A 72,089-nucleotide genomic window follows, 5' to 3' on the forward strand; every position below is an offset into this window, starting at 1 on the left:
TAATGTGGTACAACTTCCTGGATGCATGAATGCCACTGTTGCTGAGGCCACAACCAGCATAGTTTCCTGCAGATGACTGCTGGACTTGAGCACCTTGGGAAGAGGGCATTCCTTCAGTCAGTCCCTTGTCCCAACCTTGGCCAGCCCTGCTCTCTTCCAGAGCTCAACATTGACCCAAAGAAATTACAGTAGTGAAAATTTCTACATGACTGCCATTTGGTGAGCTGAAATTAGATCAGAGAAACAAAATATTTCACATTGGGTTGAATTATGTATTGAGGACTTCTTGGCTATGTGGATGATGACAGCTGACTGTCCCCAGCACCTCCGCCTTTTGTTTATTCCCAGGGTGTTTGCACAAAAGCAAGAAGTGGAGTGCTGAAAGCCTGTCTATATCATAATAACAAGCTACTTGATTAATGGGTCATTTGATATATATAATTGTAAAGTATCTAGTAACAGAAAAGTCTGGAGTTATTCATGAGTCCTGTTTCCTTAGAAAGGAAGAATATTCTGTTTCAATGAGTAACCTGTAGAAAGAATCTGGGATAACATTACTACTTTATCAGTATTCTTAGGAAATACAGCCTCTGAGGGGATACATAATACTGTTATAAAATACTCTTTGGTATGTTTTCACCACACAGAGGTTATGTGCTCCATGGGCTATCTGATAGCTTCAGTATGAGAAGGGCTTGTCACCTTCTACCTCTCAGTTTGGATTAAAGCTAGAGGGAGAACAGTGGACTGGCCATTCACCTGTTCCTCTCCCCCAGGTCCTGCATGTAGCTGAAAAGTGGGTTTGGGGAGGTTTAAAACCAGAAGAAAAAGAAATGAGCCAGGTGCTGGCTAAAGTACCTCAACCAAAAGGAAGGCATAGTAGCATCATGCAGTGGAGACAGTCAGGGAGCAGAAATGTGATGTGTGCCATGGCTCAAGCACCATTCCCCAGCTTTCCCCTGAGGCCCCACTGCCCACTGTGTATGGGTGGTTGTGCAGTGCCTCTCCTGGTAGCTGGACCTCCCCTCTGCTGTGAACATTTCCATGGAACCTTAGGGTTGCCTTCATCAAGCAGTAGAAGGAGTTGCTGGGACTAGTTTCTGTACCATACTCATACACAGGCATCTCATCTCTAGTGGTAGCATCAGACCTGGGATGCAGAAAAAGAAATGATAGGAAGTTTTCCTCCTGTTTAAGTTACCCCACAAACACACCACCAGCCAAGCACAAACATGCGAGATAGATCATACAGACAGCTATGAACATTACATTAATAGGTGCTCTTTGTGTTTAGACATGATTTTTCATCTAAACAAAAACTTGGAATTTAAGAAAACCAGATTGAGCCTGGGGACAAATTCATCATGCTGTACCTCACCATACATCACACTTCAAGATGTGCCTTGAAAAGAGGCATGCCCACCTTGGGTGTGGGCCTGGTGGGCATCAGCCCCATGCAAGACCAGAGTGATTTATACAATAGCACTCAGACTTGGTGAGACCACAGGTAGGTTCTACCTTGCCAGCATTAACACAACTTTTGCGGCCGCGGCATGCAAGCAGAGGCCCGTATTCCCGGGCACCTCCAGGTGCCTGACAGTCCTTTCGCGCCGCTGCAGGGCCAGAGGTTTTCACGGGGCATCCTCGGTCCCGTGAGCGGGCGGGCGGAGCATCTGTCGCAGCACCACGGCACTCCCCCGGAGAGCACCGGGGCCGGGGCTGCGCTGCGGGGGCGAAGGAAGCGGAGGGGCAGCGTGATCCCATGGTACGGCTGCGGGGCCATGGAGGTGGCCGCGGACAACACCCGGTTCTCCTATATCTTGGACCTGCTGAAGCAGGACAGGGTAAGAACGGCGCGCGGTTCGGCGTCCCGGGACAGCGCGCGGGGCGGGGAGACAGCGCCCGAGGGGGAGAGCCGTTTCCTTCTGGAAATGGTTTGTTTGGGGGTGTTGGGGGAGGGTGTGAATGACTCGTCTTTAGAGCTAATGTACTTTGGAGTACATTAATATTTACCACATGGTACCGAGGCTGTGTGGTGAAAATTTAAAAAAAAAGAAATAAAATTTCAGTGCGAAGTGGCCCTCAGGGCCAGCACAGTTGGGCAGCAGACGCCTTTCCAGCTCTGTTGCCCTCTTCCCGCTCCATGTGCGGCGGTCTGCCCGCTGCAGAGCGGGGGCGTGGAGCACTACGGCGGGGGCACCCCTGTTCCTCCGTGATTCTGCTGAGGCACTGGCTCCGGGCAACGCTGTGTGGGAAGCGTCTCCCTCGGAACTGATTCAGAGTTGGCAAATGTTGTGAGGGAAACTTGCAAGTGCGTTTAGTTGAAAAAAAGGTACGAATCCAACTTCTTGTACTTGAGAACTGCTGTTATGTATGAAAACCAGGGAGCACCAAAGATTCAGCCACGGTGGGTTTAAAAAACGGAAGCAGCCACAGTATTTTTAAACTTAAAAACAAGTATAGCAAATAAGGGTGCTATTGGAAAGATTGTTTGTTCCAAGCATATCCTGATGACTTTATAGCATTTCTCCAAAGGCTGCCTTCACAACCTGTCCTTTGTCCTCATCTTTTTCCTCCTCCCTCTCCTCCAACCCCTCTTTCAAAAGTTTTGGATGAACCTTTAGGGCAGGTGAGTGAAGAGTTTCTAGGGTGATTTTCTTCTTCTCCATGCCTGGGAGTAACCATGCCTGGGGCATGAAAGGAAAATTCAGATGGACAAATCTTGTTACTGTCCATTTTTCATAATAAACAAAATCATTAAGGGTTTCAGGTCAGAAACTCCTTTAGCCTGTAATGTACCTGTAATAGGGTGCTATGTCTACCCCTGGTTCCACAGTTAAACAGTTTGTGCTTTAATCAGACACTCTCTACAAAAGCATATGGCTTGGTAGACAGCAAAGTCAGCACAGTACTGTAAAATATGTACGTATATAGCAAACAGTGCTGTTCATTAAGCACAGACAAGGACATTGCCAAATCTCATCAGCACAGACACTTCAGGTACTCGAAGAAAAGAGAAGCCAGTATCAGCTGTGTGACATTCACAAACTTTCCATAGTGGTGGTCACTGCTTAAACCTCTCCAGTGCCCAGCTCTGGGACCTCTTGCTCTCCACATTTTCCTCTTCAGACCAGGGGATTAGATTACAGCTTCCTTGTAATTTATTGATGTTAACCAGCAGCTTGAAGGTGTTCTGTTGGGACAATTAAACTGCTTTCTGGGATGACATAAATCATGTCTGCAAAAGCACTCTTCTGCATGGTAAGCTGTATTTGCTTGGGGCCAGAGTATTGTTGCTTAGAAGTTCCAGCATTTCTGTTTTCCCATTCTGCCGCATCAATGAAAATTTTACCAGAAAGTCTGGAAGCATTAACGTGCTCTGAGTTAACTGCTAAGCATCTGTCTTTCACTGAACAAACAACTGTTAGAAAATCAGGATCCATAAGAATACTTTACACTTGCACACTCACCTCTCCATATGTACAATGACACGTACAATGCATCATGTCTTGGGACCTGGGCACATGACATCTTTTGGCAAGCATGCTGTTTTTCCACTTAGCTTGCAGCCTCTGTCAGGTCTCTCAAACAGGACAAATCATTATATATCACTTTTCCCCAGGGGAATGTCACTTCAAAAACCTGTTATCTCTTTCAATGATCTGTACTAATTACTCTTCTGTGATTCTCTTTCATACACACAACTTGCACATGGTACCTAGAACCAAAAGATGCATGTAGCACTTTTAGTCCCAGTAAGACAGTCCTTGTGTAATCCATATATCCACGGCTTCTGTTTAGACTCACTACAATATTCTCTGAGATATTCTGGGCCTCCAAGGCACCTGTCATAAATGTCACAGAAGCATATGAGAACACCAAGATACCCCTGAGAGACAGATTAACAACTCACTGCATTTTGTATCAGAGGCACTGGGGCCAAAGAAGATTATATTACCTTCTTTCAGGACTCCAAAATCTCAGCTCAAGCAACAGCAAGGATGGACACTCAATCATCTCAAAAAGATGTAATATTTTATACACGGTCTCAGGTTTCTTCCAATCCCAACTCTTCCTTGCCCTGCCCCCTACTTCCTCCCTGTAAGTAGACTTTTGCAGTAGTCAAAAGACAGCAACCCTCCTCCCCCCCCCAACTTAATTATTCACCCGAACTCCATTTCAAATTGTTTTGCTTGTATAGTGTATATTTTCTTTTTTGGAATGCATCTGATTCTTTTGTAATATTAATTTCAAGGAATTTTTAGATGTTGTAAAGAAAGATTCATGCCTGATGGAGTGACTGGTAACAATACTTGCCATTTGTTTTGTAGAACTATTTTCAGACATTTTTTTGTAAGCTGAATAAAATCAATAAGCTGACATAAAGCAATGTGAGTTTCAGAGAGACACTAACAACACTGACACTATCTCTGTGTACTAGCTGTGGATTTCATTGAAATAAAGATCTTGACATGCTCTATTTTCAAATCTTTCTCTCACTTGTTTGCTTTGTTTTACCATCTATTCCTATCTTCCATATTGTTTGCAGAAATTGACAGTTTGTGGTTCATAAGGAACAGCTTTAAAACAGTTCTTCAGAAAAACATTCAGGGAAATAGATACTACTAAAAAAAAGCTTTTAAGCCCATGTGATATGAATATGAGGAATAGATAAAAATAATTTTAAGAGTATTTCAAGTTCTGTATTTGTCCACCTGGAACCAGCAAGTGACACTAATTTCTGTCCCTTCCTTCAGCCTGTTTTCATATAATGGCTGATGAAAAACTCTCTTCTGGTAGAATTTCAGATTTCATCCAGGTGAAACCAAGGTATAGAACTATACAGGGCTCCAAAGCTAAATCACTTGAGAAGCTGGAGAGGGAAAATATAGGAACATTTAGCAGTGAGGGCTGGCAGGTTGCTCTGGGCTGCTTCACTCAGCTGAACAGGAGCTCTGCTCCTCATGTTGAAGATAAGGCTTTACATTATTTTTGTTTATGAGTAGGAAATACATTATTCCATATACAGAATATCCAGATGTATGTCAGATTATGTATATATTGTGAGGGATATTTGCAAAAAAAAAAAAAAGATTTTGGTAAAAGAGCATGTAAAGGTAACTTGGAGTTCAGTTTTAGGGGTCTGAGTTTGAAATCCAGCAGTCAAAAGCAGTTGAAATTCAACTTTCCCAAAAGTTATTTTGATTTGAACATCATGTATTTTTGTGAAGATTTTTCAATATAATTCTTTCATTTATTTGGCAAGTGATTACAATGTGTCAAGAGAAAGTGCAAAGTCCTTTGTGTGGACTGCTCTCTGTAGCTGTAACTTGGACCCCTGGCAAATACTGCTTTCCAGGTGTCCTGGGTGTGAAGCAGAGTACTATACATGTAGCAGTAAGTGAAAAAAATTATACGGAGCCAACTTAACACAGTTTGAGATGTGCTAGCTATAAATACTACCTAAAGGTGATTGCCCTCCCAATATTCGGGCAGTTCAGTGAGAACAGTATTGATTCTGTGCTCTGTGTATAGTGGTGTCATGTGGGACCTTCCAAACCTATTCAGGTCAGCCGATCATGTTATGGGATCTGTTAGGAATCCTGTCTGACCTTGAGGATTATGGGCCTGTAGCACATCTCTCCAGAGAAGATAAATAAACCTAAGTCAAAGGATTGGGGAATGATAGTTTTATTTTATGACAAGATTCTCAAGTCACAATTATATTGATTTTGAAACACCCAGTAGATCCTTGCTGGCTGTTCAGGGTCACATAGTTGAAAAGTAACTGTTGCGAAGACAAAGCTGACCCTGTATTCCTGAGCCAACATAGACACATTTCTCTCAGGCAACATAAATTACTACCATATTGTTAAGCTAACAAAAGATCTTTCAGCCAGCATGACTGGGAAAATCCTATGGATAGGAGTAATCTTCATGAGGATTCAACGTTTCATGGCTAAGTAGAGAAGCAAATTGGATCACTGACAATTTCCAGAGAGGGGAATGCCAGCTAAAACCCACCTGCATCCATCAAGGAAGAAAATACTTATATTGCACTGGGTAAAAAGGGTCTGTGTGATAGCTTAGTCCCCAAGTCAGTCATGTTAGCTCAGGAAAAAATCTGTATTCATCGTGCATATCTCCACTCTGATGCATTGGGTCTACTCTTCAGTCAGACAAGAGCAGGCCATAAATGGAACTGACTCAGTCTTGAGCCATAGTTGCAAAAGCACCATGAAAACAGATGTCTTGGAATCCTTTGGTCTGAGGACCTGACTACTGAAGTCATGGAAGGTGTTGGCAGAACCTCTCTGGTGTCTTGGAACAGGCTTACACCCAGTAGGACTGCAACTGCATTGTTTAACAAATATAGGCTTTTTACAGCTTATTGAAAACCAGTGCTGCATCCTTCTTCAAATTATGCTGATAGTTAATGGGAATGAGCATTGGGAGACTGCTTCATGTCAATTATTAAATTAACAACCAATTTACCCTGAGGTAGAAGGGGAAATAAGAAAGCAATCTCCACCCATTCCAGTTTCTGTCTTCTGCTGTCATGGGAATGCAAGGCATGCCCTAATGCCTGGTAAGACTCCACCTGCTGAGGGGGAAGGAGTGAATTTTGAAGGACATGTTAGAGCTATTTTGACACTCCCCAGATATTACTCCATGCAAAATGAGTTGCTTGGGAGCAGAACAGGTGTCAAATTGAAGCATGCCTTTGGCTGGAAGCAAACCAGAAGGGTAGGTCTGAGTTCTGTGACCATGCTGGTCTTAATAACCCCTTCTGCAGAGGACAGGAGTCTATTCTACTCTTATCTTTTTAAGGTATCAGTGATTCCTAACTGCTGTTTTCCCCTATCAGTACCATAAAGCTAATGTGAAATCTGATGCTGCAAATTCAGTCGTCCTAGATTGAGGGAGGCTAATAAAAAAGTATGAGTGCAGAAGTAGGAGTTTCACCCTTTGAAGACCTGCAAGGACAATTTCATCGATGTAATATCTTAATGTCATAGAGGTGGTAATTAAAATCCTGCTCTAAAGTACCCTGAAGCCAGAGCAAACAGGCACACAAACAAGATAATACCTTAATGATCTGTTGAGGGATTGAACAAAGAATCACTCAGAAGTCCTGTCAGTAATAGTAGCTGGCACTGTGGTCCACATGAATGCTGCGGGAGGACAGGAGGAAAGTGTGTGCTTCAGGTTTCTCCTCCCTAGCAACACCCATCTGCTCTGGCACCTACATCTATGCAATGAATTGCAGAATGATTTGCCTTGCTCTGTCAACAAAGACAAAATTTCTTTCTGCTGTTTCAAAGGCAGTCATGTAGCCAAGGGGTCTTTGTTCTAATCTGTGGCTGATCATTTATCTCACCCCAAATTGATGACATCCAGTGTCAGAAATGGGTAGTGTGCTAATGTAGACAAGGGTTTATTAAGAGCTGCCTCCTTAAAGCCTGCCTGTAGCATCATCTGGGGAGAGTAGAGGTGGTTAAAGAATAACATAGTTATTCAGAGGCTTGCAAATCATTATTCAAAACATAGTTGGAAGGCTAAAAACCCATGGTCTTACCAACCCATTCTTCCTGCTGCTCAGTTAAGTGACATGTTTCAGTTTGAATATGCATACTGTGCATTTACTGCCATTATTAGAGGGATTTGAAGCACAGTACTCTAATTTTATGAGGGTGGCTTCTAAAGTAAATGTGAAATAATATCTCTATAAGTCTACTGGAGAAAGTTCCTATTTATAGTACTGGACATGCAAAAAGTCACCTTTTTCTTCATGATTTCTGAGTGGAATTTTCCATTCAAATTTCATGTCCAGGCCACCAAAGACCAGGTGTAAGTAATGTCCAAGTAACACATTTAACATGTTTGTTCTATCGACCCATAGGAAGGGTAATTTTGAGGAAAAGGAATTTATTATACTGATGTTTGGTTTTTAAATAGGCAAGTAGGTCAAGTTTAGGTTTTGTCAAACTGGCAGCATTTCATCATTCATGTAGCGCAGGCTTCATCTGTTTTAATTAACTAAACCTCCTTCTATTGTGTAAGGTAAAGACAGTGTATGCTTTCACTCCAAGTTTCCTAACTAGTGGTTTTTCTTCCTTAGCCTAATGCTATGTTAACTATTGCATCTGCAATGGTTGTGTCTGCACCCTTCCCAAAACCCCACACTGAAGATTTAAAAGTATTTTTGTTTGTTCTGCCAGATGGTGAAAAAGGGTATTTACTACCTCTTTTCCAATGGAAACATGCTGTAAGGGAAGGGGAGGGGATGCTGACAGTCATAGCCACTTCTCCGCCTCTTTTTCATCCTAGCTGCCACAAAAGCTGCCTGGTGTGTGCCTCCTGCACCCTTAAAGCACAAGGTCCAGCTACCTTTCCCATACTGCATGTTGGAGGTGTTGTTCTCCCCAGGGACAGTCACATCCCTGTTTGGCATGGATAGACTGTGAAGAGCTGTCTTTGAGAAAATGTCAGGAACAAGTTGAGAGCTTAGGGCTTAAAAACAAGGAGCAGAGCAGCAAAGGACATCTTGTGACTGAGGTCTACTACAGATGCCTGAGCAGGAGGAGCTGTTGAGGTCCTTTTGTTTCAGTTACAGGAGGCATTGTGCTAGTGGGCTCTCATCCTGATGGGGTATCTCAGCCACCTAGACGTCTGCTGGGAAAGCAATGCAGCAGGCTGTATGCAATTCAGGAGACTTTCTGGAATGCATCAAGGACAAGTTCCTGGCACAAATACTACACAAATCAGCCAGAGGAGAAGTGTTACTGGACCTGGTTCTTACCAATGCACCTGAGCTCATAAACGAGGTTAAGATATGAAGCAGCCTGCGCTGTGGACTATTTGGCAGATAAGTAATTGGCTGACTGGATGCAGATATAGCGTTGTGGTCAATGGCTCTATGTCCAGGTGGAGGTCAGTGACGAGTTGTATCACTCAGGGCTGTCTTGGGACCAGTGCTCTTCAATACCAGTGACACAGACAGCAAGATTGAGTACTGCAAGTCTGCAGATGACATTGAAATTGAGTGGTACAGTTGACAAAAAAGAAGGAAAGGATGCCATCCAAGGGAACCTGGACAAACTGGGTAAGTGGGGTCATCAGAACTTCATGAAGTTCAACAGGTCCAAGTGCAAGGTGCTGCACCTGGGTCAGGGCAACCCCAGACATGAGTCCAAACCGGGAGAAGTCACTGAGAGCAGCCCTGTGGAAAAGGACATGGGGGTTCTTGTGGATGAAAAGTTGGACATGTGCCAACAGTGTGCACTGACAGCCCAGAAAACCAGTTGTATCCTGGGTCTCATCAAAAGCAGCAGGATGAGGGAGTTGATTATCTCCCTGTTCTCTGCTTTAGTGAGACCCCAGTGTGTCCAGCTCTGGGGTCCTCAGCAAAAGCAACACATGGACCTGTTGGAATGATTCCAAATGAAGGCCACAAGAATGATCAGTGGGCTGGAGTACTTCTGTGAAGACAGCCTGAATGAACTGGGACTATTCAGCACAGAGAAAAGAAGGGTCCATGGAGACCTTACAGGAACCTTTCAGTACTTAAACAGGGCTTATGAAAAAGAGAGAGTGTCTTTACATGGGCGGATGATTTAAAAAGGGGGAATGACTTTAAACCTGAAGATGATAGGTTCAGATTTGATATTATTAAGAAATTCTGCACTGTGAGGGGTGGTGAGGCCAAGGCACAGGCTAGCCAGAGAAGGGGTATATGTCCCATCACTGGAAGTATTCAAGGCCAGGTTGGATGAGGGGCTGAGCAACCCAGTCTAGTGGAAGTTGTTTCTGTGCATAGTGAAGGCATTGGAGCAAGATGATCAGGATGAGAGGATAGAGTGTTCAGCTGCGCCAGGAAAGGATTAGGTTGGACATTAGGAGGAATTTCCTCACAGAAAGTGTGATTAGACATTGGAATGGACTGCCCAGGGTGGTGGTGGAGTCACCATCCTGGAGGCATTTAAGGAAAGCCTGGACGTGGCACTTTGTGCCATAGTCTGGTTGACGTGATGGTGTTTGGTCTTAGGTTGGACTCGATGGTCTCGGAGGTGTTTTCCAAACTAATTGATACTGTATTCTTTAAGGTCCCTTCCAACCCAAGCCGTTTTACGATTCAATGATTCCTTGACATTGGCTACCACGGGAGGTTATCAATGGCAGCGGCTGAGCGGGAAAGCACTCAGTGCTGTCGGCCGCCAGGACGGGCAGCATTTCCGGTGTCGCTTGGCGAAAGCCAAAACAATAGCGATGGAATAGCCGGCTCCGCGGGGACCGGGGCGGCGGGAGCGGCTGGACAGCTCCGCTCTGCGGCGGCAGCCGCGGCCGCCCCGCCCCGCCCGCGCTGCCCCGCGCCCGCCGCTCCCTGCTCCTGCTCCTGCTCCTCGCTCGCCATTTTGCGCCGGGCGCCGCCGCGGGCGCTCCCCGGCCGCGTCCCGGCCGCCCGCCCTGGCTGACGGCGCCCGCCGGAGCCGCCGACGGAGGAGGAGAAGGCGCGGGGATGGAGGGCGATAGGCTGGAGAGCCCGGTGAGCGCGGGGGGACCGGCGGGGCGCGGCCGCCGGGGAGGGGGGCGTCGCGCTGCGCTGGAGGGGCGCGGGGCTAGAGGGTGTCTGTCGGTCCGTCTGTCAGTCCCCCCGGGTGTGTGCCGACAGCTTCGTCCCTGCCCGGCTGGGAGCGGCGCCCGCGGCAACGCCGCGGAGCCGGGACGGCGGTCAGGGCTCGCTCAGACCCCTTCCGACGGGGCGCAGGGGAAGCGCTCCCGGGGGAAGAGCTCCGCTCCCAAGGGGAGCCCGAACGGAGCGGCGGCGGCCCCGGCACGGGCAGCGGGGCTGGACTGGACTGGGTTGGGCTGGGCTGGGCTGAGCTGGCCGTGCCAGCGCCCGCCGACACCTGATGCTTGGCGGGCCGTGGTGGCCACGAAATTACTGAACAGCTGCACCGATCCACGGGCGGCTCTTTGTGTGGCGGATAAAGATGTAAATAAACGCATAAATAAATAAATAAATAAATGATGTGCCTTGCTCAGCACTATTGCTCTAATGAAGTCAGGATAGTTTCAGCCCATAAGCGTGAATTGCACATCAGAAAAGCCTGTTGTTTAACTGGTAAGTAGTATCTGACAACTTAGTATCTTTCCCTTTTTTTATTCCTCTCTCTTCCTGAAAAGCGAGGGAGCAAGCTAAGCATATGGACTCCTATTGTTAAGAAGTATGGTTGCACACGTTTCACTAGGTCTTTGAGTGGAATTAAGACTACTCCCCTTCTTTCCTCCCCTGCAATGCAGACATGACCTAAAGATGAACTGAGTTTGCCTAGTGGCAGGGCTCACTTCAGTTAAATGAACGTTGTCAGTGCTTTCATAAAAGTTAATTGAGATTTGTTTGCAGTTTTGGCCAGGAAAGTGCCTCAAACAAGATAAAACTGTGTGCATTTGTTCTACAGAGCAGTGCAATAAATCCAGATGGCTCGTGTTTTCCTGCGCTTACACTTGTTTCTCCCTCTTTCTATCATGAAGGTTCCCATTAAGGGTATCGAAAGAGAGCTTATCTGTCCAGCATGCAAGGAACTGTTTACCCATCCACTGATCCTTCCATGCCAGCACAATGTCTGTCACAAATGTGTGAAAGAAATACTTTTTGCATTTGAAGACTCTTTTGCTGATGGAGGCTCTGAATCCTCTAATCAGAGTAGCCCTCGAATCAGAATCTCTTCTTCTAGCATGGACAGAATTGACAGGATTAGTAGATCAGGTATGTAAGAATTTGTGCATGTTTGCCTAATTTTATTAATAGACTGGCTTAAGCTGAATGGTATCTGCATTGGTAAAATGGCTTCCCAGTACTCCTGCTGCGGCTGGAGAGATGACTTGGGGATAGTACAAGTCTTGTTCATTTTGTGTGAAGAACAATGGGAATATTTTTAAGGACAATGCGCTCTGTTTCATATATAATAGATTTGGCTTTGTAGCGTCCTGTAAATCTTTATAACAATTGTGTTTATTTATTTCTGTATTTCAGTTACATCGAGATGCAATAGCATCACATTCAGTAGCATTGAGATGTAGATTTTGGCAATTTTATTGCCTGTCAGTGGCACGGTTGAGGTGGTTCTCTCAGGTTTCAGCCAGCCTCAGTGCAGTAGTTCTGACTGCCTTCTGAACCTGTAGAGATGTTGCAAGTTATAGTTTTGTCCTGCCCACTTCATTATGCTTACAGTCAATAATTTCCCATTGATTATGATTATTGCACAGTTGCAGATTTGGAGGACAAATAACTCTAAACAGGTTGCACTGACAGTCTCTTTTCAGTGTGATCTGCTCAAAGCTTTAGGGAGTGCTTAGCTATAGGACTCATGCTCTCTGTGGTATGATGCTAGAAAGATGATGCTGTCTGTGTAATCCACAGATTAGTTGATCTGCTTTTGACACAGATACATTGAAAGTGCTTTGTGCATGCTGTACTTCTTGAAAGAAACCTCATCTTGACTTTAGGCTTTCTTCTGACATAATTGTCCACTTTAAAACCACACTCCCCAGTGCTCTGGAAGAGTCTCTGACAAGACAAACTGTAAAGCCCTGTCTTGCATTTCATGTTTTTAATGTTCACTCTCCCCAGTTTTCACAGTTTAAACATGCAATTTCACCCACTTCTTTTAAACAACTAATGAGTTGTTAGTTCTGGTACTCTTTTAAACCAGTTTGATAAACAAAAAGCCAGTTCTTGATATTCTGTCCTGCCACCGTCACCCCACCCTGAGCTACATGCATACAAGTTGTTGCAGGAGTTTTAATCTTTAAATCCACAGTAGTCTGCCACCATCCCATCAAACTGATGGGAACATATCTCCTCATCTGATCTCCTAGTAGAGAGGTGGTTGTTTTCCTGAAGAGTTGTCGGATGAGTAGCAGGAGAGGGTTGAGGCTTGGACATAATGGGCTTCCCCCCAAAGAGTGTTGGGCAGATGCACATCACAGGAAAATTATCATCTCAGACAGTTCAAATTTGCAAAATGAAAAGCATATGGAAATGGGATATTAAAGAATACATTTGAAGATTCAGGTCATACTGTCTTCACTTCTAATGTTACAGGCATTATAGCTCCATTCCTGTATGAGATTTGCTCTCAAACGAATATGCTACCAATAATGGTCAACCAGCTTGTAATTTGCATTTGCACATTGGTCATCTTACATCTGAAGTACTTATACTGTGCATTGCTGTGCTTAGTTTGTAACAAAACAGCTCCATGGGAGAAAAAATGTTCTAGAAAACATCCAAAGTGGGATCTCACATGTATAACAAAAAATCACTAGAACTTCTGGTAGGCTTGTGCAGGTCATATCACTGTCAAGACACTAGTGTCATGTTTGAAAATGTGTATGACACCTTCTTCCCACTGTGTGTTTTTTCTTTTTTTTTTTTTTAATTTTTTCACTTAAGAAATCTCTGTTGTCTCCATAAGGAATACTCTGTTTAAAATGGTTTTGGCATTTAAATTCTTGGGATTCTAGAAAGAACTAGTCCATGTTCTATATTTGTTGTGAACACACAGCTTACATTTACAAATTCAATTTATTTTAATATAAAAAGGACAGAACTGGTGGAACTCTATTTTTCACATGGAGTGCATGTGCTGCTTAAAATCCAGTATGTTGGTTTAAAAACACTCCTCTGTTTATATTGTATTTAAAATAATTTTTGTTAAAAAAATCAAGTTGCATATAAAATAAATATACAGGATATTTCTTATGGCTAATTAATGTTACTGTAATTACAATGTTGGTGTAATTAAAGCATGTAATATGGTTATGTTGACATTTGTTCAGCACTGATGGTTAATGCAGAAACTGAATGTTTGAATATCTCTCTCTATGTCCTCCACCCCCCACCTCCCAATCTCTTCTTTCACCCTTCTTCTGTTCTGCTTAAGTACTAAAGTTGTTTCATGTGCTAGGAAATTAAATATTCTTGCCTTTCAGCCCTGCATGAGTTTGACAGCCACAGGAGAGAAAGCAGTTGATGCTTTTCATTTGAACCATTGTAAACCAATGGTATATCTCATTTTTTTGGTGTCTAAACAGCTCTCTGTTCATTGTTTGCAGTCTCACAGAGGAGGTCTTTTGGGTGGAGAGGTAGAATTGCTTCCCTTCTTGTGTTGGCTAGAGATAGTCTAGCATTTAGATCTCGAGTTAAATATTGTTGGTTAGCACATAGCTTTTTGTCAGTGGTCAAGTCCACAAAAATGGTTTTCCAGTGAGCAAAGGTACAGCAAAGAAGTTCTATAAGGACAGCATTTCATTCTGTGTAACACTGATTTAAAAGTCAACTGGACTGGAATTCAGTTAAGAGTTACATTGTATTTTTGACTTCTCTGTGTGTGTGACTGAATATACATCAATGTGTGTAAAAATGCACACAAAACCCCAGTAGCCACTACACCACCTCCTTCATCCCCCCCTTCTTTTTAACTTTCATCAGTTCACATGCTCAAGTCTTAGTGAAACTGCTATTTACTGGTAGAGAAGTGTAATTATTAGATTGATATTCCTAGCATTTAGAGGACATGTTTGGCCATCACTTTTAAATGGAAGGTATTACTGGTTCTTCATTGTATCTGAACCTGCTTAATTGGTAAAGAAGTAGATTGAAATTTACACCATATTAACGTGAGTAGGTAATTCTGGATCTGGCAATTTAGCACAGCGCATGAATATCCAAGAAAACTAAATATTTTAGACTTACAGACTTGTAATATTTGGTGTGCTTAATGAATGACATAGTCAGATTGAAGGATAGACAGTGTTTTAAGTATATCTCACTTCCAAAACTCAGCTTATCTGTGCAACTCGGCCACTGTGTGAACTTGCTGACATTAATTTTTTTAATGTGATGCTCTGTCAAAAGCAGAAAAAAAATCCCCAAACTCCATATTGCCACAGCATTGGCAGACATGTGAGCAATCCATAGGAATATGATACCTTAAGAAAGATGAGAGCTAAACACAAATCTGAATTTCACTCGCAGTGGAGGACAAAGCAACTAATCACCAGAGGAAGTTTAAACTGCCTCAGATGAAGGCCGAAAGTGTCATAGAACAAAGATACTGTAGTATGATACCATCAGAGCTCTTGGAAACCTGTCCTTATCTGCTCTTTTTGTAGAAAGCACTCTTCACATAACATATTAGAGCTCTCATGGGATTTTCTTTCTTTTTTTTTTTCCTTCCTCAACGGTTAATCCAAAAGCATTAACTGAGTTGAGGGGTGAGAAGTAATACGTATTTATATTTTTAAAAACCCAGCCTCTTAGGAGAATCCAGTTGACTTTTAAAGTCTTATTTTTTTTAAACTCTCACACTTCTAACATCCATATCTTCCACAACCATAGAATTCTGGTAATACTGCGTACTTGGAAAACATTTTTATCTTTAAGATGTCTTATCCCTTTGCAAATCATTCACTGCAGCTTGTACTTTTAAACATTTTAAGTTGTTGCTACTACTCCTTGGGAAGAGGACATTTAAACATAGCCTTTAAAAGACATACTTAAGATTGCTCTTCGACTTGAATCTTTGCAACCTACATAGTAATATTTGTGAGTTTGGAATCCAAGTGTGAGCATATGTTGTGATAATTTTTTTGTTACTGATTGAGCAACTTCTTGCAAGTTGAGCAATCTGTTTAAAAATGACAGTGGAAAATTTCTTGTGATGATTTCTAATATTTCACAAAATACATATTTGTTTGTTGTAAACTGAATTGGCAAAGTTTAAAAGAGAATATGGGGAGGACCTAAGTTTCATTGAGCTGCATATCAAACACATCTACAAAATCCAGGGGTTTGGCTGCTCTGTTTCTTTTTTTCTTTGCCTTTTTTTGGTTGGTTGATTGGTTAGTTGGTTGGTTGGTTGGTTGGTTGGTTGGTTGGTTGGTTGGTTGGTTTTTTGGTAGTTTTCTGGTTTGTTTGGAGAGGTTTTTTCTGTGGAAGTAGAATTCAGTTTTAGCAAATTGGACACGAGATAGATAGGAAAGATAGTGCTCAAAGTAATTTATTACTTAATCAGTGCTTCTTTTTAAAATATGAGTGTAGAATCCTTTAAGCAAAAGGCAAACTAAGTCTTACAGCATGTTAATATTTTAACACTTGCTAGGCAAAAAGAGAATATTTCCTTTCTTTTGAGTATTGAAGTGGCAGAGCACTCCAAGAAGCTTAGCAAGTAAACTTTGGGGACTCAAAACTGGAAAAAAACCCCAAACTAGACCCTCAGACTACTGTCATTGTAAAGGGATGAGACATCTGAAGGCATGCAGGACTGCCTTGATCCTGTGTTGTTTTCCTTAAGCAGTGTCACCAGTCTTTGCAGAGCATGGCTCATGATGACAATCTCATTTCGATCCACAACAGACAGAATGAAAGCTCTCTATTGGGATGGATATGATTTTCAGATTATATTTTAAACTTGACCACTGCACCATGTTTGGTTTTTTTTTCTTTTTATCTTGCTTAGTCATTGTTTGCACTCTGCTGTATCATATGTAGCACCACACTGTATGATTTTCTTAGTTTCAGCAAATATATGTACTCCAGATCTCTTTTCTGTAGCTGTTTTCTGCATGGCACTGCATGTGAAATCATCTTTTTGTTTAGGCCATTTTAGAAGTCTGTGTAGAAGATCTGTGTTCCTGTGTGCTGTGCTAGCTTGGAGCATACATTGGAAATACAGTCTGTGTTTCACTGCCCTTACTGTGTCTTGCATGCCTGCATTGCTGTGTATGCCAAGTTACAGGTACTGAAGGATGTGCAGTTTGGGTAATTAATTCACTTCAAGTAAGTACTAAAAAATAAAATTAGAAAAAAAAATCAGCTTCTCTTAGCTAGAGAGCTGTATGCTTGTGTCTCTGTTCTCCATTCTGTTCTTTAAGTGGTCTAGTTTTTCTGCCCAGAATGTACGGGAAGGCATGAGACCAGCTGAGTTTGAGACTGTCAGTTAGTAAACTCTTATTGGTGCTCTGGTTGTGGCTTCTTAGCTGACAAAAATGCAAAACTACCATGGGTCAAATTTCAAAGATACTTAAAGGAACTTGTTCCTTATGTGAGTGTTGGTTTGGTGTTTTTTTGAAGAGTCTGGAAAGGGCATGATAGGAAGGGAGGTTTTGAATTGTTAGGTGAAACAGCAACAGGAGAGTAGCACAAGGCAAATGTCTTTTGGGTAGCCTATAGGGACACTTCAGAAAGAAATAAAGCATTAACATTTTTAAAGGGGAAATATTGACTAAATACAGAGGAGAAAAAATTTCCCATTCTGGAGAAGAATGAATTTCAACACTTAAGAATTTGCTTTGAAGTCATATATCCATTTACGACTTAGTTCGTGTCCTGGTTTCAACTGGAATAGAGTTAATTATAAACTGGAGTATATACTGGAATGATAACAACAACAACAACAACAACAATAATAGTAATAATAATATAATAATAATAATAATAATTAAAACAGTAGTTTAAAAGAGAGAGAGCAGTAAACTCCAAGAGAAACAAGTGATGTACAGTACAATTATTCACCTGCTGACAGGTGCCCAGCCTGCATTCCACCCCTGGTGGCCAACTCCTCGCGTTTTATATACTGGACACAACATTCTGTGGTACCATCAACTAAGAAGAAACCATCTCTTACCTAGCTGAAACCAGTGCAGTTATACCAACATTCAGTGCTCTCAAAGAGGTCTTAAAACAATGTACCACCCACAGATAAGGTTTTTTTTTGTTTTGGTAAGGGGAACTTGAAAGGACACAAGTTAAGCCTGAAGACTGGCTCAGCCTGCGTCTAGAATACATAAAGGATTCTTTCTCATATTTGCACTCTGTGGGTTCATGAGTGAGACATGGGGATGGCACTCCCTGTTTGATTAACGCAAGAACATTACCTTGTAAATAGCCTTTGAGTCTGTGTGAGCCATCGCCTTGACAGACTCCAAAGGCTCCTTAGGTTTGTGGCTTTTCTTGAGCCTGTGATTTTATTTTGGAGAGAGGGAGAAATTTGGGTGTAGCTGTTTGGTAGGAGTGCTGCTTCTCTGCATTTTCCCCTTTTAAAATGAATGAAGATAGGTGTACACTGTGTAGCAGTGAGATTTGTGGTTCCTGAGTTCAGGATAGAGGAATCTCTAAGACTTAATCACCTCAGACCCTCTTCGGTGTGTGGGGCTTGTTTAGCAGCCCTCCTTTTTCAAGGCCTTTTAGTAAGAGCCAAGTCAGCCTCTGCGTTTTCTGACATTATTTGGCTGACATTTCACACTGTTTTCTTGTTTCTCTCTTTTTTTTTTTTTGATGTCTCTTGGAATGAGCAAGATAAATTTAACTCAGCCAAAACAAACTTCAGGGAGGTCAAAGTTGGCTATATTTTTCTAGGAGTAATTAGTTTTGCTCTAACAATGTGTCTTTCACTTCAATATGCTACAAAGCTGGTGCTTTTTACATGGACAGCCAGTTAGCCTAAAAACCAACAGGCTTCCACAAGATTTGTGTTTAGTGTTTCAAAAGGTTGCAGCTTGAGTTCATCCAAAACTAGATGAAGAAGATAGGATTGGAACAGCTAAATTTATCTTAACATAGAATTACATTTTAGAGAGTCAGTAGTTTGTAATATCCCTTGGAGTCAGACATTATACTACCTTGTCATGTTAATTGTATTCTCTTCGGATTGGCAGACTGCATATAAGTTGTACTAGTTTGGACGATGTGCTTCAGTAGTTTGGTTCATACCTGTGTGTCTTTTAAAATCTAAACTAGTTCTGTTTATGCTGCTTCTAAATTGGAATTTGGTGTCTACACAGGCAGAAAACGCAATTCACTGACTCCTAGATCAACTCTATTTCCTTGTCCGGGTTGCCAGCGTGACATTGATCTCGGAGAACGTGGCATCAATGGCTTATTTCGCAACTTTACTTTGGAAACTATTGTGGAAAGATACAGACAGGCAGCCAGGGCAGCCATTGCTATTATGTGTGATTTCTGCAAACCTCCCCCTCAGGAGTCCACAAAGAGCTGCATGGACTGCAGTGCAAGCTATTGCAATGAATGTTTCAAAATTCACCATCCATGGGGAACTGCGAAAGCCCAGCATGAATATGTAGGACCAACCACCAACTTCAGACCCAAGGTAAGTATACCATATTTTGCAGAATTTGGACTGCAGCATTCTCACATAGCTTCAGACATATCTGCCTATGGACCATTGTTGCTTTATTGAGTATTGCTGTTATTCATTGAGTAAACCACAAGCTTTTGTTCTTGGTGATAATCAAGTGGTTGTCACTGAACAGGAGATTGAGAACTTATTAGAAGTTTTTTACTTTGTAGAATGGGTTGTGTCATTTTTGATTTGAGACTTTATTCTTCTGCTTTGCTTTTTTTATTTTTTTTTTAAGACAATGATCTTGAACATTTAGAATGGCACTGCTATAGGGAGAATGTGTGGTAAACTTAAAAAGCCCAACACAGGCCTCCTTGATGCCCCCTTAAGGCACATTTCCTTTGAATATTTCATGCTTGAACTTCATCCATCACAAAGCATTTTCTTTCTCTCCTTCCTAGCATCTAGCAATAGCAAAAGATGGAGTGTCTCCATTATTATTACACCATTATTTTTAATCTATACTGGAAAAGAAAAATGTAATGGTCAATTTTGTAGTTTACACACTGCTCCTGCTGTTACTGCATTCAGACAATGCAGAGGGATTGCAAAGTGCAATTACCTTTGTTTCGTACAGTACATGCAAGTGCTTTATTTAACTGAAGTTGCACGATAGGAGGAATTGTCACAGATACCATCTCTTTAACAAGGGATCACAATAGGTCTCTTAATGTCCTAGCACATGCTGTGTTCCCTGGCTGGTGACCTTGGTGGACAGATAACGACAAATAACAGAAATGCTGATTGTCAAGGAGTCCTGATTCAGTAAATTAAGTGATTTGATTAATGTGCAGTGTGTAAGAAGCTCTTGACTTGGTGGCTTACCTTCCTTCTGAGACTGGAAAAATTTGAGCCTCTGAAGTTAGCAACCTGGCAGATAGTGAACATCCAAAAGTCCACTTGGTGCTGTTTTTCTTGAGTCTGACATTAATTCCAGTTAAAAACCAGCACAAGCTTCATAGGCTTTCAAATGTGCTAGCACACACATTATGTGAAATGTCCCTTTATGGGATAAATGGGAAAGGTGAAAGGTTCCATTCTATCTTCTAACTCGTGCTTTAAAGTGCTATACAGCTCCTTAGAAACTTTGTTTCTATGGTATCTAAACCCCCACAGTCACAGCACTGCTACTTGAAAATGCCAAAGACATCTTCTGATCCTGTTTGTCTACTCTTACAGGCACCGTATGATGTTATAGTACATGCAAACTGAATTTGGGCTTAAAAGTCAGTAAAAGAATTCTATTAAAGCAGAGCAAAGGGGGAAGAAGTGGCTTAGGTTATTCTGACATTGATGTATGAGTATGTGTGCATGCGGGACTTAGCTTTTTTAAGTACATGAGAAGACAGAAAAAAGAAAAACAGCAGAAAAACATAGTATATTTAAATGAACTACAGATAGATCTACTTCATCGAAGAACTTCCCAACAGCAGTAGACTGATCTTTACTGTGCTCTTATAGAGACTTTTTTGAGGATTGTTTGAGCTTAATTTAAAGAAAGTGCATTTTTCATTGCACTGCATTCTGAAAACCTGATCTGAAAGTATGAAATATTTGTTGGTTTCCTAAACAATGTTCAGTCATCACTTTAATTTAAAATCAGACTGAAGAGCACTTTGTAGCATGTGCATGGGGATGGGAGAAGCACATACCAGCTTGATTGTTCTTGAGTTTTGAGAGAACTAGACAAGGTAGTCTGCTGACCTCTACTGTCTCTAGATTTCAGACTGTTAATTCTTGCTTATATGAGGAGATGAATAAAAGTACATGTTTGCTCTTAGATGTGCTTATACACCGCTTTGGAAAAATTGCTTTTACAGATTAATTGAATGACTTCTGGTTTTGGAGCTGTCTGCCTGCACAGCTAATTTTCCAGGCAGTTTCCTGGTTTTCCTTCCTTCCTTCCTTCCTTCCTTCCTTCCTTCCTTCCTTCCTTCCTTCCTTCCTTCCTTCCTTCCTTCCTTCCTTCCTTCCTTCCTTCCTTCCTTCCTTCCTTCCTTCCTTCCTTCCTTCCTTCCTTCCTTCCTTCCTTCCTTCCTTCCTTCCTTCCTTCCTTCCTTCCTTCCTTCCTTCCTTCCTTCCTTCCTTCCTTCCTTCCTTCCTTCCTTCCTTCCTTCCTTCCTTCCTTCCTTCCTTCCTTCCTTCCTTCCTTCCTTCCTTCCTTCCTTCCTTCCTTCCTTCCTTCCTTCCTTCCTTCCTTCCGCACTTCCTTCCTTCCTTCCGCACTTCCTTCCTTCCGCACTTCCTTCCTTCCGCACTTCCTTCCGCACTTCCTTCCGCACTTCCTTCCGCACTTCCTTCCTTCCGCACTTCCTTCCTTCCTTCCGCACTTCCTTCCGCACTTCCTTCCTTCCTTCCGCACTTCCTTCCGCACTTCCGCACTTCCTTCCTTCCGCACTTCCTTCCGCACTTCCTTCCTTCCTTCCGCACTTCCTTCCGCACTTCCGCACTTCCTTCCGCACTTCCGCACTTCCTTCCTTCCTTCCGCACTTCCTTCCGCACTTCCTTCCGCACTTCCGCACTTCCGCACTTCCTTCCGCACTTCCGCACTTCCTTCCGCACTTCCTTCCTTCCTTCCGCACTTCCTTCCGCACTTCCTTCCTTCCTTCCGCACTTCCTTCCTTCCTTCCGCACTTCCTTCCGCACTTCCTTCCGCACTTCCTTCCGCACTTCCTTCCGCACTTCCTTCCTTCCTTCCTTCCTTCCGCACTTCCTTCCTTCCTTCCGCACTTCCTTCCTTCCTTCCTTCCGCACTTCCTTCCTTCCTTCCTTCCTTCCTTCCTTCCTTCCTTCCTTCCTTCCTTCCTTCCTTCCTTCCTTCCTTCCTTCCGCACTTCCTTCCTTCCTTCCGCACTTCCTTCCTTCCTTCCTTCCGCACTTCCGCACTTCCTTCCTTCCTTCCTTCCGCACTTCCTTCCTTCCGCACTTCCTTCCTTCCTTCCTTCCTTCCTTCCTTCCTTCCTTCCTTCCTTCCTTCCTTCCTTCCTTCCTTCCTTCCTTCCTTCCTTCCTTCCTTCCTTCCTTCCTTCCTTCCTTCCTTCCTTCCTTCCTTCCTTCCGCACTTCCGCACTTCCGCACTTCCTTCCTTCCGCACTTCCTTCCTTCCGCACTTCCTTCCGCACTTCCTTCCTTCCGCACTTCCTTCCTTCCGCACTTCCTTCCTTCCTTCCTTCCTTCCTTCCTTCCTTCCTTCCTTCCTTCCTTCCTTCCTTCCTTCCTTCCTTCCTTCCTTCCTTCCTTCCTTCCTTCCTTCCTTCCTTCCTTCCTTCCTTCCTTCCTTCCTTCCTTCCTTCCCTCCTTCCCTCCTTCCCTCCTTCCCTCCTTCCCTCCTTCCCTCCCTCCTTCCCTCCTTCCCTCCTTCCCTCCTTCCCTCCTTCCCTCCTTCCCTCCTTCCCTCCTTCCTTCCTTCCTTCCTTCCTTCCTTCCTTCCTTCCTTCCTTCCTTCCTTCCTTCCTTCCTTCCTTCCTTCCTTCCTTCCTTCCTTCCTTCCTTCCTTCCTTCCTTCCTTCCTTCCTTCCTTCCTTCCTTCCTTCCTTCCTTCCTTCCTTCCTTCCTTCCTTCCTTCCTTCCTTCCTTCCTTCCTTCCTTCCTTCCTTCCTTCCCTCCTTCCCTCCTTCCCTCCTTCCCTCCTTCCCTCCTTCCTTCCCTCCTTCCCTCCTTCCTTCCCTCCTTCCCTCCCTCCTTCCTTCCTTCCTTCCTTCCTTCCTTCCTTCCTTCCTTCCTTCCTTCCTTCCTTCCTTCCTTCCTTCCTTCCTTCCTTCCTGGATTCCTTCCTTCCTGGATTCCTTCCTTCCTTCCTGGATTCCTTCCTTCCTTCCTTCCTGGATTCCTTCCTTCCTGGATTCCTTCCTTCCTTGATTCCTGGATTCCTGGATTCCTTCCTTCCTTCCTGGATTGCTTATTGTATATTTGCCTTCATGATAGTCTCAGCATTCTAGGGCACTAGTGAGACTGGTGTCTTTGGGCTTTTTACCATGCCCTAAGGTAATTTTTGGGGTTTGGAAGTTGGTTTCGGAGATGGTCTGCAATTTTAGCTTATTGTGTCCTATTTGTGATACTCACAACTTTCTGATTTTGTGCTCTTTCCTGTCTTTTTTGTATATAGGCATGTTGAAACTGAAAAGCTTCCTCAAGAGCTGTTCTTTTGTGTCTTCTATGGATGAGGTGGTCCAAATGTTGCCTTTCAGTGCTCTGCCATGAGGCAAAACACTTTCTTTTTTTAAAGCAATACACACATACATACGCATACACCCCACCACCCCTTATATGTTTTTATCTGTTGCTGAGCTTGGAGTTGAGCCACACTTTTTTTAACTCTTTGAGCAGTTATTTCAACATGTTCAGTTTTTGAAAGATGTATTTTCACAAACATCACTTTTTTTGCAATGCTGTTTTATGCTGATCCTGGAAATTTTTTTACTCAGTGTGAACAACTTGTAACTGTAATCAGACAGAAAGAGTGAAAGACTGGAGGCTTTTTTCTTTAAAATGACTGTAGCTGGTGGTGATGGCTGTGCTTTGTTGCTCCTAGAGCTATGTGGTTTATCACAGTCTAGTTTAGATTTAAATTGTTACAGTGTTGACCCAGTTCTTGCTTTAAGAAACAGTTCTTAGCTGTTTAAAGAGATGCTGGCATGAACATGGTTAGGTTTCAAAGGATGAATGTGTTATATATTGCATTTGCATTTCTGAGCAGGAGTGTAGGGAGCTGGAGGTGTGCAAACAACTTGGGCAAGGATTAGCAGAGGAGTTGGTTGCTCTATGGAGGCTACACAGCCTGTTGGGTAAACAGAGGTAAACCTTGTGAAACTATGTGACTATGACAAGTATAATATGTGGAAGATAAACTATTAAAAAATCCAGTGATAAAATCGCATGCTGCTTTTTGATGGTTTGTTGAACATCTCTTTTTTTAAAGCATTCTCTCTGCTCGTTTTTTTCCCTCAGGTTTTGATGTGTCCAGAACATGAAATGGAGAGGGTAAACATGTACTGTGAAATCTGCAGAAGGCCTGTTTGTCATCTTTGTAAACTGGGTGGATGTCATGCAAACCATAGAGTAACAACCATGAGCGCTGCCTACAAAACCCTTAAGGTAAATGTAAATATCATTGGACCTGGCCTAAAGATGTACTTAAGAGTACTGAGCTTCTGGTCAGAGGGCAAACTCCCCCTGGCAGGAAGCCAGGATGTGTGTTTAGGAGACCCTGAACTAGTCTTGGGGCATGCTCTTGTGCAACATTGGTTAGTGTGACGTAGCTCATGTCTGAGAAACTAAACTGTGTTTTCTGTGAGGTTCAAAACATAACCCCTTAAAAGTGCTTTCACCTAATTTTAGCCAATTGTACATCAGTGCATACAATAGAGAAGGTTTAAGCAATTAATACTTTGCATTGTTTTTTTTTTAATATAAATGCTCTGGTAACTTGGGGTAGCCCATATTTCAGACCCACTCCTGAAAGATTTGTTTCTGAGGTATCTGTTGGGACCTTGAATGTTTCTGAAGTTGCATAGCTGTTAACTTCCCAAGCACAGCACAACAAGGCAGACATGCAAACCTTGCTTCATTAAAAAAGAATGATTTCTCCTATTATCTCTTCTTCCTTTTCTTCCTCCCTTGCTCAGAGGAGAGAAAAACCTCAAAACAGACTACCCTGCCTTGTGCTCTTTGGCCTCCTCACCAGTTTGCAAGGCTTTTCCTGTACAACTGCTAACTCTTACAGTTAAGGAAGGGCACAGACGCATAAGTCTATGATTGGAACCACTCATTTTTCTAGCATATCTTAATACAATTAGTTAATAACTAAAAACTCTTTTCTGTAAGTTTTTGTCATGTCCTGAAGCCTCATGTTCCTAACGTGAGAGAGACTCCTGGGTACCTGGGGAGGAAAGAAGCTAGCTGGCACTGTTACTTCTCGCCCTCACAGGCTGTGACCCCAGTCCTCCTCACAACAGTGGTCCCACGTCCCTGGGCAGTCAGTGCAGGTCACAAAGCAATTCTCCACAGCGTTGCTGCTCATAACTGGTGGCAGGCTGTTGTCCTTTTGGCTACATAAACTCAGCACTAGCTGGATGACCTGTGTTGGTTGTCACTTTGTGTGGGATACCCTTATTCTGTCATCTTGCTGTTTTACTTCAATAGGAGAAGCTTTCAAAAGATATTGAGTACCTCATCAGTAAGGAGAGTCAGGTGAAAGCTCATATCACACAGCTGGATCTGCTCTTGAAAGAAACAGAGGTAAGAGTGGCTTGTGGGTTTTCTAGGGATGACCCTTGCAGAGACACAGCAAGGACTCAAAATAGTGTTCAGTGAAGTGTTTCAAACTTTGATTTTTTTTTTCAGTTAAGTAAAGCAATTACTGAACAGTTTATGTTACTACTGAATCACACATGGTGAGACCTAACCCTATCAGTGTGGGAAATAGGGAAACATACAGAGGAAATTTAATTTTTGTGTGCTGCTGTAAATTTAAATGAAACAGAGCTCAGTGGATACCTTGACTGAAGACAGGTGCATCAGACTTACAGCACTTGTTTATTAAAGGTGCTGCACCATGTGCACTTTCTGTTTACCTCAAGGAGGTCAGAATTAAGGGCAAAACTTCGCTGCAGTGGGATCACAGCTGGAACCTCACACACAAGCTGAAAAACATGAAGGCAGAAATTGCAGGAACTCCTGCTACAGGTGTATCTTGATTACAGATTGCCTTTGTGTTTTGCATTTCCTTTTATCCAGGGCAGTAGTCAGAGGTGGCACTACAGTTCAGAGACTATACAGGAGAAACTGGGCTGGACCCTTTGTTCAGGGTGATTGGGGAAGGTGCAAGAGCACATAGCTCTTGGGCATGAGGACTTCAGAGACTGACCTGCTTTTACAGTGCTTTTTCGTGAGCTGTTTACACAAATGTAAGGCATAACTCAAGATGTAATCAGAGGAATACTTTCCTGCTCTTCATTCTCGGTGTTAAAACAGTAAATGCTGACTAACTTGAATGCAGTGCTGATCTCATTTTCAGTTCTAAAGAGCATAAAAGGTTCATTAGTCTTGTCTATGAAACAGATGACTAGATTATTGTGATATCTTGAACAAACTTAAGTATGTTTCTTCACAGAGCCACAGTACTGTGGAATCTGTTTAAAATGTCTTTTGCTTGCTCCTAGTGCAACAGTGAAAGAGCTAAAGGAGAAGCATCTCAGAGTTTTGAGAAATTATATCATGTCCTGGAAGAGAAGAAATCTGCAGCTCTTAGGGCAATTGAAACTTCTAAGAATATAAGGCTGGAAAAACTGCAAATGCAAGTGGAAGAATACCAAGGGCTCCTGGAAAACAATGGCCTTGTAGGATATGCTCAGGAAGTGCTTAAAGAAACTGATCCCTCTTGTTTTGTTCAAACAGCAAAACAACTTCATGTCAGGTATCTTAAATTTCTTATGTCTGAGAGACAGATACTGTTCCAGGATGTATGTGCAGTCATATTCTTTTGACATCTGCTAGCAAAGTACTGAATGAACTACCTTATACTGCAGAGGCTCAGGAAATGGTCCTGGTCCTGTTCAGTTGAAATTTCTACATGAAAGTGTGCATCAGGAAATAACACACAGGAGATGAAGGGCTCTGTGCTGCAGTAATCCCTAGCCTTGTTTAGTTGGACTGCAGTGGAATGGTAGTCTATCTGGCTGCCTGACAATTTTCTTTACTCAGAGATTGTATCAGGAATTTGCAAGTTAATCTAGCAGATCTCTTCCAGCTTTAAGATCTTTGATCTTTGTGTTCTCTACTAGCCCTTCACATGTATTTTGTACTTTGAACATAATTCTCGAATTGTTTAAATGCTTTTCCAGCTGAATGATTACCCCTTCATTATATTTACACTGATGTGCAAAAGACCTTTAAATTTTGCATTTGGATTCTGTCTAGAGAGACAAAATTTTCTGGGAGACATCAGTAAGTACCTGAAAGCAGAACTTTTTTTAAAACACAGTCTAAAATTTGTACGTTAAGGAATGCACACTTGAGTTCCCTTTTCTCTCTCCTGCTCTTGTACTGCTTCTGTTTTCAGAATCCAAAAAGCTACTGAATCTCTGAAGAGCTTTAGGCCAGCAGCTGAAACTACTTTTGAAGACTTTGTGGTGGACATTACCAAGCAAGAAGACATCCTTGGTGACTTGTCCTTCCAGTCCAATGGTAAAATCTGAGTGCATCAGGTCTTTCTCAAGTTGTGGCTTTAAGGGCTTCTCTGGAGAAAAGCAAAACTTACACAGGGCAGCAGTTGCAAAGCTTGTCCCTTCTCTCTCTGTGATCCATATAGCATTACCTGGCAGCAGTGCTAGCTTCAGCTTTCATATAGAAGCTAAGATGCCGTTGCATTCAGTGCCAGTTTACCCTGGCATCCAAAATACTGTAGTTACATCACACTTGATCTTCCTAGATGCTTTGTATTGCATGACAGAAAATAAAGGGTTTTAATATGGGGATTTTTTTAGCTGCCAGAAAGAAAGGCTTGAGTCTTTTAAAGTAAAAGCAGAAAGTAAGGGATTTATTTAAGTGCACGAACGGAGAACCATCCTCATCTACTGACTAAGTGAGTTATATTTCCTCCTTACACGGTGCTATGGCCATTCAATAAAGGCGTTGTATGGTTAATTCTAAAATAACATATATCTAAATTTGAGGTTTTTTTCTCATTTATTTCAGGTCTAGAAACACCAGAAATCAATGAGGAGCAGAGCAAAATGTACAACAAAGCTCTGGTCAGTTGGGAATGCCCTGGGAAGACAGACTCAGCCGACATCTATGTTCTTGAGTATCATAAGCTTAATAGAGAAAAGGAGAATGTGACATGGCAGAAGGTTGAAGTTTGTGGCAAGAGCAAAGTAGTGCCTGATCTTGATGACAACAGCAGCTATGCCTTTAGAGTTCGAGGATATAAAGGGTCCATCTGTAGCCCTTGGAGCCGAGAAGTTATTTTCCATACACCTCCTGCTCCAGGTATTGGATTTTCATATGTCTGCAAGGTGGTGATTCTGTGTCTGTCAGTGTTACGAGCTGTAAGTACTTTCCAGTAGCTTACAGATGTCCACTACACTGTTACTAGTTGCATAAATGTTTAGAAGCGCTATTAAAAGTTAGCTAGGTAACATATGGAGACTGTGAGCTTGCATGTCATTCCTGGTAGCATTTCAAAGTGAGAAATTCTCATGCCAGTGTGACTTAAAGTGTAGTTTATAAGTGCAGAAAGCCAAGTACTTAACTGAACAGAACCTTTTTTGGATACTGTTTTTCAGTTTTCAGTTTTGTTTTTGATGACAAATGTGGATACAACAGTGAGCATCTCCAGCTGAACCCAAGAAGAACCTCTGTGGAAAGTAGGGCTGGATTTCCTCTACTGCTGGGATCTGAGCGCCTGCAGGTTGGATGCTACACAACCCTGGATTACATCATTGGCGACACTGGGATTGCCAAGGGGAAGCACTTCTGGGCCTTTCGTGTGGAAGCCTATTCATACCTGGTGAAAGTGGGAGTTGTTCCTAGCAACAAGATACAGAAATTGTTCCACAGTACCCATGATGTGACCAGTCCAAGGTAAATTGCAGACTCTTGTTTAAAGTATATTTTATATAAGGAGATGGTTTTTTGAGAAGTAAATTAAGAGTAGCTCTGGTCTCAGTACACAAGGTCAGCCTAACCAGTGAAAAGTGGTTTGAAGGATGTTATGTAAGCAGTTTGTCCTGTTCATCCCTACTGTTAGCAGAAAAATATTCTGATTATTGAGAGTCCTATTCTGGTTCTTTTTAGGAAAGAAGTCAGAATCTTGTAGATATAAAGGTATGTTAGTTAAAGCCAGAAGGTTAAAAAAAAAAGGAGTAGGTTGAAAGATTGAAGCAATGCTTAATTACCAACAGTAAGACTCTGTCTTAATGTGCTTAGGGAATTCCCATTACTAGGTTTGGCAGCCATTCAGAGGTACAATGTTCACTGTGCATATTTCCATATTTTTGCATCACAGTAGCTTCCAAGCCACTGGCTTATCCAAGGCTGGATGCTTACATGCAGTACTGGAGTGCTACTATGCACAAGCCACAGTACAGTGGAGAAACCAATAAAAAGATTTTCATCTGTCAGTTATAGTTGTAGTAAACCTGGATGTGTGTAGGAACAGCAGGCTGGGAGGCTGTCTGCTGGGGACTCTTTTTCAGAAATCTAACAAATATATTGGCTTCCTCCTGTACAGCATGCTAAAAGTGTGTCAGCTCAACCCTGAGCTGCTTGAAGTCAGATGGAGCATTTTTGCAAAGAAATTAGATCCAAATTTCCTGATTTCTTTTTCCTTATCCACACATATGTCTGCAAACCTTTAGCCAACACATCCAGCTATACCCCAAAACCCCCCAAATTTGAAACCCTTGAAAACCTAAGCAGGGATTGTCTGTACTGAAGAACATGTGCTTCTCTGGTATGTCTTTATTGAGGGCAATAAAAATTGTGTAGACTGAGCAAATATGGCTAGGACCTTCTCCAATAATCATCTGGGAAGTGGTCCAGGGAAGTCTTCAGACAGACCACTTAAAAAATTGTCCCCAAAATTAAACTACTAAAACACTACTTTTTGTTGTGAATTTTAAAGATACTGTAATATAGCAGCAGTATGGAAAACTCAAAGGACATCATCTTGTCCGTAAGGATTGGTCATATTTGCTAAATTACTTCTCAAGTTAATGAATTTACCTATAGGTTCATTAATGATTGCCTAGCATAAATACATTTAGGTACATCCTCTCCTTAGTAAAGCCTTTTGTGGTCTTGTCCTTATTAGAGGTTATTATTTGAAGTGGCCTAAGTGAGTGTTCACCTACTAAATGCATCTTCCTTTCTGGCTTAGATATGTATCACTGGCATAAGCAAAGCCTGGTGGGATGTGTCCTGTGACTGGTGTGCCACATCGGATGGCAGCCTCTTCAGGAGGGACAGGCAGGACAGGTGTGGCAGGGAGTGGCATTATGTGTAATGGAGGGGCTGGAACATATGGAGCTTGCAGTTGGTGATGGCACAATTGAGAACCACTGGTAAGGATTGAGGGTTGAACAAAGCAGTATACTCATGGTACAGGTACTAAGGGAGCTGACTAGGAAAGGTGCCCTCCTTGATTTGTTCCTTGTTAATAATGACTCATGAGCACAGTGGAGATCGGTGGCTGTCTTGGTCACAGCAACTGTGAAGCCATCAAGTTTAAAATATCTGCTGACACAAGGAAAAGTGCCAGGAAAACCTCAACGCTGGAAATGAGGAGAGCAGACTTCAGCTGGTCAGGGAACTAGTGAATAAGGCACCCTGGGAAAGATGCTGGGATCTGCCAGTGCTGGTCATTTTTTAAAGTACTAAGCACAGGAGCAGGCAATTCCAAAATGTCAGAAGTCAAGCAGACACGGTAGAAGGCCAGCTTGGCTGAACAGGGACCTTCTAGTGTTTAGGCAAAAAAGAGTAGAGTATGGGCAATGGAAGCAAGGTTGGGCAGCATGGGAGGAATACAGAGATGCTGCTTGCCACTATAGGGAGAAAATCCATGTGTACAGAGCCTAACTGGAGTTAGAGCTGGCCAGTACTGAGGGGGACAATAAAATGAGTGAGTTTTTTTTAAAAATTAATAGCCAAAGGCAGCCAGAGACAACATCGTCCTGTTAGAGAATGGGGATAGTCATGTCACTGACAGGGACATAGACAAAGCAGAGGTGTTTAATGCTTTATTCACCTCAGTTTTCAACACCAGTGATGGGCTCTGGTGATCACAGAGCTTGAGGACTGTGACTGTGAGAATGATCAACTCCAAGCTAACCTGAACTTGTGCAGCATTTTCTGTTCCACATGAATCCCCTAAGTCCTAAGATAGGATTCAACCTACGGTACTAAGTTGTTTGGTGTCATTGTAAGATCTCTGGTGTTTCAATGGTCTTTAGAGGTCTGAGTCAACTAGAAGCTGTCAAATGTCCGTGTTTTCAAGAAGGGCAGGAAGGACCACCCTAGTAACTACAGGCCTGTCAGTCTCACTTCAGTGACTGATAAATTTATGGAGAAGATTATCTGTGAATTATTGAACAACACCTGAAGGACAGCATGGTCATCAATCACAGCCAGAATAGGTTCACCAGGGGAAATTCCTGCTTGAAACCTTACTTTTCCTTCATGACAAAGGTAACCCACCCAGCTAACCAAGGGAAGCCAGTTGATGTAATATCTTTGGATTTCAGTAAAGTTTTTGATACCATCTCTTTCAGGATCCTTCAGGATGAAATGCCCAGTGCCCTGATGGATAAACACATTGTGTGTTGGGTGAGCAACTGGCTCGTGGCTTGGGCACAAAGAGTTATAGTAAATGGGGTAGTGTCAGGCTGGTGACTGGTCACTAATGGGGTTCCGCAGGGCTCTATCTTCAGCCCAGTTCTCTTCAACATCTTCTCAAATGACTGGGATGCAGGACTCTAAATAAGTTTGCTAATGATCATAAATTGGGAGGAGATGTTTACTCTTTTGAAGACAGAGAGGCCTTACAGAGTGACCCTAGCAAAATTAGAGGACCAACCCTATGAAGGTTAACAAAGACATGTGCTGGGTTCTGTACTTGGGACAGGGAAATCCAGTATGTACAGACGGACTGTGGAACAAGATGCTGGAGAGCAGCTCTGAGGACAGGCACCTGAGGGTCCTGCTCTATGGCAAGTTGAATATGAGTCAGCAGTGCCCTGGCAGCCAGGAGGGCCAGCTGTGTCCTGGGGGGCATCAGTCACAGCATTGCCAGCTGGTTGAGCGAGGTGATTGTTCTGCTCTGTTCTGCACTGGTCCTGTGTCCTCACCTTGAGTCCTGTGCGCAGTTTTGGGCATCACAGTATAAAAAAGACACTAAGGTATTGGAGATAGTCCAAAGGAGGACTACAAAGATGCTGAAAGGTGTAGAGGTGAAGCCATGAGGAGCGACTGAGGTAACTTGGCTTGTTCAGCCTAGGGAAGAGGAATGTGAGGGGAAGAGGAGGCACAAGCACTGATCTCTTCTCTCTGGTGGCCAGTGACAGAACCTGAAGGAATGGCATAAAGCTGTGTCAGGGGAGGTTTAGACTGGGTATTAGGATAAGGTTCTTCACCCAGAGGGTGGTTAGGCATGGGAACAAGCTCCCTGGGGAAGTGGTCACAGCACCAACCCTGTGTGAGTTCAAGAAGCATTTGGACAACACTCTCAGGCATGTGGTGTGATTAATGGAGTTGTCCTGTACAGGGCCAGGAGTCAGACTTTGATAATCCTTGTGTGTCCTTTCCAACTCAGGGTATTCTATGACTCTCTGGCATTCCATGAGGTTTTTGTGAGTGATCATGTGGTGTTGCCTGTCTTACAAAAACATTTTCTCCAGTTCACATCACTGATGCCACTTCAGAATTTGACAAAAGCACATGGCTGTTTTTCTGTTCCAGATATGAGCAAGACAGTGGTCATGACAGTGGGAGTGAAGATGCCTTCTTTGACTCATCACAGCCTTGCACCCTGGTCACTTTAGGAATGAAGAAGTTCTTCATCCCCACTACACCTGCTGCTCCCAAGGATCCAGCAAGCAGAATCCTTCCCCTGCCATCATGCTTGGGCATTTGCCTTGACTGTGACAGAGGCAGGGTAGGGTTTTATGATGCCGGGCGTATGAAATGCCTTTATGAGTGTGAGGTGGATTGCTCTGGCATAATGTACCCAGCATTTGCTCTAATGGGTGGTGCAGCAGTTCATCTTGAGGAAGCTGTCACAGCAAAGTACAGGGAGTACCATGACGACATCTAGTGCAGCAATCTCTTCCCGTTGCTGTTCTGAGATGGAAAATGAAAGCAGAAGAATTCTACCTTAGTTTTCAGTCCTGATTAATTATATTCTACTTACGTGTTGCTTACAAGTCTCTAGCCCATGTTTTTTTAGCATAATGGTCCAGTCACTTCCTGCACTAAAGGAATTCTCCTGCCTTTCTTGTGATCTGTGCAATGCCGTTCTCTACAGACTTTTTTTGCTGAGGGAAGCAGGGAATAAGTTTGACTAGCAACCAAAATTTACTCTTCAGGACTAGCAATCAAAATTTACTCTTCAGGGGTAGAAATCTGCCTTTTATTTAACTTAAATTCTTAGTCAGTTTTGTATTTAATGAAGTCAAAGCTGATAGTGTGTGATTGCCGTTCTTCTTTTAAGAAATCTGCCTGAATGCCTCTGAGGGGTCAAATGCTTTTCAGTTAACCCCTAAGCACCAGTTGGGCCTTTCAGCACAAAACAGCATTTTAACAAATACAATATAAACCAGGAAGAAATCAGTAATGCCATTCAACATTTAAGTTATACTTGGAAAGAGGAGGGTAAACGTGAATCTGATTGCATGTTGTATGCCTTTAATGTGATTGTAAGCTAAAACTCAAGTTCGAACACATGGTGTCATATAGTTGGTGGCATAATGGTAAGTTTCTTTACTCTTTCAGGCTTTTACTGTAAACTATTTAAAATAAAGTGCAATTTTACCTTAAATGTCAGAATTTAGTTAAAAAAATCAGAAGTGTTTGCATGTGGTATTTAAGCAAAAGCAAAGGAATTATTGATATGAGTAATCAACTTGAAAAAAATCAGGTATTTCTTTTAATACTTGATATAATAGATTATTTTTTTTATCTAGTAGCAGCTTGGGTTTTGGTTAGTAAGACTGTTCAAAGTGCACTGATTAAGTTTTGAGACCTAATTTCTGCCTTAAAGGATGTCTGCCTTCAAATTTCAGTTCCTCTAAATGTTAAAAACTGTGTTACGCAGTAGTTTTTCCTAGACTCATTGAACCACCAAATAGCTTGGGTTGGAAGGGACCTTTGCAGACTGTCTAGTTCCATTGCCCCTGTCATGGGCAGGGACACCTTCCATTTGACCAGGTTGCTCAAAGAGATGTCCAGCCTGACCTTGAACACTTCCAGGCATGGGGAACCACAGCTTCTCTGGGAAACCTTCTCCAGTGACTAACCACCCTTACTGCTAGAAATTTCTTCCTTGTATACAATCTAAATCTAACCTCTTGGTTTAAAAGCTTTGTCCCTTGTCCTGTCTCTACAGGCCTTGGTAAAAAGTCTCTCTCTCTTTCCCTTCCTCCCTCCACCTTTCTTTTAAGTCCTCTATATAGTGAAAGGCTGTAATAAGATCTCTACAGAGCCTTCTCTTCTCCATGTTGAACAGCTGCAGCTCTTTCAACCTGTCTTCACAGGAGAGGTATTCCAGCCCTCTGATCATTTTTGTGTCTCTCCTCTGCACTGGGGGCCCCAGAGCTGAATGCAGTACTCCAGATGGGGTCTTGGTAGAGCAGAGTGGGAGAATTGTTTCCCTTGCCCTGATGGCCACCCAGCAGCCCAGGATACTTGCTGTGCTCCAAGTGCACAGTTCTGGTTCATGGCCAATCTTTCATCCACCAGGATGCCTAAGTCCTTCTCTGCAGGGCTGCTCTCCATCACCCTGTTTATATTGATGAAGGGGAATTACCTGGGTCCAGGTATAGGACCTTTTGCTCAGTCTTTGGGAATCTCATGAGATCCACATCAACAGTGGTGCCAGTGCAAACCCTTGAGGTACACTATTCATTACTGGTTTCCACTTGGACATTGATTGACTCTTTGGCTTTGGCTATCCTGCCAATTCCTTATCCACTGAATAGTCCACTCAGTCAAACCCATGTCTTTCAAGTTTGGAGGTGAGAACTTTGTAGGGGATCCTATCAAAGGCCTTATGGAAGTCCAGGTATGTGGTATCTGTTGCTTTTCCCTTATCCACTGATGCAGTCACTCAGTCACAGAATACCACCAGGTGAGTCAGGCAGTGTTTGCACTTGAAGAACTCATGTTGGCTGTCCCTGGTCACTTTCTTGTCTTCCATAATTTTTAACCTATCTTCCAGGTGGATCTGTTACTTGATCTTACTGGACATGGAGGTGGACTGCCTCTATTTATAGAAACCTTTATATAAAAAAATAGGGTGCTTGCACTGTCAGCTGATGGAAAAATAAAGATCTAAAGTGAAGGATGTTTCTGTTAAATACTTGGTGCTTTCTAACTTGGGGATATGTTTTCTAATTTGGGGATATGCTTTCTAATTTGGGGATAGTGTATCTTATGAATGTGTGTGAAGTATCCTTACTAAGTACATGTATACAGCTGTAGAGCTGTGAAATGGGACCTGAAAATCATGATACAGTTAAATGAATGTAGGCCATAATGCAAAACTTTAGTGGGCTTTGCTGCGTGAACTGTTGTACTGATCTGACCTGGAATCCACCCCTCCCAGTGTCCTCTCCCCTAAGCCTTTGACTGTGGCCACTTCCAGAAAAAAATGGCAGAAATGGTGTCTGCTCCGAGGTGAGCATGACAGCCCATTTGGGGCTAGAAACACCTAGCAAGGGCAACTTCTTGTCTGGGTCTCACCTACAAGTGTTTCTGTGTTGGTAAGGCTTTGTGGAATTGTGCTCCTGAGCTTCCATGTGGGCTTGTGTGAGGAGCACTTTCATGTCCCAGGCAGCAGATGTGAAGCAGGGAATATCTTCTGGAATCTTCTCCTGCTGGAGAAAATGCAAATTGCTCTCCCCTAGTTATCCTTTAAGTAATTTCTTTTGTGATAGATGGTTATCATCATAGCCTTTCATTCCTATAATTCCCTCCCCTTCATCTTTCTTCTTGCTAGATTGAAGTCATTGCCCTCTTTTCACCTTCTGAGGCTGACTGAAAAAGCACTCCATAAAAATTCTGTTGCTGTGAGGGATGACAAAATTTCAGGTTTTTCCTTATTTCCATAGTCCTAAAACTGTATTTGCCTTTTTTGGTTGATACTGAATACTAAACTGATGTCAACAAAGCTTCTGCAGTGTTTTCCATGCAGTCCTGATGGTTAGTAGTAAACAAACTGTGCACATAGGGGTTTCCCCACCTGGTGTGGTGTTTTGCATTTGTTAGTGTTGATAATGTTTGTTTACCTAGTCACTAAGTTCTGAGGGCCTTCTGCAGCTCCTCAGTCACTTCTAAACCTAGATGTTCTTGAGTAGCTTTGTAGGTAGCACAAACTTGAACGTTTTTGTTTGTGTGTTTGCATTTCCAGGTCTTGGAGAAAATTAAGTTGTAATGAATTGTAGCTAGTCTTTGTGCTTTTAAAATTTTTCCTTCTACTTATTTTTTACCCTTCAATATTTATTAAACCATGATTCAAACACGGAAAACTCCTACATACTCTGTTGATAGGTGACACTTGTTTGAGTGCAGCAGTAATATAGACCCAAGAGAAAGTATTCTCACTTCAGTAGCTGTGATTTCTCCTGTTGTGTAATTGGCATGTCAGTTTATTTACCAAATCTATTATCAGCTTAGAGTTATAGATTATAGGGTTGATCTTTCTGATTTCTTATTTCCAGACCAAATCTCCTTCCACAGACAAATGTTTCATTTTTGATTCCTCTGTTTCAGAAATTGGTCTAAATGAGAGGGTTTATGTCACAATTAGCACTCCGCAGTTCCACATTTGGATTCCTTATAAGCACTTGGAGTGATATCAACAGGCCTTTTGCTACTTTATGGAAATACTCATAAATGGAACACTCAGATATAAAGACAGTGTCTCAGACTCATTGATTTAAAAAAAAATAAATTACTGGTTTGAAAACACAGAAGGAAGAAATTAAAAATTTAAGGGATTTTTTTCCACTCAAGTTTTCAATTAATGTGGGATGTGTTCTGCTATGCAATTACATACTCTACCAGACAGAAATTGATGCTACTTTAAACATTTATCTACCTTTTTATATAATTGTTTGTATTTACCTCATTCTGAGTTAAAAAATTGTTTGGTCTTTGGTGTTACTTGAATATTTAGTATGCATTCCAGACAGTACTCTTTGGTGCTTACTCCAGCTTATTAAATAAAAAAAAGACACTGACAAGAGGCACTGACAACACGCTGTGATATTTTTTCCACTACTGTGGAAGTGTCAACTTTCAGAAATGCAGTTTAGCAGTACTTGCCTATCCAGATAACTATTTTTTTCAGGTTTCTCCCTATGAAACAGCACTTTACAATGTAGATTAAGCTAAAAATGGTGTGGTAATGTGTGAATCTTTGTGCAATATAGCTGTTTGGTGACTATGGTGTGACTTGAAAAGCTTTGTGCAGGTGTGAATCATGTAAACATCTTTTAGATTATCTAAAGCTTTAACAGAAAGGCCTTGTTTAAAAATACTCTGAAATGTAAAAGTGATGTTTTGGGTTTTTTTAATAAAAACTGAAAATACAGTATCTTAGTAATTCACATTATTATATGCCAGCTCTGAAATACCCTCTTGGAAATAATGTTTCCTATACTACACAGCAATAGGTGACTTGAGGAGAGAAAGCACTGCTTTTGGTTATTAAGTCTGCCTATATACCAGAACCTCTGATTTTAGGAGAACTAAAGAGTCTAGTTTGAGCTAAGTGCTAGGCTTTTAATTAAGATGCTGATGTCAGCAGCTTGGCTGCCTGAGCCTTCCACCCCAGTCACGGAAAGAAAATGTACATCAAGAAGGAACTTGGCTTTTGGGCATTTTCAAGGAAACCTACCCATTCCTTAACAGAGGAAGCAGATAGTGATTAGCTCTCCAACCTGTGCAGCTCTGCCAGGACATCTCAGATTGGATGGATCTGCCTTACTGTGCAGTTCTGAACATCAGTGCCACTGCTCAAATCTGCATTCCCTTGAAAAATTCAGTGTTTACATTTGTCAGTGTTGCTATTGGCAGGATGTTTTAAAGTTCCAGCCTCTGGTGATTGCTGCCTCTAGGCCAGCTGTGTGTGTGCCTGCAAGCAATGGAGACTGTATTCACAGGGACTTTCTCGTGAGCTCTGCCAGTGCAGTTAAATCAGCAAGTGCACTATGTGTTTGCTTCTCGCTGTCCCCATTTTTCAGCTGGTAGTATAAGAATATGACTTGGGGACTGATGTTTTTCACCTGCCTCATTAAGGCTTTATAGTCGTCCTTGATCCTGACCTTTTATTGGCTTCTGACACAATTTCTACCCACATGAAAGAGTATTAGCGGGTTGTAGTCCATGCTCTCGACAAGTTGGGGTACCCTCTTGGCAGCATCATGGATCTTAGGCCTGAGTAAGCAGCATATCTCTCATCCCTCTCTATCAGGCTGGCAGATGGGTGCCTCAGTGCTCCTTAATAGAGTCACCTTAGGAACAACTTTGTGATTTGACTGCCATCCTCAAGTATGTAATTCGAAGGTATAAATGGCAGGTTTTTTATTGCTTGAAGCATAGTAAAACTGACATTGTGGAGACAGGAGGGTGGCTGAGGAAGCACTTAGAAAAGGCTTGGGCTGAAGAATATTCTGGATGCTCCATCAGCACATGAATGCAGAGCTGTCTGCTGCTTCCTGGAGTGCTTGCCATGGAGAAGGCTGAGATGGTCTTTGGCTCGATTCCTATACCAAGTTCCTGAAAGCTTATTTTGAGGTTCAGGAAAAAAAGGTGCATCTGTGTGAGAGGGAATTTCAGTTTGCACTAGAGTTTCAATTTAGAGAGAAGTGGCTTTCACTTGGCCTGAAGGATGTTCCTATCTCCTTGGCAAAATTGTAAGGCTTTTTGTGTATTTATTGCCCAACTATAAACATTGCACTGAGCAAATCCAACTTTGCCTGAAAGGATCCATTTGTTCTAGTTAACCTGACTGGATTGATAGGTCCAGTTCTTGTTCTTAACCCTTTTATTCCTCCTGTCTTCCATAAGACATTTGCAAGGGAAAAGCAGGGGGGTTAAACAGTTTAAAAATACTTTTCTCAAAAATTAATTTTTTCCAGCCTCTCTTTTGCTATATTACATCCATATTAGCTCAGCTTTGGTGCAGTTATTGCATTTCCTGCTCTTTTCTCAGACCTGAAAACAGCTACAGTTCCTCTGTTCACTGTAACTGATGTAGGAAGGAAGAAAAAAAATGCAAAGCTATACTTACACTCTTATACTTGTAGATACACAACCTATCAGATGTAGGTGGAAAGAAAGTGCCCCAGGCAGATTGAAAACATTCACCTTGGGGAAAAAAAAATAAAAAAACTCAGAAGACAGAGAAAAGAACTATTTTCTTACTCGGACTGTATGAGTGACCCTTCTGCATGGATGGTTGGGCAGGGAAGTGAGCCAGGCAGACAGAGGAAGTTCCCACTGATGCTGGTAAACATGGACAACCCACAGAACAAGTTGTCATGTTGTCAGAAATGTCTGTTTCTGAGGTTGGTAACTCACTGCAACCTGGTGTGCTGAAACAGCAAAAAATTCAGTGTGTTTCTCCCAGTGTGTTCCTGTATGGCATAATGTGCAAATGACTTCTTTTCTGCCTGAGTTTAAATAAACAGATTATATTTAGACTCTGGCTGTGTTAGTTGATTTAAAAGATGTCCATCTCAAAACAAACAAACAAACAACCCAACAACTTGTGTTCATATCTATCTGTGCTTTCTTAAAAAGAGAACTGTGGTATAGCTTTTAACGGCAGAATTTATACTAAAGCAATTCAAATAAGTCATCATACTTTGCTAGATAGCATGCCATAAAAACACCACAACTAATTTCCTTTATGAAAAAGTCTCATGAATATTCCTTAAAAAACAAGGTTTTCAATGATGATTAAAAAATGTGAATTCATCTGAGAAGTCATGTCATAAGAGAATTGCAGAGATTTGAACTAACTACTTGGCTAGGGAAAATGATTAATTAATTTCTCACTGAACTTACCTATAGACATCCGGATATATGCATTTATATTTCTGCTTTAGTGCATGTATCTTTTTTTCTGGAAAGTTGCTTGACTACTCATGAAATTTTTAGGAAGATCAGAAGGCACTGAGACTCATTCACATAATACTGATAGTTGTTCTTAGGACCAGCTTATTCAGGATTTTGCATGTTGCTGGGTTAAGTGCAATCACTCCATCCAGGTTATTTTTGAGGTGACAGGGTATGGTCATTATCTATGCACCTGACAGTGTATGGGGTGAAGGGACCCCAAGACGGAAGGACCTAGGTTGGTGCTGGTGTTGCATCTCCTGTACGTGTGAATGCTAAGACAGAAGAAGATTTGAAGGTGTGTACTCCAGTGGAGCTGACGGGATTACTTTTCCTTGGTTTTTTTCTCATCATATCTGTAGACAACGCAGACACTTGTCACCTCCCTCCCTGTTGTTTCTTGGGAATTACTGTAAGACTCGAGTTGGCATTGAAGTTAGGGGGCATCTTTGAAGTCTAATTCTTGTATCTCTGCCCTGGCAGAAATACTTTGTGGCCATGTCCACAGGATACTCATTCTGGGTCTGGACCCCCACAGCATCTGCCTGTGAGGAAGCAGCCTTCTTCGCGGACTCCCTGGGAGCTAACTAGCAAAGGAAGCAAGTTTTGACCAGACATTCCAGACTGAATTTTTCACTTCTTTCCTTATTTAGAAGATGCTATATATCAGGCACCCCCAGATACTTCAGCAGGTGTGAATTCATTAATGCTGGTTTTATTAAAACTTTTTCCTGCCTCACAGGAGAACAGGCAAACTCTTATACAAAGTAAATGTAACTGAAAATGTTGATTTATCTTTTTTTAAGGTGACAATAGAGTCCATTTGATAGAGCTATTGAGACAGAAAAATGAGGATTTAGAAGGATAAGACTGGGAGTTTTTATGACAAAAAAAATCCTGTATAGTACCAGGTTTGTTTTATTTTAATATTTCAGAGCACTTTGTTACTTCCAGACATAAAAAAGGATGGAAAATATATTTGCAATATAGTCAAGATAAAAGGATGTACCAGTCAGATTTCTCTCTGCAAATCCTATTTGTTCCCAAATACCTTAATTCCATTGCTCATTTATAGTTTTTTCTTTTTTTTTTTTAACTTTATACAGTTTGGTTTTTTTCAGGTTCCACAGAGGCAGAGTGGCCAGTTCTGAGCCCCATCCAGTTCCCCATGCACCAGCAAGCACCTGGCAGTCACAGCACCCATATTGGTGCATTACAGCTATAATCAAAGGGCAGTAACACACAGCATACAGATTTGTGGGGTAAAAGCATTCAAGAGTAACTGAGCATGAGTTTATCCTCTAGCTCACCCTTTTTAACTTTCAGTGAGAACAGTCAGTACGACAGGACACATTGTCTTGGTGGGCCTTTCCTCAGGGCCCTACCGTTGCTTTTTATTGGGTTTTTCGAGCAGAGTGAGCAGATGCCCTGGCTGCCCATCCTGGTTACTCATGCTCCGCTAGAGGCTGTTGTCCATGAGGGGTGTTGCTGCTATCCCTCACAGCCTCAGTTCTCCCTGTGCAGGGTCTGGGACCCCTCTGTCTGTGCTAACCGGAGGTTTTGCAGGTTTAGGAATACAACCCCTGGTACCCTGGCATGTTCCTGTGCTCCAGCACACACCTGCCTGAGCTAGCTCCAGGTTCATCCTAATACAGCCAGCTACATGCATTGGTGAGTCCTGAGTAGTAAGGCAGCAAGGAAGAAATGCTGAACCATTTATAAGAATGCATAGTCAAAACATATTGATAGAAAGTAGAAACTAAAATAGTTAGGAGAGATGGGCTATGTGCTTTCACAGCAGCTATTGGAAGCATTTCCTGGGAGACAGGCCGAGCCTGCTTTGTTCTGCTTCATGTATAGTGAGCATGTGCTTTGCTTTGTACAATCTACACTCTCACAAAAATCCATTTACTTCTCAAGGGAGGGCAAAAGATTTAAGATTGCATAAAGTGCTCTTTGACATGGGACCACTCTAAGCTTTAATGTATTTTCCAATGCTGCTGGTAGCATTGGGCTGTCCCCAACAGAACATGCAAGAAATGCTAAGGGTCACGAGCTGGGTGCTTTGATGTAAATCTGGGAAATGGTTCTTCCCCTTTGAAATGCAAACCCAGTGACAAAACCATTGCTCCAGCAGCTGCCATTCTGTTCCCTTTGATATGGCACATACAGTGCAAATGTATGCTAGAGAGTGGCAATCAAAAGGCTTTGAGAAGCAAAGGAGAGAAAACATATTTGTATTTTCCACAGCTGTTATGCTAAGCAATGCACCGCCTGTTGAAACTGTGTTCAACAAGTAGGTCTGTAGAGACCAATTTTTTGGAAATTAGGTTAAAACTTGCGTCTCCCTAGTGTGAGTCAGTGAATGGTCATACTGTGTTTCACAGCTGACATCAATCTGGTTCACATTTGCAATGTGCTTGCTATAACAAATTTGGTTTTGGCTTTACCAGTTTCTACACTGAGTAATCTGCTGGAAGTTCTTAAATTGTCTTTAGGGTAAACTCTGATTTAAGAAAAATGTTCTTTATCAATACAAAAAAGATTTTTTGGTCACTAGTTGACATCTGTTCTTGTGAATTTAGCAAAATACGAACTTCTTACACCTGGTTATTTCTTTTTAAAATGATTTTTTTTCTCCTTTTCTCTTTTTCTCTCACTTGTTAATGATATTATAAGGAATAGCAAGTTCTATTGAGATAAAATCCCAAAAAACAAACCCAAAATTTTTCTCATGACAAAACAATATTAAGATTTATTTTAAAAAGAACAAGACTCTAAGTGACCTATAGGTTCCACCTTCCTGAACTGAGACTAACAAAGTAGATGCCTGATGCCTGATCCGTGCAGACCGGATATTAACCATGTTTTTTAACCTAGCATATGTATTTTTATGGCCTGAATTTATCCAGTTTTCAAAGCAAGTTTAGGTTTCATTCACATGTGTTTACTTCATTTGTGACTAAGCCAAAACCTGTTCAGCCCCAAATTGGTTGAAGCCATGAAATGGCCTTTGTTTCAAGGCTTGCTGGAGCAATTAACAAATCAGAGCAAAACAGCTTTAACTCAATATAGCGGAAAAGGAAAAAAGATTTTTTGCTTAATTTTGCACATTAAAGTTATTAAAACCTATTGCTGGATTCAATACAAGAAAGAAAAAAAACATGTGTTTAGCCTCAGATGGAAAATACTAAATAATCATTCTCATCGTGAGACACAGCTAATCCCCTCGAAGAAAGCTCAGCTCTCCTGTGTTTAGGAAAGTGTACACTACTGCCAAAATATTGACTGATCATTTCCTTTTGCACATCTTCCACACAACAAGTTTGTCAAAGATAAAGCCAAGCAGATGGAACAAAACCAGCTTTGAGAAGGTCATTTAAACTCATCTTGCTTGTATTAGTTTCAAGATCCCCTCACTGCATTTCCATTGCTTCATAAATTCCAGAACAGATCCTAAAAGTAGCCAAGAACAACACGTTTAATTCAAATGGAAATTAGCTTTGTGCTGGAGAGATGCAAGTGCATGCCCACATGGATGTCACAGAATAATGAAGTTCTTAACAAGAGACATGAAAGCATATATATAGCATATTAAGAAGAAAACTTGGATTCCAGAAAAGAAATAGGCTTCTTTTTGTTCCAAAAAAATCTTTGCTGTTTTCCCTCTCATTCACCTTCATGTTTTATATGTCATTGCATAACCATTTTCATACACAGTGATATCAGGTGGTTGAACTTTTAACCTCTGAGATCATAGCAGTTAGTATCAATATCTCTGCTTCTAGTTAAACACTCAGATTCAGCTTGAAATAGGTAATTTTTCAGCTGAAAATCCAGGTTTTTGTGGCACTGTGCAGTCAGCAGCTCTCCAGGTCTGACAAAATAATTTAAGTCCTGATCTTAGTTCCATTAAGTTGTCATTAAACTATGCAGCTGATGGTCACAGCATCTCTCATGAACTGCTGGAGGTACAGCGTGATCAGAACCCTCCTTAAACAGAATTTCTAGTGAAATAAAGCATTCACTTCTTTGTTTTTCAAAGCTGTTATATTTTCATTAAATACTGGAAAGCAAGAGGTAGAAGCTCTAAATTAGTAACTTCCCTTATTTTTGAGGGAAGCAACCAGCAAAGCCTGCAACAGGAGATCCACTGAATGCATGAAACTACCACACCAGAGTCTATTTTGTGGGCCATTGGAAGGGTTCTTGCCTATTGTATATTGCAGACAAAAGTTGCAGCCTTTGCCTGGTTTGGCTTTTACTATGATTTTCACTATCAATCTGAAGGTTAATAGTAGGCAGATCTGTCCAGACACACTGGGCAAGAAGGATTATTTTGGATGCCCTCCCAGACTGCCCATGAGCCAGATGCCTGGGATGAATTGTTAGGGTCGGATTAGGCAAGATCACATGGTGATCCCTTCTACAACAGTACCAAGGAAGGGGGGCCCTTTCTGTATACAGACCCTGGAATGGTTGGCCAGAAGCTGAGGGCCAGCAACTCCCCCCTCAGGGCCACCTTGAGATCCAGAGGGAGGCTATGGATTTGTGTAGACAAGCAACCAGGGTTTAGATCTGTCTTCTTTTTGTTTAACCTGATGACACACCAAAAGGCCACAAAGAAAAATAAGATTAGATCATGCAAAAGCCAAGGAACATGTATTTCTGTTTGAGGCACCATGACAGGCCATGGGGCTGGAATAAGAAAGGGGAAAGCTAGAAGTAGGATGCTTGCTTAAATTGGAAACTTGCAGCTGCAATCAATATACTATGCTGTTCAAAGTCGGTTACAGGATTGCTGCACGTGGTAGAGATACAGATGTATTAATTTCTGCTGTGTGGATAGAGGAAACTCTCTGTCAGGGTGTATCAATGCAAGAAAATATATAATTAGCTGCTATAAAGACAAAACATTTCTACATGTCGATGAAGAAAAAATAAGAAAAAATAGTTAAAAGATCAAAGACTGACAATATCTGAATATTCCATTCCAGGAGGTGTCTGGTCTCAAGCACTCACAGCAGCAACAAGTTTAAAACCCTGTTGCTTTAAAGCATAAGATATTTACTTGAACTTCAGTGTGTCTGGCCATGCATTTGAGACATGTGAGACATGAGACATGTGACCTGCCCAGTGACCTTGCGAAGAATCGTGAACAATGCATGCATAGAAGTGGCGCAAAATGGATCTTTGTTGAGGAATACCCGAAATGAAGTCTTACCATAACCAGAACCAGCTGTTCCAAATTGTGATTCAAGGGACCCGGCCAAAGACCAGGAATGCTCAGTGGCAGGTCTGTAAGCGTAGTGGAAATTCCTGTGGAGGAGAGGCAGCTTTATCTATTGACTCAATCCTGGTTCCCCAAAGCCCCTGGCAACCAAACCATAAAATGAAACACTAAAACAAACAAAGTCCAAAAAACACAAACAAACAAACCCAAAAAAATAAATAAACCCCAAAACTTCTCAAACCACCAGCGCCTTCCACTGCCGAGAAAGAAAAAGCCCCAAACAGAGCCCAAGACCAAGAATTCCCCGCTGTCTTTGCCTCCCGGCTGGCGCTGTGCCGCGGTGCTGTCGGCAGGGGGCAGCTGTGCGCCGGCCGTACGGGGACGACGACAGTGACAGCGACAGTGACAGCGACAGCGACAGCGACATCAACAGCGACGGCGCGGGGACGCGAGAGCTCTCACGTGCTGCTCCGTCAGGAAAGAAGGAGCGCCTGCACCTGCCAGGGATCCAGCTGGGACATCCCGGAGGCTGCGCCCGCGAAGCGGCTGCAAGGTCAATGAGCGGCAGCAGAGACCGGTTTGCGAAGCCTCCTCAACTGTGCGCGTACTGGTTGCCTTTGCCGGATTCCCGGGCAGATCCCCAGCCCCACAGGGCGTACCTGGGCGTCCTGCAGTCCCTCCAAGAGCTGAGAAGTAGGAGAGAAATTGCTTTGCCAGCAGGTTCCCAAGCAAAGCAGAAGACGGCAAAGCCAAGTTGCCACTGGATTACCAAAGGGCTGCTGAATCTTGGCTTACCCAGGTTCCCCAAGCAGAAGGGTGGCAGGTGTACTGTATTCTGTGTTGCTGGCCTCAATTTGGCACTGTCCTGGTGTGATATCTGTGAGCCATCTAGGTGTTATAGGAGATGCAGGATTACCAGTCCTACATCCTGTCTGGTTCTGTTGCACTAGTACTAAGACAGCTGTTGCAAAGTGCAAGAACAAATTTTGGGATGTATAAACCAGGTATACATTAGGTACTGGGCAGGATATACACACTAGGCACACATTTTTACAGGGCTAAAAATTTCCTGTGTCCAACTAGTTTAAGTAAGAGAGATTTCAAAGGTTACTCAGTGGCAAACACGTAAAAGATACAGGGAAATTGAGGAAATATGCTCACTTGTCAGTGCTGAGGATCAGGCTTATGGGTAGAAAAAGAGATTGCTATCTGCATTTGGTTAATGCATCTACCAAACCTATGTCAGACTTAGAGTTCTGCTCTCCTGAGAAAAAACAAAAGCACTCAGATTTGTGCCACCATATGCAGGAGCAACTAAAATGGAGTGTTCCATTGGACACTAGCTCTGCTTTCTCAGCTGCTGGATCAGTGGGTGATCAGGTTTGCTTGCCTGAGTACACAAGCTAACCAAAAAAGGATACACACCTCTTCTCCTGAAAGACTGCTGAGTTCTTTCTCATTCTGAAAGTCCTGAGTTCTAAACATACTTTTGAAGCACTACTTTTTTTTCACTTAAGAGTGAAGTTTAACAGATACCAACTACCTTCCTTTCTGCATCCCTCCCAGGTTTGTAGTAGAGAGACCTTGTCGTGTTGAAAGTGTCAACTGTTCCTACAACGCCTATGCACTGCCTTTGCTCCCCCAGGCTTGTGCAGAAGGGACAATATGGTCTGTGGGCAGCAAGCCACCCCAGGGGAGATGAAGTGGAGCCTTCCTCTGGCTGAGGTCTGGTTGTCTCAGCTGGAGGCCGTTCTTGGCATATGTTCACTACGGTCCCAGAAGGACATGCAGGTAGTTCTAATACTGAACACTCAATTTGCAGTCACTGTGCATCCACAATTATAAATACTTGTAAAACTGAAGAACTTTGAGCAGACCACACTAAAACTGCTACTGAGAACAGGTGAAAAGAGGACACAGCACCCATTTACACTGCAGGCTGGTCAGTCAAGAGAAGATTTTCTAAATTTGTTGTCTAGATGGGGCTGTAGCCATCTAAAGCAGTTTCTTGAATATCTGAAAGTCTGAATCTCCTCGTAAGCAATACAACTATTCAGGCTCAGAAGGAAGACCAGCAGGGTGCTGTCTACTCTCAAGTATACCAGCAAGAGTATATTTGAATTTTTTACTTTATTTTATACAACACATAAGGCATAAGTTTTTTTCCACAATCAGCTCAGTAAATGATTCCTTCATAATGAAGACCCAAATATCAGAATAATTGACACAGAAGGATCCCAGCCATGCAACAGTGTGATCATTGATGACTATGTCCTAATAAGCCCTTTATCTACCCTCACATGGGAGTTTCCACAGACTCTAGGTAGTCCTGGTAGAGTCACCCTTTCCTGCAGCACCACTACTTGCCTAATAAAATTTTGTATGCGATGGACTTCAACAAATCATCCTCTTTTCTATACAGAAGTTTCCTGAGTTTTTAAAGATCTTTATCACATCTCTTCCTCTTTTGTAATTTCTTTTTTGAGTATGACTCTCTCTGCCAACTTCTTTAATCTATCTCTAAAAGTCATGTTCTCTAGTTTGCTGATTGCTTCTCCCACCCTCACCGTGTTTCTAGACCCTCTCAAGCAGCTCCTATTTTTATGGAAAGACATGCCCAAAAGTCAATCCAGAGTTAGGGAGAGCAGCCAACTGCTTCACATGTCTCATATAAGCATGCATGTGGGGTGGATTTTGAATTATGTGTGTCTCTATTTTCCCAGTTGTATTGACTTCTTGCTTGTAAATTTCAGCAGATTTATGTTTATTTGTTTGATTGTTTTCTTAAACTGAAAAGAAAATTAATTTAAGAAGGAAACAGCTTCTCTGGGGGCAGTGCAGAAACCTTTTAAGTAGTTAAACATATGGAAGTTACAAAACTACCATTTTTGAAGGTCTTGATCAGAAGACTGTTATTTCACTGGTCAGTAGTAAGCCAGTCTCTCAACTCCTAGGACTTGATACCCCCTTGTTTTATAAACTGTGATCTTGAAGAGGATCCTGGAAGGAGAATGTTCAGCTGAGTATTTTGTGGTTGCCATTTCAATGGGATCCAGCATGCTGACTATTTCCCTGTGTGTTTTACCTGCTTTTCCTCTCTTTGTGCTTTTATTTGTGGCTTATTACCTTAGTCCCACTTAGTAGCATCACAAGTTTATCCTACAATTAGCCCAAAAATTGTAGTCATCTTTTCCTCTCTGACACATGCACACTGGTTTCCCTGAAGCATCTGCATCTTATTTAAGGACTATGCTGCCAGTGCTGTATCATGATTAAGTGAAGAAGGGAACTTTTTCAGGTCAAGGCTGCTAAGAGACATTTTGTGTAAAGAGCACTGATGCAATCCTGTATTACAGTTTTAAGCAGCAAAGCTGATTTAAGATGCTTCTGGCCACAGTGCCACAGTGCCTGACTGGTTTTTTCACACCCTCAGTCAACTGTTTTTAAAGGGATGGTGACTACATGGATGAGAATGAATAACCAATGTGCAGTGGGAAAGGGTAAACTTCTTGGAACATGAAACCACATTACGAAAATGTAACATGCAATTATGAGGTAAATATCCTATAATGAAGTACCAGCAGAGGCATGATTTATTTATATTCTGATCTCTTCTGGTTGTCTTTGACTACAAGCAGTGCTGCCAGGTGCTTATTATGCTGTAGTTCAACTAAAGAAGCAATTTTCTGAAAGTCACACTAGTCAGCCTTCTGGGAGCCTGAGCATTAGTGATCAACAATGATCACCAGACCAGAGTCCCCCTAAGAGCCTGAAAGCCCAGCACCCTATTAAAAATATATATTTACATATTGCTCAATAAAATGGGAATGATTTTACTCCCCAAACTGATTTTATGGGTGCTTTAAGAGTGTCTTCTGGCAGTGATTTTTAGCATTTGTGCTTCTTACTCTTTTATCTGCTGATGCCAGCTCATCAGATAGTGGAGAGCTTTGTTTCAGTTTTGTGCCTGCTTCTGAATCAGGGTGCAGCAGAGGATATCCACCACAGATGGCTGAGTAGTTATTTTACTCTGGGATGTATAATTAAAATAGTGCGGACAGTGGCAAAATAACACACAACCCTCTACAGGTTCCTTCACCAGGAATCTTGTCTACCCATGCAAGTCGGGGTAAACCAAGGCAGCCAGTGCCTGGATGCAGTGGTAGCAGAGTGGCTGTGTGAGTGCCAGCTGGCTAAGGGTGGTTGCAGGAGGGCACCCTGTCTGGGAGCACTGCCTGAGCACCAGGGAGTGACAGTCATGGTGAAGGGCTCTGGGGAACCTGGCAACAACAGCTGATGTCATGCAGCAGAGATTTTTCACTCTCCATAGAGGGCAAGGTTCATTCAGAGTGTATATCCATGCTGGAGGAGTAAACCACAGAAACATTCAGTAAGCTTGACCAATAACATCTCTGTGTGGGACTTCGTATGGAATTGTGGGGTTTGTTTTCAGGACAGTTCTCAGATCCATATTATTTCATATAATGGGACCTAACAGCAAGAAAATAGAAAGAAACAACAAAATACTAGCTAGGTTCCAACTTTGCTTACACAGTTGCAGAGATTGTACATAAATGTAGATGTTTAATATACATTTTTTTGCGAGGACAAGTGCATATCACTTCAGAAAGGCATTCTGTGAGACATATTTCTTCTTGTTTTTTTTTTTATGAAGTTACTTTCATAATGATCCTTAATTTACAAATTGCTTCCTTTAGCAATTAAGGCTATTTGCTACCATTCAGTTAACACTGGAAAATTCTAATTCCAGACTGATAGGCAAAGGTCACTTTGTAAACATTACATTATTTCCCTGCCTCAGGACTTGATATTGTTATAGTTACAGGTCTGCAAAGGTAGCTGGTAAAAAGAATAGAAATGGATATTAAAAAGGAACTGTTGATGAACTTAGCATGGTATCTATTGGGGCCTTTTTATGAAGGTGAATATTTTATAGATAGAGCAAGATGCACAGGATGAAGACACTTGATTTGCTGAGATGCTTTTAAAGTATTTAGTACCCTGAGATGATTTTTTGTTCTTGTAAAAAGCTGCTCTGGAGGCTGAAGTGCCTCCTTATCATGCTATACTTTCAATTTGGCTAGTGAGTATATAAGTTTCCCTGTTAGTCATCTGGGCCCTAACTAATGCATTCTGCATGAGGAATGAATAAAATACTTGTTGTACTTTCATGATCATGCTTATACCTTAGTTTATCCACCTTGAAGGGTCCTATGATATCGTTCAACAGGAGTGAAGTTTCCTTCCTTGTTGAATAGTATCTATCCATGTTATAGTACACTACATACTTTGTGCAGCTACACTAAGGACTGCCTCAGATTTAAGGCTGGTCTACAGGGCTTTCTGCAAAGTTCTGAATATGCCTAAAATTCAGCACTCGCAGTCATAATGGCCACAAAGACTGGAAGTATTTTAGCATATTTTTCACATTGTGGGATCAGGCTTGCGGGGAAGGCTGTGTCATGAAAATATTTTCAGAATATCTCAGTGTTCTTTCATGTTTCAACAGCTACACACTATTAAATGTTTTCCTAAGAATATTTTCTTCATCTTTTGTATTCCAAATTGTAATATTAAATGATTAGCTTTAGGCAGAGAAACACAAGAGAGCACTGGAAGTATTAAACTTCTGGAAATGTAATCACATCAAGTATAAAATCCAGATGTTTTATTCTTGGACCTTTTTAATGAAATTTTTTTAGCCATGAAGTTGAAGCCAGAGGTCAAGTATCGGTCATTCTGCAGTGGAAAACCTCCCTACTTTCTGTGTTGAACAGTAATTATGAAAATGGGTTTATTCTGTCCAGTAAGGCTACATTGAGCTGCAGTATGACTGCTACATTCATCAGTTGATGCATAAAGATATTAAAAAAAAAAAAGGCCTGGAAGAGGGTGCAAGGATAGTAGCAGTAATCTCTTGTGTCAAGGGCTGAGAGTTTCATTATGCTGCCTGTAATCAGATACTGCCAACAACAAGATCCAAACAGAAAATTCCTTTATCCACCAGCAAGCTTTGCTCTTCAGTGCAGTGGGTTTCACATGTGGTGGTTTTGGTTTGGTTTGATTTGGTTTCATTTGGTTTGGTCTGGTTTGTTTTTTGTCCCCATTTTCAACAGAAGATATTTTCCCACCTACCTGAGGTTCAGTTGTCCTTCATATGCTTCTAATTACCAGGGATATTTTGCTGATAGTGATATTCCAAAGTCCCTATTTGTCCTAGTTCAGCAGGAGGGACCAGTTAACACTGTGTGGGGGTGATCAAAGCTGTGTATTCTACCCCCTCTATTCATTCCCCAAGGTCAATGGACCATTAGCAGCAGCTGCCCAGGGAGTCATTATCACCTTCACACCCAGCCTGAGGGGGTGTGGCTGCTAATGGGCCATCAACAGTTCAACACGCCCTGGCTCCCAGAGTTAATCACCCATTGTGTGAGTCCCCGCCCTGGGGGAGGGACTGGGTACTCCCTGAGGGTACATAAGTGGTGGGTAAGAAGACCTTGGGAACTTCTTGTCAGATCCAGAGGAGCAGCAGGACCTCGACAGGAGGAGACCACCACTCTTGACCAGACTACAGCCCTCACCTGCACCAACGGGTTTTTCATTTCCTTTTGCTTTGGACTTAGGGGAACCACATGGGTCTCAGCACAAGGGCAAACAAACCCCTGATGGTTTGTGCCCCAGGACACTGGGTTATACTGCTAGGTTCTGTGAGTTGAAAGCAATTTCTCTTTGTGTCAGTGTATTTATTGTAATATTATTATTAAATTTCAGCTCTGACTTATAATCGCTCTCATGGTGAGTTCATTTCCCCTGGTGGTTTGCCTTTAAACCAGCACACTATTCTTCCTATATCTCACTACAAACCCACGCTTTTCAAGTTAGTAGTTGGGCAGACTCACCTTAAGTATTTAGTTATTTATCCATCTGCACAGTATGTTGCATGCCTTAGTAGGCCATGATAATGAAGAGCTTGTCACTTATTGCAGAACCCCTGGACTCCTGCCTCCAGGTGTTTGGGTGCATTTCTGTTGGATAATAGCTCTCACTCTTTGTTAACCTATTACTGTTTCCCAGTTCCATAAGATTTAATGATAAGGAAGAACTGAGTATTTGTGGAAGAATTTTGTCTTTTTCTTGCTGCTCCTGAAGACCTACCATACTCCCAAAGGTTTATTTTGAGGACCAGAAAGGAAGAAATTTGACAGAAGCTTGAAGGAACTGGGGGCTCTCATCTGTTCTCATTGGTATTGCTGTTTGCATGAAAATGAGAGAACCAATATGAAAGTTATATAACACATGCTCTTAATAGTTTAGGTTCCCTAAAATTCCACTTACCCAATTTGTTGGACAGTGGATGTGTTGTATCTTGAATGAGAGTCTACCCATCGACAAGCTTGTTTCCTTAGCTCAAGGTATAGAGGCATATGAAGGGACTGTTTGAATGATTAAAGGTTGTCAGTTCAATTTCTAGTGTTAGCAAGGTTGCAGATATATCATGTATCACAACAGCGATACACCATGGAGTGTATATGATGGAAGAATTCCTTGATTATTAAGCAGTGTATAGTAATGTCAAAGGAAGCTATAAACCAGAGTAAAAAGACTTAATCTTTTTCTCATCACACAGCAAATATAAACACAGACATATATGCAAAGCATCAGGTAATATATTTTTTACAGATAAAAGTTTCAGAGATGTGTTCTTATGCTTTTTGAATTATTAAGCTCTCGTATATAATAAACCATCTCTCTATAATTCATAATGTGTAGACAAGTCGCTAAATTTCTTAAGGCCAACACTGACCTGACAAATTCTTCTTAGCCTGTGAGATTCAGCCTAGTTTTATTATATTGTTTGTGAAGTGGCCAAAACAAAGGTTTTAATGGGGCCTTGCTTTAATGATAGATTTACACCTGGAAAGGAATAACTTTTAAGTATGTATTGAAATTAATTACAGTGTCCATGGTACATAGGATGGGTTTTTTAAGCAGTCTGCACTTGTTTGTGAGTCTCCTCACAAGCTAATTGGACCTGAGTTGCCAAAGGCAGGGGCATGACCTTTAGCTTTGAAATTACAGGGGGTGTGGTGTATGTTGCTATAGCACATTTCTTAGAATACAGGTAAGTTGAAAACTTACAAAAAGGACTATTGAGTTATTGCATATATAATACAAGAATATATGCTGTATATATATTACAGACAGAAAGTATGGTGATGCATATATATGCTAAATATGATGCAATATTTCAGGTGTAATGCCATTGTGCTATTTTGGTGTCAGACAATAAAAAAGCAAAAAACCAAAAACAGTTGGAAAATTATGCTCTTGATTTTAATGGCTTTGTAAAGGAAAACATTTACTTGGCTCACTGACCACCTCAACCTTCTCCCAACAGCTACAGGGCAATAAGAGAACATGGGAATCTAGGAAGATACTGTTGTAGCAGAATGTATACATGAATTGTATTAGCATGAGTCATATGCCTGAATGTGTTCACATTTTCATTCTGGTCATAAGAATGGCTGGTATGCATTAATTATCAAAATCTGCTTAACTTGTCTTGCAAAATAATGTGTAAAAGATTAATCTTAGTTCATTGTAAAAATGTATATATGAAGAGTTTATGAATAGTAGCATAAGTTGAATCACTGGTAAAACACTTGTATTTAGATAGCACTGCTTTTAATTTTCCAGTAGGTCGGGTAGGCTTTCTTCGTCCTTTACAAGAAGATAGGGCTCTCATTCATACAACCTGTTCTTGATTTGAGAGCTAATAGTCATGGAGTATTAGCACGTGATGAGGGCAATGCCTGCTGATACCTATGTGTGCAGTCAATGCAGACTTGTGACTTGCTGTTCCTCTGCTGTACTATCAGCTGAACCATTGCTGGCCATTCCCTGTCGTACCCCCAGGACTGCCACAGGTACTCTGCAGGCCAGAAGAACCTGAGGCCTTTATATTTTTTGCACTGCTGTGCTAACACAGTTGTATAGGTGGGCAGGAAGCATACTCAGGGCACACCTCTATTTTACCTTGATCTTATTTCTGGCTTGGTCTTGCTTGCCCTTTACAGTAGTTGCAAACCTGCAAGTTCACTGCAGGGAAACTCAGTAAAATTTGAGAGAAAGCTGGAGAGCAACAAAAAGGCTAGGAAGAGGCACAGCTGGCAATTGCAAAAAACTAATTTATTTCCCTGTCACCAGCTAGCTGTGTTACCTTGAGGACATTGTTTTTATCACATAGCCTCTGAGAAAAAAAAGTGAAGAGGACTCTGGAACTGCTGGCTCTAGAGATGGGATGGCATGAGCCAATTTCAGAGCAGTGGGATTGATAATGGCCAAGTTCTTCCGGCACTAAGGAGCTCAGAATAGGGCTTGTGTTGGTGGACTGCAGCTTGCAGCAGTGCAGTCCTGTGCCAGAGGGGCCCTTGGCAGGGTGACTTGTGGTGAGCAGCTTCCCTGGCTGGCAAGGATGTGCAGTGGTGGGCTCACTGGGGTGAGGGGTGGTGCACTTAATTATATCCAGATTGATTGCCCCAAAGCAATAAGCTTACAGAACAAACCATTGATGTGGCTTGATATTCCAATGGCTTTGTCCCACCACATCTGAGAGTTGCCTTAGTTGACAGAAGTGACAAGGGTAATAGGTTGATAATTTTTGCAAACATTTTCTTCATTTGGCTTGCAAGTGAACATGTGAACCTCGAGAAGCTGCAGTAGCAATGTGTTTTGCTGCTGCATTGCACTTTCACTGGGATGTTCCTGAGCAAAGATGACTTTTCTGAGTTGCCTTCCTGGGAGACCTGGGGAGTAGAGGACTTTCCTCTGCTGTGCCCTGCAGCCATGTCCCCACTTTTTGCACCCTTAGGTGCAGACATGGGAACCAAGAGGGGTTTACTTCCTCTGGAGAAAAGCCATAAACTTAGCAGCTTGGCACACTCATTTAGGATTCCCTGGAAGACTGAATTTGGATGGAAAGATAAGCTAACACTCCCATTAGCTTTCAGCTAACAAAAAAAATCAAAGTGCTCATAAATTATCTTCTTGGTAGTGAGGCCATATGAATGAATTCATGTATCAAAGTATCTGAGCTATACTTTTTTAAAAACCCAGAAGAGGAATCAAACCCACATGGATATATTCCTCTGGATGCCAAGAAAGCCATCTAGAGTGTCTCAGCCAGCTTAGCTGAGGAGGGCACAGGTGGACCTGGCCTTCCTCCCTGCGTAGAGGGCAAAGAGAGCCCAGCAGGGCCAAGGGAAGGGTCGTGCCATTTTGGGAAGGTCTTTAATGAGGTTGTGATCCTGACTTGAAGGCTGCGTTGGTGTAGTTGAGTGAGGACAGGGAGAAAGAGCTGTCAGCACAGGGGAAACTGCTGGCACAGAACTCCCTCACACTTCTGGGGACAGGAGCAGGAGAAAATGGCAGTGCCAGAGGGACAGCTACTTCAGCGATTGACCAGACAGTCAGGGTCAGCTGTCCTGAAAACAGATTAATTTTGCTGGTTAATGAGTTTTTAACAGAGTCTTTCAAATTCTGACTTTTCCTTTGAAGACAAATTAAAACAAACAAACAAACAAAAACCAAACAAACCAAACCAACCAACTAACTAAATCCCAAAGAAAAGTAGATACCTGCTTTGTGAAGGAAGCCCCCCAGTCTTAGGGGAGGTCATACAGGGAGAACAAGGAGTCCTGACTTACTTGCAGTCACATTGACAACTGAGGAAGCATATGAAAGCTGCAGGCACCAGGCAAGCAAAATGATCAGGACATTGGAATTGTACACTAAACATGAAAGTGTGTCCTGTTTGTACAGACAATCAGTATTCCAGAGGCATATGGGTGATGAGAACCTGTGGTTTCCAGCAGTGTAAGAAAAGTTGGTTTCTTACCTCTTCACAGCATTGCTCATAAATTCAGAATATTTTCATTCTCTGTTTGCACTGTTTCCCACATAATCTTCTTGATCTCTCTCCTTTTTTCTGTGCTACTGGTGGTAGGTTGGTTACACATAGAATAGCATTTTGCAATACTTAAGTAATCCTTTCTTCAGAGAGCTGTTGAGTCAAAGCAGGCACAGCAGTGTTTGTTGAAAAGGCTGTGGGCCTTTGCTGGGTATTAACTGCATGTGTGTGCCACTGTGCTGCCAGCAGGCCACTGCTTTGGTTTGCCCAGACAATACTGTCCTACCAGGTCAGCTGGGAGCCTGGGGAGCTTTGAGGGGGCTTCATTAGTGCTGAGCAGCATCGTGTGTGGGGAACTGCTGCATTTGACTGTTATGTTAAAGGTTACTTATTTAAAAGAACAGCCTAAAATTCTTAAATGGGTATTTAATTTTGTAAGGACTGCTATTATCTTCTGCATTAATGAAGCACTAATTAAGTCTGAATAATATGCTTATTGACATTTAACTGCTGATTGACAGGGCCAGAAAGGTACAGGGTTTTGGCAGGATAATAGCTGAGTTCTTGTGAGTAAACCAAAGGCTTTCCCCTGCTGGTGGGTGTTTTATTCCAATGGGCTGTTTCTCACTGACCTACCACTGAGCAATATGGATGGCAGCACTCGAGCACTAAAATAAACTTTAATTTGAATCATCAGCATCCTGAGAAGTCCAACCGGTGACTTCAGACCTCTGAGACCTTGATCTCTCTCATCAGTTGGCTGAATGTTTGCATGATTCCAGGGTTAGCAAGTTTGCTTCTTATGCCTGAGAGACTTGTGACTGCAGAGCAATCATTTGCTTGGGTAATCTTGGTCTGACATGAGCCCTGTGTTAGCACTGTACTAAGCACAAAGTTAGACTTGCTGTTTCCCTGGAAAGAAAAAAACTTCCACAAAGAGAGCATGATGCATCTGCCCATAATTTTTCAGCTATCTACTTTAGTAACTCCTTTTTTCAATCTGTGTTAGCAACTATCACAAGTACTGGATATTCTATACTGACTGTCTGTCTCCTGGCCCTACAGACACTGGCAACATTGTCCTATAATTTCATAGGACAAATGTGCAGACTTCTGGGAAAGCCAAATGATCTGCCTCTCCTGTTCAATCTGCTTTGGGGTCTACCCTTGCAGCAATACTTGGACCTGATTCATCTCTCCAGCTATAGTTGTAATTTTCCATTTCTACAGGGCTGGAACACTGAAAGTGCTGGAAAATTCCAATTGTCTCTCTCCCAAGCAAGGTCAAAGTGTGGCTGGATGCCACAGATAGAAACCGTAATTCAAACTTAACATACACAGTCCATTGTGAATCACTTGTGTGCACATCACTGCTTCCAATCAAAATGCTTAGGGTCAGTAAGTCTAATGACCATGGACTAAAATCAGCCTATATAGTATCTGGAAGGTGCCATAAGTTGCCCTATTGTCACAAGTAGGGCTGATAGCATCCGTTTTAGAAAACTTTATCACCAATCTCTGGATTTCATTAAAATATCATGTTATTATATAAAGGGCCATGCTCTGCTCTGTATTTTGGCAATGATGAGCAAGTCTCACTCTCCAGCTGCAGTCTTGTAGCAGATTCAGATCCTCTCCTAATTCATTTGAATATTCAGAACTCAGAATAACACAGAGACAGCACTTCTGAGGATAACTAATGATATTTCACAAAATTCAAATTCTGGCCATCCACCAGCATTCATTTTGCTAAATCAAAGTCCAATGTTCCTTTGTGAGCTGATCTGATACTAAAACTGAATGTAATTAGAGGCATGCTGAATAGTTTACCAGAAATCAAGATCTCTCTTCACTCTGGAAATATTTCAGACTCATTCCAAGAGGAGAAAAATAAAACCTTAAGTTCTGTTGCCACATCCAAAATTACTGTCAACATCACAAATTATAGTGGCATAAATAATGTGTGAACTTATGTCCTGTGAAACCTTCTGATACAGAATCTTTTGGAAAGGGAAATGAGTGTCTGTCAGATACATAACCTGATAGCACTAGCACATTGTAAACTAGGATTTCCCAAAGCTTTTTTTTTTTCCCAGAAACCACATTCAGTAGCAACTGTGGTCATGCGTAGCCCGCCACTCACTGATCTTTCAGCTTGGCTGTGTGCCACGCCTCTACCACTCTGGAGTGATTTATATACTGCAGTCTGACAACTCTTTTCAGGTGCTCCATGTACTGGTAAGGTTCCTTCACCACAAAACAAGCAAACAAAGTGATCAAATGGGAGAATTGTGCAATTATAGAGCATGGTGTATATTATTAATCAACTCAATGTCGATTTGCAAATGTATTTCTTATCATGAGGGAACTTTTAAATGCAACTTCAGGTGAATTGGAAAGTTTCAGCCAACAGCTGTCTGTGTGATTTCTGTAGATCTGTATGTTCTCTGTGAAACTTGAAGGCTGCACAGTTACAGCAGCAATGACAACCTCACTGCTTATTCCCCTAAAAATATGCCTTTAAAAAAATTTCTTTGTTGCATCACCTTTTCAGACATACAAGTGAGATGCTTTTCTTTCCTGTTTTGGTAGGAATGTTGGAATCTTGTGTTAACTTCCTTATTACAAGACTGATTGCTGACATTTTCTATTCAGTGGCTTCAATAAGCAACATGGCCTGAGAATCTTAGAGATACCTTGTCTGTTTGGAATCTGTTCATTTTGGAGGGAATAAATGTGAGAAAACCCAAAGTCTTGCAGAAAAAATTGGCAGGTTGGTTAGGCTGTCTCTATCATTCTTTTTCACACACAGTCCTGTCTACTTGAACATGGGAAGAATCAAAGACCCAGAGTTCCATCTTTGCCTCCAAAATTCTGACAGCGGACAGCCTGACTCAGAAGGGTGCTTAATGCTCTTGCAATAGCAGAGGTTTGAGACCCTTGTTTCCTCATTTGTTTCTGAACTCTGTTTTTCAGCCTTTCTGTGAGGAAACAAATTTCAGAGAGCTATTTTGCCTTTAAAATGTAAATTCAGACTTGTGTATTCATGTTTTGGCCAGGCACATGCACTCTGTGTTTTTACTGCTAAAGAATGGATATTGACCATGGAGAAAACCATCCCTAACATCATGATGATTAAGCAAGGCTATCCCTATCAGTGGGGCTCGGCTAATGCAGAATCCAGCTTCAGTGCTGGTTATTTCTGGTTTACTCCCTACATGGCTGAGAATAGTGCAAGCACTAAGTAGGAAATCCATTTGTTCAGAAGAAGGAAGCATCCAGCACATGGAAATGCTGTGTTTGCAGGAAATCTTATAAGGAGGCATCTTGGGTTGAGCTGGCAAAATGCCAACTGCCCAACACAGAGAGAAAGGGTGTCCCCCACCTCAAGCAAGGGAAAAAGAGGGAGGAAAAAACCCCCCAGAACCTGAAGTAGCAAACTTCTTATATTATGCAAAAGAAAGACAACTAAAAACAGAATATGATATAATACATATATATATACAAATGTGGAAAAAACCCCAAACTAACAACAGCTACCAAGTCACCTAACCAAATAATACAGATTCCAAGCACCCAAACTCCACAAATCTTCCCAAAAACTCTTCCAGAGAAACCTCCCAGCAAGAGAGGAGAAAATTAACAAGGAAATGGTCACCTCCCTGGATAACACACTGCAGATTGTGGCAAGGCCTAATCTTGGTAGAGGCAGGCAATGCGTCCTCACAGGTCTGAGGCAAAGACCAAAAGAGGCAGAAGCTCCACCTCCCTCTCTTTTTATACTTCTTGATGCTCCTTAATAATGTCAGATGATATGAAATACCTATTTTCTTGCTTAAGTCAGGTGATGCTTGTCCCTTCTGATCTATGTCACATCCTCTGGGCCTGCTGAATTGAGGCCTAGCTGAGGCAAGCTGAAACTAAAGCCTAAACTACCACAGGAGGTGCATGCTCTGATTCCTGCTCTGGTTGCCAATCTTTGTCACTTCAGTGTCGGTGTTAGGAGATGTTCGAGTCTGGCTCTCCAGGTGGTTCTGTATTTAAGCAGACCATTGGCAGGTCATCTGAGCAGGTAAAAAAGAAAAAAACCTATTTTTTTAATTTTCTAGAAGACCTAGAGCATCCTTTCCAGCCCATCTCTCTAGCCAGTTTAGGTTCTCCATAGTCTACAAACAGCTTTCTAGTTGCAATGGACCTGAGTGAATGTCCTAAGGCTAATCATAGAATCATACAATCAATTGGGTTGGAAAAGACCTCTGAGATCATCAAGTCCAACCCTTGGTCCAACTCCAGTCCATTTATCAGATCATGGAACTTTCAGTGTTGAACTTCAGAGTGGATGAAATCCCTTATGGATACCTATGCTAAGAAACAAAGTTGATTTTCTCATGTCAAGTGCAAAGTGTTTGTATGCAGTGTTGTTTCCTTTGTTTAGAGCATTAAAAGGGTCTGTATCTTTTACCCAGCTGCCTGCTTTCATTAACAAATTAAGAACATCAGCAGCTCCCATCCATTCTTTTACACAATTCCCCACTACTCATTCACGACTAGTTGCCCTATTTCAGATATTGACAAAGGTACCATAAGGCAATAAAAAAGCTCAGGGAACTAGTGCACATTTAAATCACCCCACCAAGAGGATCTGGCTGACTGCATAGCAACATGAGCCACTTCACTGGTCCAATATTAAAGGACCATATAGAAGAAGGGGAGTTGTGAGTCACCAGAAGAAATGTTTGCTAGACATATTTGGACAAACTGGACTGAAATCAGCTGCTCAGCTCAGAAACTGGCAGGAGCATGCATGGAAGCACACATGCACAGAGGAAATGAGTGAAAAGAAGGTTCAAGCCCAGGATAACCTATTCAACCTAATTGCTTGTTAGATGCTGTAGACATCCAGCAAAGTCATTACTGAAAGCTGGGATTAGTGCAGTGGAAGACCTGCATCAAGTCTTTATGTTTCTACAGCTTGCAGTGTTGTCTTAGATTTTTCTAGACCCATCCTACCCTAATAGTTTGATACAAACACTGAGAGGGATTAACTATCTGTCATAAAAAAGTTAAATTACAGACTTCTCTGAGTATATAACTATGCGAAAATTCTAAGCCGATGCTTGAAGTTTTGGACTCAAAATCATTATAATCAGATTTACTGAAAAGAAAGGGGAGACACTCAACATATTAAAAAAAAACCTAAGAAAAATGAAATATGCAACACTTCAGTTATCCCCTAGTGACTCTTTTGCTTGTTTTATTAAATTGTCACCAACAAGGACATTATTACTCTTACTTGTGTATGTCACTGCAATATTAACAATTTAGATGACTCATCCTGAGGAAATAGAGTGAGAGACATCCATTTAACTTTATATTCAGCCATAGGTGGGAGCAAATTAGGTTTTCTAATTTAAAATGTAGCTAAAGAGAAAACACATTTGCAGCTGTCCTTGAAAGGGCTAGGATGGGGATGGGGTGGGTGATAATCTAAATAAGAATACAACTAAGTCATTGAGATAATGGAAAAAGTTGGGGATTATGAATATGGAAAATCATTAGAATGTGGATTCTAGCAAGGGACAGAATGTACTCAATTTAACTTTATTTCAGTTAAGTGAAGAATACACAAGTTTCCCAGAGGTCTGTCTCCTAACTGGGGAAAAGATAGAGAATGTGTCTCAAATCTAGTATCTGATAGTGCCTTACACCAGAACACTGAATAATATTACTGGTCTCTAAAATGGCACTTTGTCACTGTTGTTTTAAGTTGCAGTAATGTATCAAAGTAGTTGTAATTTCCTAATAGTTGTGTTGTCAACTTAGTGGAAACAGATTCTTCTAGACTGCCTTATGGACAGTCTATTTGTAGATATCCTTGCTTAGAAATGGTGTGGGTTTTTATTCCTTTTTTCCCCCACCATTTGTTCAGCACTGCTGTCAAACAAGAGCTGGTCATCATATTACCCCCTCTGGAATCTCTGGGCACTTCTGCTAAACATATAAATCTCTATCAAATGCATATGCCTGTATGGGATACACTGATCCTCTGATGGCATCTGATGTTCTTGGTAGTGGGTTTCTTAGAGCAAATTTCATTATTGTGTTTGTGTTTTTCCCTTGCCCTTTATAGAGCTATGAACATCTATAGGCAATGAGTGGGTGAAAGAGTGAATTGAATTGTAGCATTTCCCCACCACTTGTGTGCTGCTTACATTTCAAACATTCAATTCATTGTTAATCTCAATCTCTTTCTGCCTTCTTGGACCATAGTCTTTATGATCAAAATATGGACAAGTGAGAAAAAGTCCGACTGAGTAAGAAGAACAAGCAGCTTCTACAGCTCAGAACAGCAACTGTTTTTTCACCTGAAAGGTGTTTCACACATCAGTCTTCATCTGTGTCATACTGTAGGTTTGCTCAAACATTCTATCTTAGTAAAAGTGTGCCTAGTCAAAAAGTAGATCTCTTCCCCAGTTACATGGAGATGTATGATGTGGTTTGTTGTGATGAGAATTGGCCTCTTAGGTCATACATTAAAAAGTTTGTTATCTTCTGTTGCTGCAAGGTTGGGAAAATAATTTCTCTTGGAGCTCTTGTAAGCACTTAGTGAGTGATCTGTAGATAACCAAAAGATTTTTGTGTCCTAGTTCAAATGCTGCAGCATGAAGAAAACAAAAGTCTAACCCACCACGCACAAGAGGGAACTGTAAACACTTCATTAAAAAAAGTTTGTTTAGGATGTGGTTTCCAAGTGTTTGAATCCTGTTATAATCTGGTGGTGAATTTCAGCTGATTTCATCAGATACATAAAAGTCTCATAAAATTAATTTCCTGAAATAAAAACTGGTTAGAGAAGAAGACTGTGCCGTACTGTAATGGAAAGAAAAGGGGACACTGGAGCTTTCATGTGAGCACAACTGAAGAAATCTAGGGGGGGGGGGGGGGGGGGAAAGTTCTATCAAAGCTCTGACAGTGGGAAGAGTTTCAGTTGAGACCTGCCAGGTTTCAGCCACCTGACCTGATCCTCTGTGAGTTATGTGTTAAAGGAAGAAAAAACCCTATCATTTCAATGCATATAAAACTTCTTGTTTATGGAATACAACAAAATGCAGTACCACTACCAGGAACATGACAAGACAGCATTTTTCAGATATTTAGAGTCTGTGTAAGTGATGAATAAAAGTTTTGTTTTATCCATCTTTGTTCTTACAGCCATGTATTTCTAGTATCTGTAAGTGCATATGTCCATGTATGTGTGTAGGGAAGAAGGATTACCATGGATGTATAAATAGTGAATGTATTTCTTTGAATTTTCTCATGTTAAAAGAATTGGACCCTTTATTTTCTTTGTATTGTTTACATCTCCAGCCTTGCAATCTACAGTGTGTAGACTGCCTTGTAATCACAGCAAGCCATTTGTATATTGTATAGTTCACAACTGGAATGGGTGAAAATCAAAACCTGCTAGTTCTTATGCTAAGTTTCTTATAAAAAGATTTCTAACTCAAGATTGCTACTTATGGAGGATCACTATTATAAGCCTCTGTGAAATTTTGTGAAGAAGGTGGAGCCACAAGTTAATATTGGTATATGTGATTTCGCCACTCAGGAAAATGTGGTTTTGGCATTACCACAGGAAGTTCTATGCAAAAGTCAGTAGAGTACTGATTAAAAAAAAAATTAGTAGTAAAATTTTTTAAAAAGGAATAGAGAATAAACCAGAAAACTATATTACTGTGTAAGTAGCTGGTGCAACTTATAGTCAGAGTACAACATGCAGATCTATATTCCCTTTTCTCCTCTACTTACCTCCAAAGGACATATTAGGATTTGAAAAATAAGAGCAATAGAGAAAACTGGTTGAGTTTCTATAACTAGAAGAGATGATGTGGACTAAGTATTTAGTCTAGAAAATATGCCAGGCTTTGATAGATCATGAAAAGGACGGGAGCGGTTAAAGGGAAAGAATTTTCACTTCCTCCAAGTGAAAGAATTATGGTCATCAGATAAAACTAGGAGGTAGTTAATTTAAACAAAAAAGTACCTTTTATATAAGTTGGGGTTCAGCTATGGAACTTACTGTTGGGGACGGTGAGGTACTAGAAGAGTTCAAAAATTACAGATTTCTGGAGTCCCAAAGGTAAAGACTGTAAGAAATTGTAAATGTACTGCAGGAGATCTTACTGAGTGATTGACAATGCTGATGCTTTTTTCTTAGCCTTTAGTGGCCACTATCAGGGCATTTGGTGTAACTGTACCGTATACTTTTTATAGAGTACTTGAATTCTAGCAGCATCTAGTAAGGGAGGGAAGAAAACTGTCAAAAAGATGCAAGAGAGTGATATTATGTCATCATTCCACTGCATTCATCATCACAGATTTTTGTTTATTTTTGGTTTTAGATTACATTGCAATTCTGCAGTTTTTGGAAATATGTAAATTATTTCTAAAGTAGATGAATCATCATAGAATCACAGAATGGTTTGGGTTGAAAAAGACCTTTAAAAGACCTAGTCCAATCCTCCTGCCATGGGCAGAGACACCTTCTATTATGTGAAAAACCCCATCCAAAGTGGCTTTGAATACTTCCAGTAATGGATATCCACAACTTCTGAATATGTGGATAGCTACTGAGTACAGGATGTATGGTCAATTAATTGGAACGTATTATGTATTTTGATTTTAATGATAAGCTAATTATGAATCACAACTGTAACTAACATAAACAATAGTAATTTGTACACTAAAATTATTTCGATCTTCCCATTTCTGTTCAGGAAAGAATTAGGCGTCTACATGCTAATATGCATTTGCTGTCAAGACACAAAGAGGCTTGCCTGATTAGGCAGGCTGCTTCAAGATTTGGCCTAGAGTTTCAAAAGCATCTTGTAATTTTGTATGACTCTTGATGCTCAAAAACAGCAGTATGGCATGAATTTTCAAATATTTAGATTTAGACCTGTTTACCAGCCTTCTCTTCTAATGCTTCTTAAAGTGAAATTCAAAAGTGCTCAGCATTTTAAAGACTTAGGAAAATGGGAGTCTTTACAAGTTAGCTAGGCAATGAATGCAGTATGCTAACAATTCTTTTTTTCTACACACAATTAACAGTACCACTTCTTTTCTTCTCTTTAAGAGGTCTGATGATTAAACAGAATGTTAAAAAAAAAGAACACTTGAGACAAACTGATGCAGTGAGAGAGTCCAGTAAAGCAGGATTGAGTCAGGTTAGTGTGGGATAAGATAAAAAGTGAAAGTCCTTTAATATCAGGTCAAGGGCCCACAGGAATACACATTGACATGTGCCCTGAACACTGATTTCTATGGTTTTTATAATATTGTCCACCCAATCTCCAGTTCACACATTTCTCAGTCCAGCCCCATCCTGCCTCTGGTCACACCTCTTCAGGATCTGAGTTAGGTGTCCATGGGACACTGTCTTCATCATTTTCTCTTCCTCAGCACACAGAGCTTGGAGGTTTTCCAGTGTTCTTAGACCCAAGGTTGTTGGCTCATGTTTATGATTCAGTCTGCAGGCCTTTCTGATATTCTTCAGCTTTCTGCCTTGAAGAGAGTCTGAACAGCTAAAAGAATTTGAGCTACTGATATGGGGCAGAGATTGGCATGTATAAATACTGAACTTAAGCTGTTAGAAATATTAGCACACTAGATCTGCTTTTGCTACAGCTACTGTATTCCTAAAATCTATAAAATGTAAAAATCAAAAATCAAAACCCCATCTTGCATCAAATTGACATAACCATGTAATTCTCATCAGGTAAATGTGACTTCTCTAAAGTCTGTTAAGTATACGTTTAGTAAGTGCAGTGGTTTTCTTATCCTGAAATGGGTAAATGTCATGTGTGTGAAAGTTAGTCAAAAGTATTTATAGCTTTCACTTTAGAGCACAGGTCTTACCACATCTAAAAATTGAAAGTCAATCCACAGGTATATGTTGTTCCCAGTTTCACATCAAGAATTAGATACTCAAATTTTTCAAATTCCTTTTTTCCCCACCAAGACATCATTAATGGCAATCTAGAATCTCTGTCTATTTCTGTTACATAATTTCTGTCCTTCTAATGATTTATTATTTACTCTGGCAAATGATAGCCCTGGTAAGACCAGCAAAAACGAATGTTATTCAGCTGTAAATTACAGACAAATCCCAAGTTCTACTCCTGACCTGAAGCTCTCTGCTTAAGTAAATAAAAATAAAAAAATAACTTTGCCCCACTTATTGCAAGTGTCAAGTCTCTTCTTATCTGACCCTCACATTGCCCAAAAGATAGGCTATATGAAAACTATATGAAATTTCATTAACATAAATCCTGATGAATTTCACTATATACTTATATAGTGTATCTCTAAATGTCTTTCATGGAGTTTTCATATTAGGTGTCCTTTGACTAACAAACAATTATGTACAGTTTTAAGAGCTGTTGGATAGCAGTCTGTACCTCAAGGGATTGCAAAAGGTTAATTGAAAGCATTTCTGCATCTTGGAACAGGTCACAAGTACTTTTGAAATTAACTCCATTTGAGGTCAAGTTATTGATGCAGTCATCTAAGTCATCTGACTTGTAAGGATGGCATAATTAGAAAAAGATTAGTAGAAACATACATAGTTGAAATATCTAACAGACACTTCTGATGATAAGGAACACTTGCTAATATTAGACATAATAAATTTGTGGGACATGGAAGTGAGTATTTTTATATGTACCACTCCAGAATATGAAAACTACTACTAAATGATCTAGGCTGATATTTTTGAAGTCCTTTTTTTAAAATGTGGAACTACTAATGTACACTTTTTAGCATATGACTGGAATATTTGGGCTGAAATGTGGCCTTCCACCTTCAGAGAGCAAATAACTCCTACTGTAATTTGTGCACAACCAAACCCCAAAGCTAAAAGAAAAATTAAGAGAACCACAATTTTCTCTTTACTTTTTCTACATCTAATTTTCAGCCAAAGTTCTAGTGTAATGTGCAGTGTGAAAACTACCTTTCTATATTTTATATTGTCTTTTGAAAAAAAATCGTTTCTGTCTCGCCCTCTCTTGGTGCCTTATGGTTTTTTTCACCAAAGTTCACCTATTTCACCTGAAAACTTAGTCTGGCTTGTTTCTGTAGTTGATTTGCATCCAGCTTCAATGACATCAATACTTGCTATTCAAATTGCTTGTATTCCTGTTTTTCATAATCTAGAGAATGTTTGTCCTTAATGGCATTATTATTAATTAGGAAGTCAGTGGCAACATTCTGACAGCATATTTGTGGTATGGTCATGTCACTAGTTCAATTTGAGGTAGAAAATCATGATTATAATGGTTTAAGCACTATCAAATTACATTGAAAGGACGATTTCATTCATGAGAAACATTGCTGTACAAGCTGTTGTCATAGGATGTTTTGTTACTGCCTTCTAGTTAATTCTCGTGTCAGCTGTCCTCTGTTTGCAAGTGAAAAGCTTTTATTTTTAAAAACTTTTTGGCAGTCTTAATTTCCAAGGGATCTGAAAGTGCAAAAGATCAACAGAAAGATAAAGGTAAAGAGCAAAGAGGCTGACAGGATAAAGAAAATGAAAAAGATGAGCTCAGTGAAGTTCAGTCAGTAAACAGCAGCACCTCCATCAAAAGTCATGGTGCCTTGACAACTGCAAGCACAGTTTTGAATTGGACTTGGAAGTGAAAAAGGATATAGTGAAACAGAGAGAATATTACTGGTCTTTCTGCTGTTGAATATTAGCTTAGTTTACTGAAAACCACAAATATTTTGTGAATTTTCTTTAAAATAGCTGTGAGCTCTTGTGTTTTTTAAATACTGCTAAAACAATGGCAATGATTCTCATGTGTACACAGAAAGATCATGCATTTTGTATACACTTTTAGTAAATACAGTTTATTCAGGCATAGGAACCTTTCTATTTTATCTGTGATATGAAGTGTGATAGGCATACTAATAGGAATACAGGTACAGTACGAAAATGGAAATGGGGAAATAAAGTTTACAAAGCGTTCCAGTTTCTGTATAAATTACAATAAAACCAAGGTTGATTTAAAGATGAATTCTAATGTAAGAAGGAGAAAGGGTGAAGGCAATGATCGATTTACACGAACTGAATGTCCAAGCTCTGCTCCAAAACCTAGGTACTCTGGCCCTGATCGTCAAGGATCCATTTGGATTGCTGATACTAATTTCTGCATTTCAGCATTAGGTGTACAGTGGAACTGTATAATACTTTTAATAATTTGCAAGGAAAGCCTACAAAGGATAATATTTTGTTTGAAGCAGTATTTTAGTCCATTACTTTTTCATGATTTACTGTAAAAGTATGTAAATATAACCTGTACTGAATTCTTAATGTCTCTTATAAGTTGAATCATTTCTTGTTGCAGCTGTGCAATTCTAAATTTACATTTTTGTCTTCTTCTTAACACTGAGGAGGGTAGCAATTTTGATATAGCTCCCTGTATGTCATTTATGCATTTACTTGAATTCAATCTGGTGGTACAGTTGGGTTACACCTGAAATAGTAATAGTGGAAACAAAAAGTTTTGTACTTTTCAACCTTGTTAACACCATAGTTTGTACTCCGATTGCAGGATCTGATTTCCAGAGGTAATCTCTATTGACATTATGCCTTTGTGAAACTTCTAGCTGGTTGCAACTTTGTAATGACCCTCTATTTATTTTTCCTATGATATCACATCTTTCTTTCCAAGGTGGTAGAATTAAGTTTTGTGGGAGTGCCACTCAGTAAGGCCAGATTCTTTACTAATTCCATCCATTTTATGTGATGTGAAACTATCTCAGGGCCAAGAAAAACAGACAATTGTTCCATCATGGGAATTCCTCTGTGTAGTAAAGGTAGAGAATATGAGAATATCATATGACAAAAAGATAATCTCTTAGTTCCTGTATACAGAAACACACAACGTGAGTGGTCTGTTCAGGTATCCAACCAGTTATCAGGAGAATTTTGAGAGTGAAGCTTAATAAGCAAATTTTCCTTGATAGCATATTGTGCGAGTATTTCTTTGAAATGTACTCAAAGGATATGGTAGTTTAATGCCGCCCTGATATCCAATCCCGTCAGCCCTCGGAAGCTCAGCAGGGTCAGCTCCAGTTAGTACTTAGATGGGAGACCTTCTGGGAATACCGGGGGCTGTAGGTTCTAGTCCCGAGAACTTCACGGTCACTGTCCAAGCTCACTTGGCCGTGGCAGATGAAACTTAGGAGCAAAGGGTGGGGCCAGTTCTGTGCACGCTCTGCCTCACCTAAAAAATCCACTGCAGAAGCTTGAAGGGCACACCCACGTGGGGAGAGCCCTTCCAAGATCTTTGTTTGTGAAGCTGAGCCATACATACATACATACTCTAAGGATGCTTCCCCCAGGTCTCATAAAATGGTTTGATGGATATTTTAAGAGAGAAATTCCTGATTTAATGGTAATCTTTTTTACCATAGGCAACCCAGTATTACTGAAACACCAAGTTAGACCTTGAAACAACAGATATTTAAGGGAATCCTGTGGTTCAAGGCTGAAAAGTCTCACTTCTAAAATGCCACTTTCATATCATCAAACATACATTTTTTATGATGTCAACACTGACAGTTGGGAAAACCTATGTAGAGTCATATCAATATTGAGCCCCTCAAGACTCGAATAAAACTTTGCAATTTTTTTTAAATTGTTAATCACTAGCCATACCTAGACAGTTATGATTAAGCATTTGCATTGTGAATGTTGCATGCTTGGCTAATCTTTTTTTTTAAGTAAAAGGGAAGACAATCCCAAGATGAATCAGTGAACGAAAGCCACCAGGAGTGAAGTCAGCAGAACTGAGCTGACTAAGGTAATTTGGGAAGTGGAAAATCATGTCCATCAGCTAACTCATTGACCACCTATTCAAAACAGACCCCAGACTCAATTGGAGGTACAAATTACTTTACAGGAATCTTTCTAAAAATTCTTTGGGTGGATAATATTTCTGACATCATAAAAAGCCTTGGCCAGGCAGTGTGCAGAGCATTGTGCTAAAAGTTAGTGGCAGTGATGAATACAGAACATTTCTATAATTAGAAGCAGAGCCTTTACCATGCAAATTTTTTATGTAAATGACTCAAATAATCTATGAAGTTACTGTAAAAGTGGCATACAATTGACTTTTAAGAGATGGCATTGAAAAAGCAAGAGTGACTTGATGTTTACATCGTCATATATAAACATAATTTTTCAAACAAGCTTTTTGCATGTATTTGCAGACAGTCATGACTAACAGCTCTCCATGTGTCTCTATGGTGCTACACAGATGTTATGGATAAGACTGTGGATTGATGTAGACCAGGTTCATGCACAGTGAAATACAGGGAAGCATAAGAAAAAAAAGAGTCTTAAAATTTGTGGTAATTACTCTCCTCGTAAGCTCCCATTAATTGTTTCACTAACTTGATATAGAAACAATGATTCAGATCTGTGAGCTGCTGTTTGAGGATGGCACATACATATTTCTACCCTTCTGTGCACATACTGTGGAGATGTTCACCACAGTCTCATTTTAAAGCTTTCTAGCTGCCAAGAATAAGATAGCATCCAAATTATTCCATAAATTGTGTGTCTTGTTAAAATGGAGCTACAGAAAAAGCTTTATATCAGATATCCCCTTTGGAGGCTTGTGAATATTCTGGGAACATTTGCAGTACAATTACTGATGTCAGTGCTGGGGAATGGAAGAGAAACACCCAACTACAACTAGAAACCTCTAACTATATAGAGATCAATTATTGTAGTTTTCACAACATTGATAATGACATGGAAGTACTTTGACCAGCCTTCCTGTATAGTGCTTCACCTTGAACTAGAGTGTATTGCTACAGAAGACCTTTGTTCCCTCTGACTTTCCTTCAGAAAGTACACTGTCAGCCCAGAATGCCTTTTGGATTAATAGTGTTTATACTTGATTCCATTGCACTCTACTGTATTATAATGTATTTCCTTCTTCAGAAAAGTCTCTAGGCCTTCCATAATCAACAACAGATCAAATAAGTAGCATTTACTTTTTGGAAGTCTATACCACTCCAAGTTGTCATGAGCTATCAAAATACCGCAAAGAGGTTTAGGTTTAACCTAGTAGAAGATACAATCAGTGTCTATAAAGTGGCTATATTTGAAGTGCATTTTTGCAAAGACTACCTAAGGTAAAGCTGAGTCCAGTTATGTTTTGATATGCCTTTATACTGCACACTACTTCCAGATAAAACCAGTCTGTCTTAATCAAGTTGCAAAAGAGTATAACGAGACAAATTATCTCCAGTGCTGGTAGATCTCCTGTATGTTCTGAAATGTCTTCAGTGTGACATTGAGTTTTATGATATATTTGCCAACAGTGACATAGAAGTATGTGTGAACAAGTTTCTGTTTCTAACATGTTTTTTTAAAATAGTATTTGTTGTTTATGTTATATATGTTACAAGACTGTTATTTTTGTGACATAATGTACAGACCCTAGAGGTAATATAAATTACACTGGAAAAATCAACAGTTCAGGCACTGTAGAGTTCTGTTGTATTTGTTTTTTAAGATACATGTAAACCATATTAGTAGGTAATTACCTGGAATTTATTTCATCCTGGAAAGAAAAGGCATACCAGAAATACAGATAATTTGCCTTGAAGAGCAAGAGATGGCAAATTCTACCTCTCTCTCGTATACTCTGGCTATAACAAGTAGCTGCCTTGGCTTTCTAAGATAGACTCTGCATGTGTGTGTACACCTATCACAATATGTTTTGTTCTTGTGCAGTCTTCAGGCATACCATAGTTTAAGTGATTTATAATAACAGTAAATCACATAAACAAAAACCTTACTCAG

The 72,089-nt window shown here is 41.1% G+C and overlaps 1 protein-coding gene across 3 annotated transcripts; it reads left to right on the forward strand.

The window, feature by feature from the left end:
• The first annotated feature begins 1,781 nt into the window (after positions 1 to 1,781).
• TRIM36 (tripartite motif containing 36) lies at positions 1,782 to 37,518 on the forward strand. 3 transcript variants are annotated; one of them, XM_071581206.1, is made up of 10 exons: positions 1,782 to 1,844; positions 11,536 to 11,770; positions 18,850 to 19,175; positions 24,156 to 24,302; positions 25,350 to 25,445; positions 26,369 to 26,622; positions 27,268 to 27,392; positions 27,903 to 28,196; positions 28,493 to 28,790; positions 32,664 to 37,518. In XM_071581206.1, exons 1-10 carry the CDS (start codon positions 1,782 to 1,784, stop codon positions 33,016 to 33,018), a joined length of 2,193 nt encoding a protein of 730 aa, XP_071437307.1. In that variant the 3' UTR covers positions 33,019 to 37,518. The 3 variants fall into 3 exon arrangements, with proteins under 3 accessions (XP_071437307.1, XP_071437305.1, XP_071437306.1); XM_071581204.1 differs by lacking the exon at positions 1,782 to 1,844 and adding an exon at positions 10,508 to 10,546; XM_071581205.1 differs by lacking the exon at positions 1,782 to 1,844 and having other exon boundaries at positions 11,590 to 11,770; positions 19,047 to 19,175.
• The last annotated feature ends 34,571 nt before the right edge of the window (positions 37,519 to 72,089 follow it).

This window comes from Pithys albifrons, chromosome Z (assembly GCF_047495875.1).
Source record: "Pithys albifrons albifrons isolate INPA30051 chromosome Z, PitAlb_v1, whole genome shotgun sequence".
Lineage (NCBI taxonomy): Eukaryota > Metazoa > Chordata > Aves > Passeriformes > Thamnophilidae > Pithys > Pithys albifrons.

Coding starts and splice junctions, on each gene's coding strand:
- TRIM36 (XM_071581206.1), top strand. CDS start 1,782: ATGGAGGTGGCCGCGGACAACACCCGGTTCTCCTATATCTTGGACCTG. Junction 1,845..11,535: donor ACCTGCTGAAGCAGGACAGG/GTAAGAACGGCG, acceptor TCTATCATGAAG/GTTCCCATTAAGGGTATCGA. Junction 27,393..27,902: donor CTTGTCCTTCCAGTCCAATG/GTAAAATCTGAG, acceptor CATTTATTTCAG/GTCTAGAAACACCAGAAATC.